General features: G+C 40.5%; 3 protein-coding genes across 7 annotated transcripts in view; 2 read left to right on the forward strand and 1 right to left on the reverse strand.

Annotated features, from left to right (window-relative positions):
* The first annotated feature begins 461 nt into the window (after positions 1-461).
* Positions 462-11,363, forward strand: TECTB (tectorin beta). The gene is made up of 11 exons (XM_074830081.1): positions 462-749; positions 1,646-1,734; positions 3,552-3,742; positions 4,165-4,307; positions 4,387-4,459; positions 7,050-7,153; positions 7,233-7,316; positions 7,515-7,677; positions 9,645-9,714; positions 10,653-10,685; positions 11,163-11,363. Exons 2-11 carry the CDS (start codon positions 1,659-1,661, stop codon positions 11,213-11,215), a joined length of 990 nt encoding a protein of 329 aa, XP_074686182.1. The 5' UTR covers positions 462-749; positions 1,646-1,658; the 3' UTR covers positions 11,216-11,363.
* A 30,270-nt stretch (positions 11,364-41,633) lies between these two features.
* ACSL5 (acyl-CoA synthetase long chain family member 5) lies at positions 41,634-62,820 on the forward strand. Its single transcript, XM_074831271.1, has 21 exons — positions 41,634-41,737; positions 50,830-51,015; positions 51,565-51,673; positions 52,278-52,342; positions 52,419-52,520; positions 52,824-52,923; positions 54,111-54,289; positions 54,975-55,007; positions 55,211-55,262; positions 55,820-55,893; positions 56,346-56,423; positions 56,630-56,764; positions 57,247-57,381; positions 57,456-57,551; positions 58,092-58,164; positions 59,058-59,146; positions 59,227-59,343; positions 59,793-59,936; positions 60,889-60,990; positions 61,338-61,409; positions 61,850-62,820. Exons 2-21 carry the CDS (start codon positions 50,860-50,862, stop codon positions 61,988-61,990), a joined length of 2,052 nt encoding a protein of 683 aa, XP_074687372.1. The 5' UTR covers positions 41,634-41,737; positions 50,830-50,859; the 3' UTR covers positions 61,991-62,820.
* Positions 54,912-71,907, reverse strand: part of ZDHHC6 (zDHHC palmitoyltransferase 6) — a 23,901-nt gene continuing 6,905 nt past the window's right edge. For 2 of the 5 annotated variants that reach the window (XM_074831277.1, XM_074831272.1), the window contains exons 6-10: positions 71,056-71,223; positions 70,696-70,737; positions 70,194-70,339; positions 70,062-70,105; positions 67,675-68,256 (exon numbers count right to left, since the gene is read on the reverse strand). In XM_074831277.1, coding sequence (XP_074687378.1) covers positions 68,153-68,256; positions 70,062-70,105; positions 70,194-70,339; positions 70,696-70,737; positions 71,056-71,223 — 504 coding nt within the window. In that variant the 3' untranslated portion in view covers positions 67,675-68,152. The other 3 variants (XM_074831276.1, XM_074831274.1, XM_074831275.1) reach the window with 3 other exon arrangements.

The following is a 71,907-nucleotide window of genomic DNA, read 5'->3' on the forward strand; positions in this document are numbered from 1 at the left end:
GTCATATGAAGAGCCAATTTGTTTCACTATTATGTGTAATGGTCAGTTTTACATGTTCTATAGTGTTAATATTTAATGTATACTACAGTCTTCTATGCACATAGCATTAGGTACTATGTAGTATAATACTTAGGTTTATGGAAGATCCTACCTAAACTCAGATTATATGCCTGTGAACTTTTAGAAAAAATAAGTGAAAAAAACAACCCCAAAGGTTGTATATGATCTGTTGAAATTACTTTTGTCCACTTGCATGGCACAAAAGATTGACATTGTCAGTAAGTCATTCAAGACAGGCAGCTAATTCCTATAAATATTTTTTCACTGAATTCTAGAAGGAAGTTGTGGCTTCACCTCTGCAGTAATTCTACATTTCCCTAATTAACTTGTAAACCAAAAATTTTGTGCCAGTTATATACCTTCAGCAGGTTTCTGTTTAATTATTTCCACGATCTGTAAAAAGCCACCATAGAAAGACTTTTAAAAAATCGAATAGCAGCAATACAGTCCCATCTAGGGCAAGGGAACTGCTTTTCTATAACTTTTTTTTTTCCTCCCACACTGGACAATACTGGCGGGTCGAGATTTAACCAGAGATGGGCTCCTTTTACAAGATTGCTTATATAAAGCGAAGATAACGCCAGCTGGGTTCATTTGAAAGAGGACATCTTGGGAAGAGCCGACAGCGCAGCTATTGGAATAAGGCTGGAATGAAAATCTGAAACACTTAGCCCCTTCCTGTCTTGTAGGTATAATACTTAATTTCTTATAGAATGCATAGGATTGTAATTAGAAGGAAATGTCACTGAAATGTACTGTATGAGCCTGTTTTAGATATATCTTTTTAAATAGAGGCTGAATGAAAATGTTGAAACTGATTGTTTTTGTTGGAAATACTTAAACAAGAAGATTTTTTTTCTTAACCTAAATGATATTTGTTACTTCTGACAGTGTGCTCAGTGATGTGTATCTGAGGGCAGACACTGAAGAGTGTCTACAAAGGGAAAATATGAGAACTCCAGTCCAAATCCCACAGGCTGCACATGCTTCTCCCTGTGGGAAACAGTTTGCAAGTTTGAGGCCTGAAGTGGGAATGTAAATTACTGCTGTGTATGTTTTCCTACAAACTCAACATTTAGCAGTAAAGGAGAAAATGCATAATTTACAAAAAATGCGCTACATGAAGTTAAGATTATATACATCAGGATAGCCATCACCACAGAGAATAGTTTCAGCATTAAATTTATAAGCACAATATATATATGTTATTGCATCATATTTCATCTAGTAATTTTTATTCCCTCTTTTTTCATATCCCATTGTTTCAGTTTCATTTGGTTATACTAACATTTTTGGTTTAGACTCTTTACAAGAACAAAGAAAATCTAGAATAATTAAAAGCCACCACTAAACCGAAATAGTAAAATTGTCACAATAGGCATCCAACAATAACAATGGTCTTGGAAATATTTATCCTGTAGATGCAATTAAGTTGGGTGACAGAGTATCAGTAATGTTATTTTTTTCTCTCTGCAAGAAGAACATGTTTAGCAGTAGCTACAGTTTCATTTCTGCAGTCAATGCATTCATTGCTTTTATTTCCAATTTTGAAGACAATTTCAGCTTTTATTCCCTGTGTCCTCAGATCGTTGCAAGAAATGGTGACTCTTACTATTTATCTGCTGGTCATCTTGGCTCGAGCTCTTGCAGGGCCTTGCATTCCAAATAAAGCAGGTAAAATAACTTAAGTCTCCTATGATCTTCTCTTGTAATTAAGATGCCAAACAGTTTTATTCTATCTAAAAGTGGAAAGGGTTTTTTTCCACAAAGTTAAACTGTGGATTCTAGAGAGCTAATCTTTACATTTCTTTTACTGATCTGCTTCCAGCTAGCACAGTAAAGCACATAGTACTGAAGTCCTAGCCCCACAGAGAATTAGGCATATGCTTAACTCTGTGCAATAATCACAGTGCAATAAAGTTAAGCACAAGAAGAATTCAGGGATAAAATGGCAAAGAAAACAATGACAATTAGAAATTATCTGCAATAGCACAGGCTAGATGCAGCAGATCTTTGCTGCCCAAGCTGGGCTTTAGTCCCGCTGACTGCAATCAGATAACTAGTGGTAAATGAATGTGTTGGACTGAACTCCTGAACCACACTGCTACATTAAACAAGAAAAAACAAAAATCATTGAATGTAAGTCTCTAATTGCACACTGATTTCTGCCTAGAAACTCAAATGATTTGGTGCCAGACAGACCTGTAATACAGAATTCACTACAACTCAGAAATGTGCTTTAGAAATGTGTGGGAATACACTGCAATATAGTGTCTACTTTGTATGTGCGTGACTGGTGTCAGACTACTGTCAGTAATTTCATGGTATAGCTTAAGTATTTGACCCTCTAGCCATTTATTTCAGTACCGTCATTTGCACAAGCAGTTTCTCTGAACTGCAGGAATTTTCATAGCTGCAAAGTCACCAGAGCTACAAATCTGACCATAAACACAAGCAGAATCAGCTTTCATGTGCTGAAGGTTTGTTGACCAGAAAGGAGCAAGTTGTTAAGGTCCCTAGTTGACTTTCCCCAAGTATTCCCTAACAGACATGAAAAGGCTGCAAAATGAGGCTTTTATCATAAAAATGTGAGTGTCGAGGGCTTTAAAAGAAATAATTGAGTAATTACAGGCAGGGTGACTTTTTTCTGACTGTAGTAATTGGAAGTCTTTCTCAATTTTCAGGTCACTAATGGTTAGTCAATATTTGCCCTTTAAATTCCCATCAGACATTCAAATTTGCACTGCCTGATTCTCATTGAAAAATGTCCAATTCTGCTATCATGAAGCAATCAATCTGTAAGTTATGTTGTTTAATATTCATGGTTGTATTAGCAATCATCATGTTTGGAAACATATTGCACTGCTATTAACCATTGCTGTTAACAGGGCTAGGATTTCAGTTCATTTACTATTGCTGTTAACAGGGTTAGGCTTTTCACTTCATTTTTAGATTTTATCTTTTCACTCGAGAATTGTAAAAATTCAGTTTGCACCGGTGCTGCAATGCCAGTGCAAGGAGAGAAAGGGCAAAATATCTATCGTTGCCTAGATCTAACATCGCTTTAAAAAGGTGCAGATCTGCCGAAGCCTAACAAACAACTACACCAATATTATTTTTACAGAGTCAGTGGCATTACAGAAGCCACCTCTGCAGTGTAAGCTAATTTGACAGATTTCAGTGCAGACACTTTTCACCTCAGGCTTCTCAGCAGTGTCTCTGCTCCTCAGTCAGCTATTCCAGAAAGATAAGAAATTTACACAAAGTTCTGCATTGATTAGAAGGCAAAGGCCAAACTCTTCCAAAGAGGACAGAATTTAACAACCCAAAGGTCAGTTTTGTGTAGCAAAAGCTGCTCACGTTAGGGGACCTTGCAGCACACACCCCTGCCCACAGAAGTTTAATCCCAATGGAAAGTAGGTGTGCAGACCCACCTCTTTGAAAGGAAAACACCACTGAATATCACTCTAGGTGTATTATTTTCCTTGCAGATGTAATTCTGGTATACTGCTATCCTAGAACCATCATTACCAGAATTCCGGAGTGTCCTTATGGATGGGAGGTTAATCAGCTGGCACTTGGAGGCATTTGCTACAACGGGATCCATGATTCGGGATATTACCAATTCACAATCCCAGATCTGTCACCTAAAAATAAATCATACTGTGGGACGCAGTCAGAGGTAAGACTATCACGGTCAACATTTCTGAGCTGGACTCAGAAATCAGCCGGAGTCACCTGAGTCCCGTTTGCTTCAGGTTGGAGTACGCTTTAAGTACTGATGGAAGTAGGAGGCAAACTCCAGATTCAGGGAGAAGGAAGAATCAAATAGTTGTGCTTTTCATCTACAGGCAAAATACTCACAGGCTTAGTGATATTAGCCTCTGTGTTTGTTGCCCATTTGCATCTGTATTACACAGAACATATATATATATAAAATAAGGCATATGTATAGGCAGCACAGCATGTAAAGAGCTACAAAACCATGTTTCCTTGGGGATGGTGTTTTGGCACCAGATAGTCTTCATGTTTTAAAGTATGAAGTTGTTCCTGACGCCTCAAAGACTTAGAATGGCTTACATTTCTCTGTCTCACCATCCACAGTTCAAGAACCCCATTTATCACTTCTACAACTCCATCGTCTCCAATGACTCCTCAATAATTGTGAAGAGCCAGCCTGTGAATTATTCATTCAGCTGCACATACAATGCCAACTACTTGGTGAACCAGGCTGCCTTTGACCAAAGGTATGTCCTCTTCTGGGAGCGCGCCTCACCCTGTCTTTAGCACCAGGCCTCACTCACAGAAACTCTGTTATGTCCCCAGGGTGGCCACCGTTCATGTGAAGAATGGGAGCTCCGGCTCATTTGAAAGTCAGTTGTCCCTCAACTTCTACTCTGTAAGTGTTCTTCACCACTCAGCTTTTTGCCTTCATCTTCCACAGGCTTCAGCCTAAAGAGCTGGAAAAAAAGGGCTGCTGCTCCTGACCTTTATGTGTCATGGAGCACATTACTAACCTGGAACAGATAATTACAGTGAGGTTTGCAGGGGTCCTTGTTTCTGCTGATTAATAGGGATATACTTAAACTGAACAGAGCAGACACATGCCATGTTCTTTTAATCCCTCCAAATCAGGAAGATCTTTCTGCTGAGAGGTACATTTCTAACATGCTGACAGGTTTTATAAGAAAAAGCAAAACTTGTTCATAGTCCCACTCAAAGAGCAGCCTGCATCTGCAGGCACTGCTGCTATCACATCGTCTCTATAGATAAAGCAAAGCTCCACACATTTCTCCTGCAGTTTGCTTCCTGGTCCTTTCACCTGACAGATATTTTGTGTTCCCCAGAGATCTTCAAGTCACGCTGGAATTTTGTTTCCAACAAAATATTGTCCTTGGATATCAGGCTGATCTTTTGAAACATCCCTCCTCCCCACAGCTCTGCTGTGCTGCTGGAGCAGCCAGCTCCCGATCCTGGAGACTTTTTTCCCACCAAAGCGCACTCAAACGCACCAAAACAACCTCTCTATTTCAGTACAGCTAGAAGCAGCACAACTAATAATGTACTGTGTTAAATTTACAGGCCAAGTAGAGGGAATATTTACCATAAGGTGGACTGATGGAAATCTCTCCCCCCACACCCTGCATTTTGGGCACTAATTGATCACTAAATACTTTGTCAGGCTTTGCATGCCACATGAAAGCCCACGTGGACTTTTTTTTCTGATATATGGCACACTGGTAGTATATACTGGCAAGGTCCCAGGAGGTACCACACTGCTCCTGTCAACTCCTGACAGAATGGCTGCAAAACCAAATGATGGACAGTGAGCAATGGATCTCTGGTACTTTAATTTTTTGTCAAATGACTGTTTTGTTCTAATGGTCATGGGGCTCCCAGGAGTCAGAGGGAGTGGCTGAACTGTACTAATACATTTTCCCACTGAGCACAAGTGCAGAACAAGCTCAGAAAGCTAATAGACCACTCCTTTGTTATTTTCTTCACATTTTCACTGGGGAGGAAAGGTTAATTCCAGTGAAATGTTCTTCTTTTTTTTTTTTTTCTGGCAAAATGGAAATAAAAGATTTATTTTGCCTTGCTGTTCATCTTTGCTACTGCCTGACAGAGCCTTCTGGATCCAGTGGGCTATACTTCCATGTGCTTCAGGTGCCCGTTTCCTCCACCAGAAGCAGCATCCAAGCTGCAGTGTAACCCAGTGGAAACATTTCAGTCTCACCTGCCCTTTAGTCTGTGACACACCATTAACAGCAAAGGTCTGTGATGCAGCACGAGGGGCTGGAGCCTGAATGAAAATCAGACCTTCAAGACTGAAACCTGTTGTGAAGAAAAGCAAGCTAGTACCCTAAAAGGGTGTAGAGCAGTAGAGCTTGGAAAAAGAAGCACTATACCAGGTTTAACTCATTTCAGCACAAGGACTGATAAGAGCTTTGTGACAGTACTTCTGCAAGTTCTCTCCTTTGGGAGAAATCTTTGGTTAAATGAGAATTTCTCAGGGCACTTCACAGCCATGGATCACTAATCTAAACACAGCCTTGAGCCTTAAATTCAGTGCATCCAATCTATCTGATGTTGCAGTGGGAATACTGTAGTGCCTCACAGCCACCTCGCTGTGTAGAGAAGGAAAGGTACATAAGAAGATCAGTACCAGGGAACTGAGCAAGCAGAGCAGAGAAAGAGTCCAACAGCTCCAGAACTACATATTCCTGAATCCTGCTGTGTAGGTTTAACTAAGTAAACCAATGCCATGACTAAACATGTTATTCTTTAGTTCTGGTGCTAACTTTGTTATGATCTTGTGCAATAAAAAGCAACAGGATTTAAGGTAGGTACTTCAGCATATTTGTAACCAAACTTTTTCATCTGAGCACCACACACTGCACTACTTTGAGCAGGCTGGCTTTTTAGTGGGTGAATGACTATAGCTGGCAGAGCTCTTTCTGCACAGTCATGCCCCCTCAGCTCTCCCGTGTCAGCCACCACAAATATAAATCACGGAGTGCTGAACCTTTCCATATGGGCATGCGATTTCTGCTTGTCTTCATTCCTTTTTCCCAACATATGGCCATCTCCCAACCCCATTCCCAATCCCTATGGTCATCTCCAATCTCTCACACCCACCAGCTTCCCCGCCTACCTCTCGGGTATCAGAAGCAGCAGCAAGCTCACTTCTCGCCCATGCCGTGATATAACATACTACAACCAAAATAGCATCAAATTATTATTATTAATAATAATAATGATAATAAATATAAACTTATTATCATTATAAGACAAGCATTAACAAAAAGATTTTTAAACACCACCTTGGGCTTGCAGTAGTCCTACTACTAGGTGTAGAGTTGGAACTTGCAGGCAATAAGAATCCAGACTTCTGGATTCCATCTCCCCAGATCTGTCTGAAGTGGCCACATGCCTTTGCTTTGCATGTTACTAGTAACGTATGATGCCTTTCTCTCTGTCTCTCAAAGAATGCCAAGTTTTCCAGTATAAAAGAAGCCCCGTTCATCGTTGAAACATCGGAAATTGGTTCTGACATATTTGCTGGAGTGGAAGCTAAGGGCTTAAGTGACAGGTAGGCAAGGGAAGGAGTAAGAATTAATAAATTTGCAATCGGGACATTCCTTGCTAATCTGGGGTTTGTGTATCCTCAGGTTTAAAGTTGTTCTCAACAACTGCTGGGCAACTCCCTCCTCGGAGTATTTCTACCAGATCCACTGGCCTCTGATCACCAAGGGGTAGGTGCTGGTGAGACCTGGGGGAGCGCCTCTGCCCAGCGCAGCCCCAAGGATGACCAAAAGCCATGGGCTGGGGGATAAGGGGGCAAAAGAGCAGCTGGCCCACAGCAGGGCAAATGCATTCATCAGACTGCGACCTCAGGAGATGTTTCACTGAAGTCATGGAGCTCTGACACTGCTTCTCCATATACAACACAGGTGTGCCACGGATAGCTCCATCCTCGTGCACGAGAACGGGAAAACGAACCGGGCGACGTTCCAGTTCAACGCCTTTCGCTTCCGTAACATCCCCAAGCTGTCCAAGGTCTGGCTGCACTGTGAGACACATGTCTGTGACAGCGAGAAGTTCTCCTGCCCGGTGGTAAGGCCCCCCTCCCAGAGAAACACACAGTGCTAAATTTAGACAGAGGATGTCGAGACCATCCAGAGGGCATGTCAGGTGCAGAGTCAGCACCAGGGCTTTCAGTAGATGGAGCCACTTCAATGCGTGAACCGCAGTGGCCAGCTGTGCACCCCGACCCCTGTCATGCCACAGGCACTGTATGCAACATTGGGCAACTTGTTTAAACGTATTGAGAAATAAGGTAGCCATTGAAAAACTCAGTTCTTGTCGATATCCCAGACTACAGTCCTGTCTGACAAACAACTCCAGTTAAACACAAGCCTGAAAAAGGGAGAAAGTAGAGCTTTTTTCCATTTTACCAAATATCTTGGTGCTGAGGGCATCCTGGGGGCAGCAGGAGAGTCTGGCTCAAAGCTCACTCCTAGTCAAACAAAACCTCCCAGTCCCCCTTCCCAGGGAAGGTCCCTTCTGCTACCCTGCAGTGCTGCAGTAAGTTACTGCTCTTGCAGCCATCCTTTTCTTCATGAAATACACAAATTGTCACTGGAGCAGGAACTGTAACCTTAGGTGGGAATGAGGTGAGGGAGCTATACAGGCATGTTATTTAGCATGGGGAGGTGTGCACTGCCTGCACCAACTGATGCAAGGGTGAGGGTTACTAAACTGTCTTTCTTTAAAGACTTCTCTCTCCCTCCTTCACTAAGTCACAGCCTTGCTATTCTTTCTGTCATGCAATGAATGTGTTATTGCTATAAAATGAAGTCAAATTTTATTTAACATGAAATGAAAGCCTAAAATACTCCTTGGCTGACATATTGTTGTTTCAGCAACAAATATTTCTTGCTGGAGAAGATAAAGCATTCCTCCTGGTAAAACCAACTATTCTTTCTAAACCCTTTCTCTGTCCAGGAGCCAAATTAAGATAGCAGTTTATTACCCAGCTCCAGCACTAAGCAGGGGGAACTGATTTGTGCAGAATTTGCAGGCTTGACAAAAATGCATTGTTAGAAATTCTAAGTTTCAAAGGCAAAAGAAAAAACTCTGGGCTTAGATTTTGTTGTTTGTTTTTAAAGATTTCTTCAACTTTTATCCAGCTACAGACCAGGTTTAAGAGAAAACACAAAACCAGTACTCCATATCTGCCTTTCTGACAGTACTGCCAAACATCTACATCACCCTTTCAGGAATAGGGTGAAATTCCCTCCTCACCCTCGACTGCAAGATAATTGCTTGATCAGGCTAACATCCCTTGAGTCTACTTCCAACCCAAAAATGCAGCTGGTGGTCTGCTGCAATTAAGGCTGAACCAAGCTGGGGGTCTATGCTTACAAGCAACTCATGATCAGAATTACCACATGCTGAGTTTGTAAAAATAATGCCCACAGCCGGGGATCTGCAAATGTCAGGGGATGGACAAGGACTTTAATCTGTAGAGCACTGCCTCTGATACAGACCTTGTCAGCTGACAGGCATCATTAGTGCTGGACATGACATGATATATATGGAAGGGATTTGGTGCTTCCTGATTCTACCCAACAGGCAACAATTACAATTAGCAATAAACAACAGAAGCCTTCACAGGGGTCACGGGTTAAATAGTTGGAGTTCAGCTCCCACCCTCCTTCTTGACAGGAGTTTTGTTTAAGGCAGGGTGGAAAGGGCAGCCCAGGAGGACCCGTGGTTAGCAAGCAGACACCTATCTGTGCTCCTGTCATCTCATAACTGAAAAGAGCACTCACACTGACAGTTACTGTAAGGGCTGTGGCACACCAAAATCCTCAGAAAATGGACTGTAAATACTCTCCTTAAATCTCTCCTGCACGAAAAAAACCCCAGTGATTACAGGGAAAAAATGTGCCTGGAAAATATGCAGCAATATTGACACAGATTTTACTTCCTTGGTTGGAAACATGAGAATTGGGTCTGGATTTTTTTATTATTTTTAATTTTTTTGGTATACACGGCTTTCTCTCTGATCTCTTGAGATATGTGACAAACGAAAACAGCGCATGGAACAAACCGGAGGTGTTTTAGTTGCGGAGATTGCTGTACGCAGTAAGTGACTGGGTTTCTGGGGTGTTTCTCCCTTTGGGAAGCAATGAAGCTGGGAGCTACCCGTGGCTCACAGCATAGGAGCAAGCAGAGGGAGCCGGAGCCCTCTGCCAGAGCCCTTTCCCCCATAGCAGTGGAGTCGGGAACAGAAGTTGGTCCCCTCTGGGCTCTGGTAGAAGAGCTCAGCAAAACTATCCTCATTTACAAAGTGAGTAAAGGCACACATTTGGCATTAATCATAAATGGCCAAACCACTTACACACCAAGTTATCAATGTAAACTCTGCTCACCTACATTTGACCTCAGCAACAGCCCAGACGAGCTCTGATAGATTCCACACGAGTGGGAGAGAGGTCAGGCTTAGGAGAAGCAGGAAAGCTTTTCATTACACTGTGGGTTGGTACTTCAGCATAGCCACAACTCTCGTAGATTAATCCTTCATGCCTATCTCTTCTGATACACAAATTGAACTACCATCAGGTTTCCCCACTATGAAACAACACCTGTTTCCTCTAACTGCTGCTTCCTGGAGACACCAGGAATTTCGCCCTGAACTGGTTTAATTCTGCAGATCCAGCACATCTTTTGAAACAGGTCCTTGGAATAAAGTATGCCTGAATCATGCTTTCAGTGGAGCCCTTTATTCTAGTTTATCAACTGCATCCACACCAACCTGAAAGCCAATTTAAAATTAAAAATACATGTAGAGCAGCATTATTACAATTCAGGATGTTGCAACAGTAAAACTCCATCAATTTTAGAACATGAAAGAACTGAGGATCCTTTTACAACTTGAGATAGTAAAGCCAAGAGGAAGAAATATCCAGAATTTCAAAATGTGGCAAATGTTATCTGTTTTGCTTTTATGAAGTACACTGGTGCACTTTGCCTTATTTTAAACATGCCATCCCAACGTTATCTTTTTCTCTTATTTTATACAGGCAAAGGTTTATCCAGATTTTACACGCTCTCAGGTAAATAGCAAAGTATAACAATGAAAATATCAATCCCAAATCTGGATTTTGAGTGACTCTGTCAACATAAACCCCATAGCTCAAAGAGCTATGTCAAAAATTTGACAGAAAGGGAAATATTTCAAAATCAAATTTTATTTCTCAGTGTTATATATTTTGTTTTCCTCCTTTCGGCACATCCCTCACTCTGGACAATAAAATCATAACAATAACTCCCACTACTGAACATCACTTTCTCTTATTTTCACACCCTCTTCCCAAAAAGGAACAAGCATGTCTCACTGGGCTAACAGAGATGTCTGAAAGCATTTCATTGGGAGAGGGTTTGCAAAAGGCCTTTCAAAGCCTTTTGATTAAAATGTGATATGGTGACAGAGCCACATTAGGGGCATGGAATTGTATTGCTGGTGATGGGAAGAGAACGTGAAAGGCAGCTGACAAGGAAGTACTCACATTTAGTCTGTGTTTCTCTTGCAGATATCATCTTCCATCTACTCTTTGCGATTGGATTTTGTGCTGTTTTATTATAAAACACAGTCCAGCTGTGTTTCTAACTTTCCCCAATCCTGTTTGGACCTGGACTTGTTTACTAAAGATGTTTATTTTACAGAGGAAAAATGAAAGTCACAAAAAAATCCTTGTGCACCATTTTGCCAGATAAATAAAACATTCCATGAGCTTTGTGCCTCGAATACTGGAGAATCCCAAAGCAGATTTGCCTCTTCCCAGTCTCTGCAGACATTTTAAACTGGTGAAATCCCAAGGGTTATGTATTCTACCAATGTCTCCTTTTAAAGAGCTGTGATGCCAACAGTACTTGTTTCTATAAGGAACACAGGGATATGCAAACTCAGCATTTTTCAATGCCAAATTTACCTTCAGAGTGCCCCTTTCCTGTCAGTCTCAGCATGGTATCAAACTCCCCTCCGGACCTGGTCTTGCAAGGTCCTAGCTTGATCTGTGAAGCCATTGAACAAGATGAAAACTAACTAACATGTCAAAGATGGGAGAAAAGGATGCTTTTTATGTAGCAATAGTTAGAAGGTCCTCAGAATTAATCACGTGACATTTCTTTCCTGCTTCTCAGCATTGCCAGTATTGACTGGTTGGGTTAAGTAGAGTACTACACATGCTGAAGAAGGTACAATACTGCTAGGAGTAGGATGTCTTGCTGACTGGACAGGCTCAGTGCTGGATAGCTGCATGGTGTGGATGCAAACTAAGAACATCTGAGGTTGGAAAACAAGTTAATGAGCTTTACACTTCCTTGAAGACATAGCTGATGTCAGATACAACAGGGTTCAGGTGTTAGCTCTGTACCTGAGTAACAACAGCTCTTAAACAACAAGAAGAGATCACTAGAAAGGGAAACCATGATTTCTAAAGAGCAGGAAATATCAGAACATGAAACAATTTCCCAGCAAGAGTGATGGTAGGTTCCTTACTTCCAGTAATTACTAAAACAATATTGAACAAAACTCCTGAAAGTGTAAGAAACATTCCTAGGCCTTTTCCATGAAAATTCCAACATCCTAAATATGAAAGAGATAAGAATAACTACAGCTGTTATACTTCCTATTAATGAATACAGTGGGTGTACCTGTGTCTGTACGTACTGCAGCATAAGCACATTATAGAGTTTTTGCTATTGTTTGTAGAGAGGAAATCTCCTAAATACTTCTATTAAATTAAGGATTTAAAGCTCCCTCCCTCTTCTTTTTGAAACCTCATTGTTATGATGATAATACATAGCTAGACCATGCATACATTACAGCTGCACACAGTCCATACCATGGACTATATTTTCTCCTCTAGGTGTAATCTCAGTCCACATGTATTTATAAGTAACTGAGAAAAATAAAGCTGTTTAGAAGGTGAAATTATAGCAGACGGGATCCGCCCTGACAGCCTGCAGAGAAACGGCCCGTTGTGATAGCTGATGGCATGCATTAAGCCCCTACGTACAACAGAGGGCACTCTCTTGACAGAATTGTCCGATTTAGGCAGACCAGAGTTAGATTTCTCACTTCGAAATATTTCTTAGCGGTACAAGTTTCTAAAGCAGATCATTGCTACTGAATGTTTTGTGCACCACAGGACATTTTGATCAGAGATAATGACCCTGCAGGTTTTTCTCCCCCGTTTGCTGCTTTGTCTCCCTTTCCCCTTCCCTCCTCCCACTAACACCCCAAGTTTCAACACCTGCCAAGAGGTTTTACCTCTTCAAATTCTTGTCCTTGCCACATGAGACTAACACACTGGCTTCCTCTCCAAAGCCTGTTTCTTTTGCCTTGCCTTTGCAACAGTCACTGATCTCCTATCATGGCTATTTTGTGCAGAAAGCCTTGAACTGAGTTTCCTTCATAGGCTGATTCATTTTCTTCCTGATTATGCAGTAAGTGTTGCTTTGGAACTAACCTTGCAGGATTGCAGCAACTGTGAAGTGTGCCTGTAAATTCCCAAGCCACCTCCCTGCCCACCGTGGGATGGAGCCTCTGGGCATACATATCTCCCTATACATTACTGTACTGAGTGGGGCTCATGCAGCCCGCAAGCTGTGCTGGTAGGGTGGGCAAAGCCCTATTACCAATCAGTATCTTCTTACAGTCCAGAAATGGTTTATTGATAAAAACAAACAAATAAAACACAACTGAAAAACAGCTCCCAGAGGTGGCTGTGAAAAGGTCTATCTGCCAGAGAAGGCAGCAATATATGAACAGGTTTCAGCTCCAGAAGCACTAATTCTTGAGAAAGCACAAGCTGTCCATCCTAAACAGCTGGCATAAAAAATGTAGACTATAATTCATTCTTTCTAACCTGCATATGGCTCATCACTATTTATGCTACTAAATATTATTTATGTTGCCAGTATCAGAAAATGCAATGACTGCAATAGGTTTTAGCACAAGCTAAAACTTGAAAGACTTCACCATTTCAGAGGCACTATAAAGATGGATCTTTTTCAGCTGGTGGGGCATGAAGATGCTTGCCTTGATCTCTGCATCTGAAAGTCCAACTCAGGGCTGGTCATGGAAACATAGGGAAAGGAAGGTTAGCTACAGGGAATGCAGATAATCTGTTTAGAACTCAACATTTGTTTTCCCAAAGATTACAGTTTGGTTTTGTCCCAATTCTTCCTCTCATTTGGATGAACTCTAATGAGGCATGAGTTTTTACATGCCTTCCTTCTCACAGTTTGCCACTGCAACGCTGAAGCACAAGGCCACTGAGGTCATGGCAAGAAGTAGGAGAGAAATGAACACACAGGTGTCAAGATGATAACACAGGCTGCATCACAATATCACTATACAGTGACACACATTTACACAATATTTTGTTCATTAAATATAGGTCACTTCTCACTTGCAAATGGTAAACACCATTAACCTGGGTGGCCTTTGACAGTCACTGCAGATACAAATAACAATTAAGAACGTCCAACAGAAATTGCCAATGAAAGAGTGAGTCAGTTCTAACACAAATCCTCGGAAGTACAAACCAGCAAGCATGCCACCTATGCAAGCTGGTACTTTGCATCCTTGATGCTCTATATTTAGTGTCCCCAAACAAGCAGTGCCATGGCACTGTGATTCCTTCCATTCCTGCCACGCCAGATGTGATAGTGAAAAAGAAAGAGCAGGCTCTGTCAAGTCAGAATTAATTATAGTTAAGGCACTATGCTGGGATCCCACAATTCAAATCCAAACTTGAGAATGAATCCTCAGTAGCTGGTTATCAATCAGAGGACATGCAACTGATTCTGCTGCAGATGCCAGACTAGGTCTGACCTGATATGCCCACCTAGTGCATCCCCTCCTAGCTCAGCCCTCAAAGGAGTGAAGCCACACCAGGGCTGCAAGCCTTTCTCAAGGGGGATCTCAACGCAGTAGCACACTGAGGTAAACATTGCATGCACTGCCAGAATTGGCAATATATTACACAATATAAACACAGGCAGTGTCTCAGATCCAGACAGCATGTATAGAAACTCCCCATCTTAACCCTAATTTAAACACCAACTTCATCTCTTTATTCTGTAAATCCATGACATTTTGTTTAAATGTCCCAGTCAGGGACAAGGAAAAACCCTACTTATCTCAGAATAGTATCATAAGAGCTATGACTCAATACATACAAAACACATCATAGAAGTACATAGCCTGTATTAGGAGTGAAACTCCTCACTCTGTTCTGAAGATCAAATCTTTTCAAGTTATCTCCATCTAAAGGGCAGCTGTCACTCACAGGTGCAGAGTTAAAAATAGCTATTGATTGATTGGACCCCACGGCCCTTTCATGTAGAGTATCATTGTGACCCTGCAAAGGTCAAGTCCAGTGGCTTCAGAGAAATAAATAATAATTTTTGCAGCCAGGCACTGAACAGGGAGACTAGAGTCCTGAGCTCTGCCAGAAGCTGCATTGCACCTTGAAGCATAGAGATCAGCCTGCTTTCCAACACATTTTTCTTTACTTTGTTGTTACAAGGAAAACCTAGTACCCACCTAATGTCTTAGCCTGCTCTTTAAAAACAACTATGTTAGACATTTTCCATTTCTAAAATCTAAGAGAAATATTCTTAAATTCCCCTATACAAAGCCCACCTGCAATGCAAACACCTGCCCTGTGGTGCGACCAGTCTCCAACCTTCCCAGATTGCTGCCCACGTTGAGCAGACTGTGCTTCCTCTCCTGCTAAATTTTCTCTGCATGTGGTTTAATCCACATTAACACCCTGCTCTGACAGACTGGTTCTCTCTGGGCTTTTACACACTGTGACACAAAGCATCACTGGAAGGGATCCCACACTGTTGCAAGACAGTCTGCTCTTCTGCTTATACTCACCTGCTCTAATTGGAAAATAACATCACTGTTTTTCTTCTGGGAGCAAATACAGCAATGTACATCAGCACGCCTAAGACACAGACATTCGGGATGTATATCATATTGACCTTATTTTAAAAGACAATTAAGTCACAATAGGTAGCACAGACTTGTCAGCAACATGGCCCTGAAATATGTTTTGAGAAGGTCTTGCAGGTTTAAATTGTATTCTGCTTTTCCATAAGCACACTCAGCAGAGTCCAAATGATGCAATACTGCATGATGGGAAATGGGGCATGTAGATCCTTTTCCTTGGTAAGTGCTAAAGCAGAGGTCTAATGCTAAAGCAGAAGTCTAATGCTAAAGCAGAGGTCTTATCACTGTGAAATGTTTGCACAGCACTATAAATTTACATGGTGATTAATAAGCCCTGATAAGAGCATTCTGAGCACTTCTCATTGTCTTTGTGCCCAACACTTCAGTGCTAGCACCTTTTAATGAATACCTCAAAGTACTCTAAAAACACTAACTGATTAATCTGGAAGATTTAATCTTCCCTTTACAAACCGAGAAAAACTGAGGCAGAAAGAATGACATAAGCAGTGGAGCATGTCTGATTGGTACTCGTTCCATAGAGGGGAATGTTACTGGAACGAGTCATCAAGGCAAATAAGTAGTCTGATCTGATACTTCTGAGGATGAACTGTGAATTGAGAAAACCTGCAAATTTTGCATTTATTTTATCTGTATTGGAAAGAGAAATCCCATATATAAAGAAAATCAAGACAACAAATTTAAGGGTTCTGGTACCAAATTTATGATGTACCTGGTGACCCACAGTAACAAATCACAAGCACCCATAGCAAACATAAGATAAAACTCAAAGGTTAATCACCTGGAAGGAAGTTTACACCAACAGGTTTTACTTCACACTTGTGAAAGGTGTGCCACCGTGCCTCAGTGGGTGGCAATCCTTACTCTCTGATGCACCCAGACCTCCACCCCCAGCTTGCAGCCAGCCAGACTCGGGCTGTTTACCTGTGTTTAGGCAATAATGAAATTTCAGCTTCTCTCTGGGTATATGGCCTATCTTGAAAGTAATTGCAGCACTCAGGAATTTCACAGACATAATAGCTGTTTCTTCAGCATGGTTGATCCCATTGCAAATGTGTAGGCTGCTAGCCACCATATAAGCATCACCAGTGGTTTCTACTTTTAGCAACAAAAAGAGCACAACTATTTTTATTACATATCCTTGGTGTGGAGTGCAGGGTGTAAATAAATCTGAACCTTTAATCCTGAAATGACTATTTTTCAAAATGTAAACAAAAGTGGGAAGAAAAAACCCAAAAATGTTTTGAAAGTTACTGTACCAATGGTCCTTCACTGGACTAAACTGAAATTTTAATTATTTTTTCCTAGGAGAGATCTTCAACCACTTCACAACTTACTTTGGCAGATGGGGAAACAAGTCTCCTCCTCATACCCATTAATAGATTATGAAAACACGTTTGCGACTAACCTGCCTACTGAGTTATTCTAGCAGAGGTCCTTCTCCAAAGCCAGCAGAAGAGTCATAATGAAAGCTTTGCTGTAGCATGACTATTTGCTCAATAGTCAGAAAGTGCCAAACACCATGTGTTTTAAGGATGTTATAGAAGAGGTTGTGCAGGTCACTCAGGAGACTGACCACTTGAAGGGGGATGCTGAGAGAACACAAGCTGCAGCTCCACCAAGCAATGAGCTGTTCTCTTCAGTGAAGCTGGAAAGGAGGAGGAAAAGGGATAATTTCTTTTGTGACCACTGTTTCTTGTTCTCCCTTTCTTTCATTTGCCCTGATTTGTTTTGGAAAGAGTCAGAAATTACTGAAAGCATTTTCCAAAACTTCAGTAGGAATCAAGGAAAGTGATGTATGGAGATCACTAGCCATCATGCTGATCAATATTGCCTTCCTATCTCTTCCCCTGCTTCTGATATTCCTTTGCATCCTCCATTGGCTTTTGCTTCTTAATTTCAAGCATGTTAGAGCAACGCTTAGGTTAGCAACACATCTGTACAGACTGTCAGTCAAAAAACCCAGCAACATTGATGAGAGGAGCTCATCTATCTTCCTTTTCTCTGCCACCAACTGCACCAGACCCTCCAAATCAAATGATCAACATATTTTTCCAGTTTGCTCACCATGTTGTCCAAGATCCCAATGTGCCTACTGGGGCATATACAATGAGGTCACATTTGTTTATCATCTGGTGCCAAGTAACACAGCATATAGTGTATAGTTTCAGATTTCAGTAGTTTCCTCCTGGTGGCTGGATTTCATGGTGAGGAAGGGAACGACTTGTCTGTTCCATATTCCAGGCCTTTTCACAAGGTGCTTGGGTCCTCCTACCACATGTATCTGCAGAATCTACATACACTGCTAATTATGCAGTCATTTCTCACACTAGTTTAAAGGGGTATCTTGCTGAGGGAAGAAATAATTTTGAAATAAAATGATTTTCCCATCTGGCGTAACTTAACACTGGCCTCACTGGAGCAGAATAAAGGTTCATCTAAATCAAAAGCCTCCCTCTAACAGTGACCACTACTGCTTACAGAAAGTACAAAAGCATCAGAACATGTACACAGGGAATCTCAGGGTCCCCTATAGCAACTATTGTAACCTACAGCTGTCTTGCAAGACAGAAAGCTGTAGGCTTGTATCCTGGCCAAATTCTATCACAGATTATTATATAATAATATACTGAGATATTGAAAGCAATAAAATGCAATTACCTGAGACAAGGGGTTGCAGAGAGGGAAGATCAGGGGTATCTACTTTCTAATAAGCACAACTGCAAAGGGTGAGGTGCTTTTATATATTTTATCTTTTTAGCTTATTTTGAGGCTTTTTATGTGTAGCAAGATTAATGTGACCTATTTTGCTTCAAGACAAGACCAGATGAACATTTGAAATGAGTAGGGAGAATACTGACCACGGATATAGGAAACTAAACAGTAGGCACTCCATCACCTGTGATGCCTGAAGTAACCACAGTCTGCATTTAAAAAAAGGTGACTGGCTTACTGTTTGCTTAATTAACATGACATCTGGTTTCAACTGGATATTAATTGTCTTCATTTCCTGCTCTAAACCACCGAACGCTGTCGTTGTGGGCTGTTCAGCAGCTACTATTTCCCTTCTCTACCACAGCCACATTTGATGGTGAACAAACAACTCTTGCACATTTCACATAGTCTACAAAACACTCTTGATACCTGTCAGGTGAAAGGTACAACCTATTTGTGGTAATAAGCCTTTCACAAGTGAGCAAAACTCAACCCTTCATGGCCTGCTTCTCTTGACTACTTTTTCACAGAGAAGAAAACTAGTCTCCACTCTGTATTTTCATCCTAACAAGCTCTTAACATGGTGATGATCCTTGCATTGCACTTTTCCACACACACTGGGATGGCTGTAGGGATGAGTCCTTGATTCTGTTGATAATCTCTGCACATGGCAAGCATGATTCATCATGATCCCAGGTCCCCATATGGCTATTCTCATTTTAGTATTACCCATATTTGATTGAAAATGTGTATAACAAGAAAAGGGATGTGTCCTTCATATAAAGGGTTCCAGTTCCCCCAGGCTGAAGACTGCATGCCACCAGGGAACCAGTAGGAATTAGTGCCAGAGCTTACACAAATAAGAATATCAAATAAGGAGAAATTGTATCATGTGAGTGTTTTAGATACACTGGAGAGAAAGAGTGGCCATGGTTGCCGAAGCAGATATAAAACTGCCAAGGAATTTTGCTGAGCTGCTTGAAATTTTGAGCATGGTAGAAGTGAGTGGGAATTGGAAGGGTGCATGTGGTTAGTTTTTTTGGTAATAGAGTTTACAATCAGTGATAGGATCTCCATCCACCATTAGAAATCCAATAAAGGAATTATTAGTAATCTTAGGTAAATTCTATAATCTTGTAGAATATTTATCAAAAGGTCAAAATCCATACGAGCCTTCAAAGATGAAAGGTGACATCTTTAGTAAGCAAGCAGATACATTACTCTGTCTATACTCAGGCACTCTATGTTTCAATGCAAATATAGTAAATATACCTCCTTCAGGATGTAAATATACAGTTCCAAAAAGGATTGTATGAAAAGATTGTTATATTGCTTGTTTTAAACTATCTGGCAACAGTGGCTTCAGAAGTCCTTGCTAGCTCTCTTCTCCACCCACCCAGCAAATCTTCTCCTGGAGGGGATGCTGTTCCCCACCAGCCTACACAGACAGTATTGTGGTTTTGCTGTAGTCACAGAGCATTGCCCCATCTACCTTCAGACATCTGCCTGCAACTCAGGCCACAGGCTGATCTCAGTGCGGATGCTTAAATCCAGCCAAGTGGTACCTAAGAACAGACGTAGACCCAGCTCACAGACCCAGACCTGATCTGGCTGTACAAAAAGAATAAAAAGAGTAAAGTAGGAAACTCAAATGCTAGGAAGGATATAGCAGTGCAAACAGACTGCTATAGAACTTTGCCTTAGGAATAACTAAATTTCACATTGTTTAGCCTAAGATAGACCAAAAAAAGACAGAAGGAAAAATGGAACAATTGTGAGGAGAGGCTCTAGAAAAAGAGAACTTTAGACCAGAACTGACCACAAAACAAGAGCAAACTGGTTCAGTTAACCACAGGGGAACAAGCAGGTTAGACATTATGTCTGTTCAACGACAGGATGACAATTCTCTTGCTACAGTTCTGCCATTGCAGCTATTTATGGTCAGATATTAAAAGCAACACTATGCCCCAGGGCACTGTAACTCTGACGCTGAGCATATATCCATGTCCAGGTTTCCATCCCAAGAGTGAAATAAGATCCTCATTCCTTTGTAATTTTCACCGGAAGGTTGGGGATAATTTGCCAAGAGGCTGCCCCATTAATGGCATTTCTTAACATCTTACAGTTTATAAAAATATTGGGATTAAGATTTTCTTTTATCAGTTATTTCTAGGTACCAGGAAGTGGAGCAAAGCATTATTGCATGACACAATTAGTGCAGCAGCGCACAGTCTGCTTGCTTCACTGTCATGTAATCTTTGGCAGCACTTCAGCACCTCTGCACCATTCTGGCAGCAGAGAGCAACCATGAAACTGGTTTGATCGGTGCTCAGGGAGTCTGCGAGGTGTGGTGGTACCTGGGCTTGGCTGGTGCTGCTGTCCTTGCCCTGGCTTTCCCAGAGAGGGTTTCAGTAGAGGGTCTTAAAACCTCTGAAAATCAGTCTGAAGGATTGCCTGGTGATGATTGTGGAGATGGATGAGAGGACATCTTTGACAAGATTGGTGTAATCTCTTGACTAATTTTAAACTTGCTGACAAATCTACAAATCTCCTAACTAATCAAGCAGGGTTCAACTCTATTTTGGTGACCAACTCTGGAAGACACTAACTTTAACTTAAGGCTTAATCCTTCTAAGCCTTAGTTCCTACCTCACACACACCACACCTCCCTTCTCCCCCCACCCCCTGCCTCTTTTTAAGGTGACTGTGCACACCACAGACTTCTGTTAATTAATATTTCTAAAAAGTCATTGTCATCTTTGAAAAGAGCAATGATTTCCTCACTTCCAAAGTACCTGACAGTTCAGTTCTTGTGACTCTTAAACATACTCACTTGTAACTGAAGTTTGGCAATATCCATTATGAAGTCCACAAAGTAGCCTGTCTTTAGGAGGAAAGCCATCTAAACCAGCGGATGGAAGCAATTTATTTTGTTGAACTGCAGGCAGATGCAGACAGCTATTTAAAAATCCATTTCTACTATCTTTTGTCTTTCATTTTTACTTTATTTTACAAACTGGGGGGGGACACACATACCAACTGCTCTGTTATCTAGAGCTCAACACCACAAGATGTTAAAAATGGAATGTTTTCTTCCCCACAGAAATTTCAGGAAGTGGGAGACAAGCTACAAATAAAAGAAAATATTTTGGAGGGGAAAAAAATATATCAAAACCTGTTAAAATATAGTTCCTTTATGGAAAATCATCTCTATTTGAGTGAAGAATACTGATAGTGGAAATTTTCCAGCCACCTATAAAGTATGTGTTTCTAAAACATGCTCCTCTCTCCCAGTTCATCAATGTACACCAAGGCAGCAGTCCCTAGGAAGAGAAGGCCTTTAACACATTAAAGTTGTGGATGAGGGGAATGTGGTCAGTGTCAGCTTCTCTCTGCCTTTGCTGCATTTTGAGCTGGACGCTCCCCCTTTAGTTTCTCCCATTTTCCTTCTAGAAATTAATCGAAATCTGCAGAGCAAGAGGATTCCGAACTGCACATTTTACCCTCATATTGTTCAGGTGCAGTAAGAGTCACCTGCTAATTACAGACACCTAAAGGATTGATATTTTACTGCAAGTTTTTTTTTTAAAAATATATGATGGTAACAGCCCTGCTCACGTTGAAACCAGCAGGATCCAAGGCTGCCAAGGGAAGAACTGCTGCTGAATGAGTTGACAGTCCATTTACACCAAAGCCCTTCCACAGGCTATTGCATAGACAACAGAGCTACTTTCATGACTTAGTATCTCAAACACGGTACCTTCCAGGCTGATGAAGAAGTGGCCATACTTCTTTCTCCATCAACTGCCACTCTCTTGTGAGAAAGACCTTGTGGTATCTACTGGGGGTGATATGGCTGAGGCATCTGTGCTCCCAGAACACTCTTCAGCTCCCAGGAAAGCCCAGAGAAGGCATTAAAGCAGCTTTCAGGACAAGACTTGTTTTCCTGACCCTTATACTGGCTTTTTTGCTGGTCCTTAGGAACCAAAGGAGATTTTAGTGGGACTTGGGACAGATGGTGGAGTAACTACATCATTTTTCAAAGGTGCATTGTGCTTGTGCATGTTCAAAAGAAGCAGAAAGCATATTCCAAGGGAGGTGAGCACTAAAAGCAGCCTGCCTAGGATGTATAGCTCCTGTTCTTGTGCCACATCTCTCCCCTCTGCTCAGCAGCCTTTCTAAATGTGTTTTCTTTTCCAGAGCAACAGGGCTAATGAGCTTGGTCAAGGCATGACAACCACGTTCCTATTCCCAGTTTTGGACTAAATCAGGGCACTCTTCACCAAGTACTGTAGACCTGCTGAAAGTCTTCCAGCAAGGTTTGTAATTCAATGGAAAAGACCCAGAACAGACAGATCTCTGTCAAATTTCCTCTGCTTATTAGTGGAGGGAAGAACAACAGACATCTAAAAATCATCTTCCTAGAATGCTAGGCAGGGAACAGCCTTCATATTGACTGATGAACTGTCTGAACCACACAGGACTGGCACCAAGCCAGTAATCAGTAATACTGCTGCAGCTGGTCAGGTTATAAAATCACTGCACCTTACTCAACTTCCACTGCCTGCCTACCCTCAAGCCGTACCTCTCACTAACCCAGCAATCTCACAATGACCTAGAGTTAAAAGGCAAAACAAAAGGTTATTCTGAGAAGTGTTTAACATAACCAGGTCATTTTGTCAGAACTGCCTGGATTTGCTTTGAAGGTACTGATCTCAACCTCATTTACTGATAATTAAAACAGTGTATTTAGCTACCATCTCAAAATACAGTTATAGCTGGTATATGCTCACAAGTCCTGCAACCACCCCTCCAGGTACAGCCTACGATGGGAAGCAGACTGTCGGTTAACTCCAGTTGTATGCAACCGGGAAAATCACCTCATTGAATGCCTAACATACAAATGGATTTTACTGCAGTTTCAGATTTGCAGTAAGTGCTCTTTGATCTCGGATATCCTTCCCATCATTTAACTTTTTTTTTATTTTACAGACATACCCCTATGATTTAACATTTCCTTTACACGCATGGCATAGAGTAGGACTGCATCATGCAGGTAGCCCAAGTAAGAACATACCTTAACCAACAAGCCTAAACCAAAGTGCAACAAAAATGCAGCAGTCTCGAGATGCTGCCTGGGTTTGGTATTTGCCAAATAATTTTCAGTTAAAAGTACATTTCATTTTCAATAGATACATTCCATCTTTGTCCCAAATGCAGCTGTGACTCCAGACCATAATAATCAATTGACAGTCCATATCTAGAACTAGCTAGTATCATTCTTTGAGTAGGAAGGAACAAAAACATGCCTAGAAATGTCCTATGTCACCCTTACATGGAATTTGGGATTCCTTAGTCCCTGGTGACTGAACATACACAGGTACCTCACATGCACTTTAGCTGGAGCCAAACTTATGGAAATCTGGGGAAAATCACAAACTGAGCAAAAGAGGAGATTTAATTAGAATATCATATTAGGCAAGTGCTGTAAGCAGGGAGCACAGTGTCAAACCTTTTTCTCTGAAGAAAGGGAGCTGTGAAAGGGCTGTCCCTGCAAGTTTCTCCTAGCCCTCTTCCAAAAATTCGAAATACTTAGTAGATTCCCCATGAGAGCCGAGGGTGACCAGGAACACATGCTTGTAGGCCTGGAGAACACTGTTGTTCTCAGTGCACCTTCCAGGAAGATGTCCTGAAAACCAGAAATGGTGCCCCTCCTCTGGCATACAATTAGTAACTCCAACTTTTAATCAAATCTATTCCATGGAAAAGGCTAGAAATTAAGGTCAGCTCACTGCTGGGTTGTGAGAACTTTAATACATTAGTTTATTTGTTGATTTTCTCCTGCTGACCAACAAGTACATAACACAAAAGTTGTTAGCCTTACTGCATTGCTCCTGACCTTAAACTGTTAGACAACAAAGACAAGTTTCCCATTTAGCAGATATGTTTAACTTCTAGCATAATTGACTGACATTTGAAGACCTGCAGATTAAAAAAATGATTGCAAGGGTGAGGGGGAAGTGAAGAAGTGCGCACAGTCATTTCCCTTCCAATTTGTCACAGAACAAACAGAGCTACTCATCAGTACTAATATTACACAAATTGAATTTGTCACCACATAGCAAACACTTATATACAGAATTTAACCACAGATGTGTCCCTGGAAAACCCACTGGGCTGTAAATGAGTAGATAAACATGTATTGCTTGCTGAATATCAGTTGGCTGATGATCGGTTAAAGATCTTGTGGTGATGGAAAATTAAGTGCTTTGTGGCAGCTGGAAACTATCACCAATATTTACCCATTAATAGTCCTGAAAGTAAACTGCCTAGAGGTAATTCAAGGACAGACTGCGTTTTATGCAAGAGGATTGCCAGCTGCAGGCTTCTATTTGCTGTGCAGAAAAATCATGTCTTCTGGAATATCAATCGAAATCTATCAAGTGCTAGAAAATTCCTGTGAAAAGCATTTCCTTGAGTGATGGTCGGTAGCAACCTAAACCAGCACAGAAACATCTGCAAACAAGATATCAGTGACAAGTAAAGACACCAAGAAACAGCCTCACTCATCCTCTCATCTTCTCTCTCCTCTCCTTTTGTGGAGGAAAACTCCTTTTCAGAAACAAATATTTTACTATAAAGCTGTAAAATATTTATTAAACACCTTTTATTTTCCTGGCAATGTTGTGTTGAAAGCCCAGGACTCCATCAACATTTTTGAATTCAGCAGCTTCCAGTTATGCAAGAGAGCATTTTCCCATTTTTTTAAAAATGGAAGAGGGTATTTCTCCCTCTTTCAAAGTTGTGGGACTTTTCGAGAAAACAAAACGTCAATTCCCCATTTTTTTTTTAAATTTCTGAAAAAGTTAGAATTTTCCATTGGGGAAATGAAACAATAAGAACAAAGTGCACCTACCCCAACTGCTCAGGGAAAATATCTCAGTTTTCATGCCCAGCATTAGTGAGGATATCTATCAAAGTCCAGCACCTGAGAGTCCAAGAGTAACTGCTGCCTCCAGAGCTTTACCAAGGAAGAGACACAGGTACAGGCTTAATTTCTATTATTCCAGTGTCTGGAGAACACGGGTGCGTGGGGGGACCACCTCATTACAGTGCGCATTAACTAATGCTGCTAAGCAGGGATGGTTTGAGCCCTACACAAATAGGTGAGTCACAGAAAAGCCCAGGAAGGCCAGTGCAGACTCTGTTCCTGCTCCACTCTGGCAATCAGCAACCTGGCAGGTAGGCACACCTCACCCAACACTCTTCACAAGCCCAACCCTAGCATCAGCCACCCTTCTAACCACAAACACCCCTTCCCCACATTGTGAAAATTAATAAAATGCAGTTTCTGTCTTCTCCTCTTCCACTGATTCATTCTGACCTGGCTCTAAACAGCCTGACAGGTGGAGAAGGACAGTTTTCTGTCCTCTTTCTGATCTTCTGCTTTTACATACATTTGCTGACGTGTCACTTTTTGCACACTTCAGGAAGGACAGAAAGTTACTGTTCTGATTTGCACTGTCGTGTTGAAGTACTAAATGTGCAGCCATGTAATGTCATGTGTGGGAGTGATTTAGATCAGAGTTTATTATATTCCTAGTTTCATATGTGAACACGTTTCTCTTCCCCTCCCCCAGGTAAGAGCAAAATGCTTAATCTACAGTAAGCAGAGCAAAGTCCTCCTCCTGCACAGTTAGGAAGCACCAAGAAAAGGGGAAAGCAGCACATGCTATCAGCATGGTCTTGGGGCCAAGTACAGTGCCAGCAAGAAGTCTGTCAAAAGATCATTTAATTGTGTATAATTTACTTTTTTTTTTTTTTTAAACTCAATTACTCAAGGGCCTGTGCTTGGGCTGTCTATTGCTGCAATATAGAATTACATGTCTTTCTAAGGTAGCATGACAGAAGATATATAGCTGTATTTTAAAGAAGATATAGCTGTATTTCAAAGATGACATAATAATGAGTTTGGAAACTAAATAAGAGACAGATCTTCCGTGATCACAGCTTCCTAAAATCATGCACTTGCAAGATGCACACAGCAGATTCCTACAGACCTTACATATAGACTGCTATGAAATGGTCCTGAATACAGACATCCTAATTAGCAATAGTCCAACAACTGGATCAGATATCCATTTAGATTCAGAATTTTGTTTTGTGTGGATAAATCGCATTTTTAAGCTACTGGTTATTCTGGATGGAGATGCCATTTGTGTTACAGTGTTCGGCACACAGTAATCCTTGCTGAGTGTTCTGACTTGCGCTGTACTACTGAAGTGTGTAATGTAATGGAGTTCATAAAACAAATTGCAAAGAGGATGGTTGCCGTATTAGTTAAAATGGCACTTTTCAATATTCACTAACAGCACAGTACCTGATCTGCCTTCTAGCACAGAGAAGAACATTTCCTGTTTATAAAGCTTCACATGCTCTCTGCAAGAGCTAGTAAGAAATATAAATCATCCTTTAAACAGCTAACAGTAAGGACAGAGCCCACACAGTTTTGGAAACGCTATAGTCTTTGGCAACCACATATATCCCCAAAAACTGACAGCCTTTAATGAAGTGTTTATTACACACTTGAATATTAACCATAACAAACTTGGCTGTGTTTCTTTACTGCTAAAAACCAAGTATCCACTAAGGAAATAATCACCACTTGCAACACTATCCCATTTCTATATCCCATACTGTAAATGACAAGTACTGTGCATTACACTCCTTTCTTATCTGGTAAGAAAGGTAAGAAAGGAAAGAGTATAATGCACAGCAGTTTCTTACCTTCCCATGTAAGAAAGGCTAAGTGTGAAGTTCTGATAAAGCTAAGTTGATTCATACTTGGTTTTGTTCCCTTAATGCATACCTGCTGACACTTTGCAAGAATACCACTGGCATATTTGACAAAGGAAAACTGTATTTAAACTGAAACTTACTTCTAGCAGCAGATGATATGTACTTGACATTTTCCTGGTGAAGGGTTGCATCTTTTGTGCTGTATCTGAACTTAGCAGCAATGGTGACATTGACTGATGGGCTTTTCCACAGAGGTCCATAAATCATCTGCTTAATCCCACACAGCAACCTCAGGTGAGCTTCCAAGTAATGCAGCAGAGGTCCAGCCAGAGGATGTTTATGAAGTACTTCTACTGTAGAGGGGGCACAATTTTGACAGAAGTTGTCAAAGGCGGCCATTGTCCAGATTTGCTGTGTGGTCATACACAAACATAGGGATATTTCAGTCAGAAGGCCAAAAAAAGTACCCTAGAGGTGGTGACAAGGTGACCTTTAATTTTTGTAAGAAAATAGAAGGCAAAAGTTATTCTGTAGTGCAGCTCTGTAGTGCAACTATAGTCTTCACTAAACACAGTTGACATTGGCTTCTGCTTTACATTTCATAGATCAGTTTAGCTTTACTGGTCCCCCACAGATTTCAGTTGTTTTCAGACTTTACAGTACCATAATCTAAGACAAATCTTAGGCTATTATCTAATACAGTTGCCATACAGCTGAAAAATTACCAAACCTGGCATAAATCACAAAAGCAGTGATTTTGTGTTTTACAGGACAAATTCATAACCTGAGTAAATCCATTGGTCCTGGCATTTTCCCAGCTTTTCAGTTAAGTTCTTCAAGAATTTGGAACAAACCAAAGTGTAAAGATTAGAGCCCAGATTTTGGAGACTTCCATATGTGTGGTATTACTAGATCTGGAATATTCTTCAAAACCTCAACTCCTAATACTTTCTCATTGAGAAAACCTTGTAAGGCTGATTTTTAACAGCTTTATGTCATTGATGATACAATAACCAAAGTTAACCAACTGAGTAAGGTCTGTTGAGTACATTGGGAAGTACCCAGCCAAAGAATGCAGTTTAGAAGCATGTATATTTTAAATTTTTACAGTTATGGCATAAAAGAACAAAATTAGAGAGAAGGATTTCCTGATTTATCTCCATTTTTATCTGCATGGTTCAAAGCCTACTTTTCCCAGGAATGCGTGTTGATCATTTCTCTGACTGCTGACACGTGATGGCCAAACCCCCTTTCTCTCTATTCCCCACCCTCAAAGCTGCCTTCTAATTTCAATGTAAAGTCCTGATATACCAGCTCCAAAAAGTACAAGCAATTTTCAGATTACTATTGGCCTGCTGAAATGTCTGTTCCATAGGAGCTCCTATTAGGCTCACAAATAGTGCTGGCGAATCATTGCTATAGTATAGCTGAGTACCCATGTAACTAGTACACAGGATGGACGCTAATCTCAGGGAAGACCAGGGGAAGAAAACATTTCACTACTATCAGTCTGAGCATTTCATAACAAAACCCAGAAATCCAATCATCTTTATATTAGGAAGATAATCCCTGCTCTCCACAACTCCATCTACAATAAAGCCAGATAACTCCTTGCACAGACAGCAATTTTGTCAGTAAAAAGCTGTCTCATAGACTGTCCACCTCTCCACTGCTCATGAAAGAAAGTCTGCCAGCCAGCCATACATAGAGATCAACAAATAAAGCTTGCTTTTAAATCCCATGACTCAATTATGTGGTGGCATTCTTGTACCTTCAGCAATGAATTTGAGCCAATGTCTTCAGCTGTTAGGCCGTTAGGCAAGTGAAATTGCTCACATCACCTTACTCCCTCTGGCAGGGCTGAGGTTTACTGCTGTTATCCTTGGGTAGGATACAGCAAAGGAAATTCCATCCAGAGCAGCAAATAATAAGAACAAGGTTTGGGGGCTTCTCAGACCTACAGGCACATACCTTCTCTTCTCTGTTTCACACAGGCAAAGCCTAAACACCCTGCAAGTTTATTCTGTGGTTTACACACTCTACTTTTTCACTTACTGAGCAGTGTTATGTCCTGTGAAACATCCTGCCTTTTTCATATTAACATCTTCTTCAGCATTTTTTCCTACCCTTTAGATAGTAGGAAATACAACTACTTTCTCATTTTGAAATCAAGAACAAATGGATGTTTTCCTTACCATGATGGTTTCAGGAGGATCTTCACACAGCACCTGTTAAGCTCTAGAAAAAGCTATAGTTAACGGGTTTTCTTCCAGATCTTTAACCCACATACACTTGTCTAACTTCCTCCATCAAAACATTGCTGTTCTTTATATTATTGGAATACTTAGATCAAAGACTGAATGCCAATGCTTTTGGCCTGACCTTCACACTGAAAGGGACTGTATTGAAACTGAAGAGCTTGCAGGATAGTTAAAGGATGAAACAGATGACAGTGATTAAAAGCAGAGGACAGAGGTAAAAATATGGGCTCATGTGTTATACAAGTAACTCATGCAATCAGCAACAGATCAATTTTTTTCCTATGATGTGTCTCTGTACCAAGATTTATATCCAGTAATTCAAAGGGGATGAACAAGTTTTTCCCTTAAGTACTCTCTGATTAAAAAAAATTTAAAAATCTTTTGGCTTGGGAAAAGAAGGTCAGTAAGAAATGAAAAAAAAGCAATCGAGCACACAAAAATATTGCAAGATGAAAGCCTAACCACTGTTCCACAGAAGAATGTCATGCTGTTTGCACCAACCCTGTGACAGTACAGAGAACTGCATATTACTCCCTGCAACCTGAGCAGGAGCCCAGTGAGGTAGACAGACACGAGCAGCAATAGCTGCATTAGCTGCTCTTGGACATTCTCTATCTGCACTCAGGAGAAAGGCTTATTAAAACACTACTACAAGATCCCTTGGACCATAGAGCCACAGCCCACACTTTCTTAAAGAATAACAGTACCTGCAGCAACAGGCAACTGCTCAAGCTTCAGGCCATGCAAACTGGGGAAGAATGGAGAGGGAATTCCCCCAGCCTCCAGTAGAAATCCACATAACTGGCAGTCACTTAAATGCATTGTCTTAAGGTGACTGGAACCAACAATCACAAGTGCTTTCTGGATAAAAAGGTTATTTACTTCTTCAATTTTAAACTCTATTTTAACTCTGGGCACTGAACCTCCATTAGAAAAGTTTCAATGTCTGGAAAGCATATGGAAGCTCTCTCCTGTAAAAATGGCTTCATTGCAAAAATCTTTTTCCAAATCATTGCAGTTAAATGCAGTTTAAGCCATTCCAGACTGAAATTCTTCTTCACCATATAGATCTATAGCAAATCTACACCATTCACTATAGATCTTTGAAGCTGTAATTAAGGTAACAGACTAGAAAACCAGTTGGTAGGCACTGTCCCATGAAAACAGTGTTTTCAGGTTTGTAGGCTTGTGAGTAGGCTGGGTAAATCACTAAGGTGAATGCACTGCATGAAAACAAGTCATTATTACGTGAGGGTGTAGCTGTCACAGTATAAAAGATGGTTGAGTAAGCAGATTGAATAGCAAAGAGCAAGAAGCTAACAACAGTGCTAAGGAGACTACAGAAACAACAACTGATACTCTACTGAAAGAGGTGAGTGACCAAAGATAAAAAAATTAAGTTTAAAAAAAAATGTTGCTTGCTTTGTCCACTTCTTGGGCAAAGGTGCTTAGCTGATGTTAACAATTCCCTGTTGCCACAGCGTTAAGACTTCAATGATATTGTTGATCTCTTCTGCTCTCTCCTGTGACACAATGCATGTTATGGTCTTTCGTAGTAAGCTCATTAAAAGATGCTGGGAGAGTTTTATGGCTTTATGTATGAGGAGTATCTTCTCTAGAATATCTAGTTCCACAAACCAGTCTTGACTCACAGCTACTATATGATCACTTGCTTTGTGCATTTGCACTTTGGGGCTGGAGATGGGAAAAAGAAATGGGATGGAGTAGGGAAAAGAAGAAATTCTAAGTTCCTAACTCTTATGACAACTATTTTATACATGGAAACCTGTGAGATAATGAATCAATATATACTGGTATGTATTTTTGAAGAGCCTGTGGACTTACTGCAAGACTAGAAGAAAGCAAATAGCACTGCAACCCACAAGAAAAAAAAGGAGGATCCCAGCAACAGCATGGATGCTGATTTTTTTGAAATACTGAAGTAGTACTAAGGAATATAAACTACACCAGTGACTACATAGAACTAAGTGAAGCCGTCAACTGTACTGCCTGGATACACCTCCCCAGACAAACATCATAGTTTTGGTGGGTTTTTTTCCCCTTTTTTGTTTGTGTTTTTGGGGTTTTTTTTAAACATACATGCAAACTTTGGAGATAAAGAGAATGCAAATGAGCTGACATCTAACTGGGTGTTACAGAAGTGTTTCCTAATGTGTCTTCTTGCAAAAAATCTGAAAAAAAAAAATTAAAAGCACCAGTCTGTATCACTTTTGAATGAAATAGAAGGAAAGTAAAGACTCATTGTTTCCCACACTTGACAGAATCTCCAGAGCCCTGGGTTCTCATCCAGCTTTGTTGGGAGGCTGAAGTCAAACACCTTCTACATTAGTTCTTATTCTACCTTTTGAGTATGGGACCCTGTCCTTACATTTGTTCAACAAGCTGGGATCTGGATATATTACTCTAATTTGAAATAATTAATGATATTGCTTACACCAAAGGCATTACAACAATATGTGGGTGTTTAAAATGAAGTATGGTATGTGACTGTATATCAGGAGGAAGTCTTGCAATGACCTGCACTCCATACCATAGGTTGAAACATGAGTAAGCTTGGGACCTCAGCACCCAGTAAAGGACAACAAAGGGTATTACCACAGAACAAGTCTCTTTTGTGGAGTATGCACAGCATATGGAGCATATACTGCTTACTATGTTCAAGCAGTTTTTAGTTTTTATGAAGTGACTGAACAGATTAACACTGTTCACATTTTCCTCTGTTATTCAGAATTATCTGCCAAATACTCATATAATTAATGACCCATTTCCCACTGATGATACTGATTTGGCATTTATAGAATTTATAGCATTTATTGCATGCTCCTGCAATCAGGGGGACAGATTGCATTATATGATACAGACATGATACAGACACTCTGCTTGGATGCCATATCTGTCTCAAGGAAGGTTTTAAGTTGGATGTTACCAGCTATAAAGAGAGATGTCGTGTTGCGGGAATATTTTCTAGCATTTGCCTTCCTGTTGCATACTTCTACCAGGAAGCACCTTCTGTGGATTGCTCAGAGTGAGTCAAAATGCTGTGATTGCAGTCATAGCAAATTCTTTTAAAGCTACAGATGGAATGTCAGAGAAACTCAAGGCTCAGTCTTGGGGCAAACCATACTATGGCAGGTGTTGCATTTGAAAGGTTAAGAAAGGAGCAGGCTGTCTGCCAAAGAAAAGGCAACACTCAGAGGAGTTCCAAGTAGCCTCAAAGACAGTATCGTCCCATGGTACAGAGATTAATCTTGGCAGTGCACACTGTGGTGTGGATGAAATAGCCACCTCAGGCTTAAAAGGTACTTGAGGCAGCATGAAATAGTGCCTGAAGTGCCATCCCAGGATGTACAAGACTGGGGCTAAAGACACAGTCTGATTCTGACTAGTTAAAGTATTTCTCAGGTTTGTATCAACAGCAGCAAATCATATTGCAAAACACCCAAGCCTGGCTGGAAAGTTCCAAGACATTGTGCTTCAGCATTTCAGAAAATATAATGCAATTCTGTTCATCTAAAACTGTCCTCTTGCTTTTTAAGGTTTGAAGGATCCTCAAAGCAAAATAGAGCTCAGTCAGCTTTCTGGAACTGCTAGAGACAAAAGAAAACCCCTTCCCAACCAGCTCTAACACTGGTATCTTATAGAAAGTGCTTTGTAGGAAACACCCTGAACAGAAATCAGCTCCTTGTAAGAGAAAAGGATAGAGCTGACTGCAAAAAGCGCTTGGCAGCAACCACTGAAGGCTCAAGATGTCAGTACAGCTGATGAGCACTACTTGCCTGGATTTGCTGTTAAGTGCTTTCCCTTCTGTCATTTGTTATAATTAAGAGCCAAACAAGCCCCCTTCCCTCCCACTTCCTAACAGAAAATACCAACTTCATAGCACAAGCAATATGTTTCAAGATTTGGCACAGGCACAAAGCAATCCCCATCAAAGGCAGGTCTCACCACAAGCAGATGAGAAGTCACAGGAGCACTGTGTTACCACTGTGTTAACTAACACAAAAACCTTGCACAGAAGCATCAATCTTCAACCTCCTTCCCACTCAAAATTTCCCAGCTTGTTGTCACAAAGTCTCATGTCATTTTAGCAACTACTGGCAGGAGCACTGGGGTGTCACTAGAATTTCAGTATTTTTTACTGAGGGAGAAAGGATTTGAGTATTGTGCTCTGAGATGCATGCACTGCAATAACCTGGGAGCTCAGAGGCAGAAGAAACCTATCAGAGAGGATAGAGATCCCTGATAAAATCCTCCTGGCTCCTCAGAGCAATAGTCTTCCCCCAATGCATTCCTCCAGAAAAGCCTTAAAAAGGAAGACAGTATTTTTGTATCTACTGGAAAGCAGCAGTCAAACTGGGTCTTACCAAGGATGACAGATGCAAGTCTGAGCCAAATATGCAGCAAAACCTTTTCCCATGCCAGCACTTCCCACTGAAAATGGGAAGACATTGGTCCAAGCGCTATTCTCAAATAAAAGAACCCCAGATTCACAGGACTGGGGGGGGAAAGCAAACCACAGAAACACATACTCCACCTCAGCTGCTTTTGAACAATCTGGTCCAAAAAGGCTGAAACATTGTCCTGCTGAACCTGACAGGTGAAGACATTAAAAGGCATTGCAAGCCCAATCAGCATAAACAAAGCCAGAATAAAGTCACCTAAGGATGACTGGTCTGAAATGACTGTGGACACCAACCTGGAGAGCTGAGCCCAACTTCTGGCTGCCATGTGGGTAGGAAGCGTTCCAAGGTGCTTGAAATGCCACAACAAGCTCAAAGGTGTCCGGGCCATTAACCAAGGCCTTGGCAAGGTTCACCAGAGCAAGGCTCTTGCAGCACTGTAACAGACAGGAGTCCTTCCCCAGTACTGAAGGGCACACTGAGACCACACTGTCACCAAATGGCAGTACACCAGAACCTCAGACACTACACCTTCCCCTTATTCCTCTTTTTATTCTGCTGGCTCCAGCTGTTCTGCCTGTCACCAGATTTTAATTAAATAATCCTAATTAATCAGAGCATTTTGGTTTAATTGTTTCAATGGCATCCTGAGTTTGGACTCAATATAGATTGCAACTCAGGGCAGGGCAGATTTTACAGCTTGTCATGTATTGTTTATCACACTTCAGTTGGAAAGAAAACAAATGGGTATATGGGATGCAGTATAAGAGTAATTGAGAGATGAGACAAGTACCACTAGCAGTGAAGTATGAGATTGCCTCAGTCTTACTGTTGTTCATCTCTTTCCATCTAAGCCAGAAGTTGCATCATGTATAGGCAGGGTAGAAATTCTCTCCCTGGACTGAAAAGTCTGGCAGGTGATGGGGGAGAATGAAGGTAATACTCGTTTTGGTTTATTTGCTTGCATTTTTTGTTTGTTTGCTTTTCAAATACTTCCCTTGGTTCTCCAGTGAGAACTGAATGAACACATGCAGCCTTGTGAAGCAATGGGCATGCCCCTCTACTCAGCTCACCATCAGACATTTTATGCAAGATGGGTGGTTTAACTTGCTTTGAAACCAAATGCAACCAGAACAGCTGAAGAAGTTCCAAATCCTTCAGCAACCTAGGTAAACAACTTCAGATACCAGCAAAAGATCTGGGAGAAGTAGATGGTACTTGGTGCCCTCCATATTGCTCAGGGTACCATCAGTGTCCTGCAGAAAGGGTCTACCAATGGCTGCTCCAAACATCTACTGGCATTTTTTTCTGCCCAAATAATTTTCTTTGACCTCCAAACTTTTACAAAATCAAGACCTCATAGGTAGTCCAATACCACTGGTGACAAAACAGAATACGCTGTTTACAGCCAGTATGGATATGTTTTCTGTTCTGTTGCATTCTGTTTATTCTGTAATTTTTTTCTTTTTACCAAAGTTTTCAGCACTGCATATTCTTCATTGGACATGAGGAATGAATCCAGCATAGTTTACTGGTGCAGTAACCGAGTCTCATTTTATCTTGTTCATATGAAATATCCCACATGCTCGGAAACAGAAGATGTAATCCAGATAATCTATATCTGATCTTGCCCTGAATAGGCAGCTGACAAAAAATGGTCATCTGCCCCAGCTATGGCCTGAAATCTTCTAAGAAAAATTTGCAATACGAGCAGCAGTTCCTCTCCAAATCATGTGGGGCTGTGACACAGGTCTTGAGGCAACTCAGCAGTATATCAATCTCAGTGGGTTGCTGCATAGGATCTAGTAGTGTTATCAAAGGTAACTAGGTGATTGCAATTCAAACCGCAATGTCATAAAAGGTGTAGAATAAAACAGAATAAAAGGTGATGCATTTTGTTGTGAATTCATTCGCCATTAGAATCCTTGCAAGGTGAGCTGCAAGTTCAGGTCCTCTAATCCACTCCCCTACCCAAGCCACAATCAACTATGCCCTACATTGGCATGAACTTCTGCTGCCATCCTAACCCAAGAAAAATCACTGTTCTTGTAATATATTTATTGCAGAATCCCCTCCGTCCATAGCAACTTTAATCTGGGAAACATGCTAGCTTAAAACACAGGAGAAGCCCCACTGAACACAATGGAAATTCAACTAAAATGCCTGTGCTTAAGTGCTCACCATGACAAGTTGAGTGATTTTTCAGGACTTCCCACAGGCTAAAGTACCTTTTGAGAATTATATTTGCTGTAGCTAAACCAAAAAGCATCAATCATATTTATCCCTTCTGCAAGTGTATTGCAGTGACTGCAGTATAAATGCCACAGATGTGCATTAGAGCGTGTTACACACCCCGTACATCATACAAAGATTAATCAGGTAGACAAAGTCATTTACTCACCTCATTCCAAACCCTTACTAAACATGACCCAGGGGTTATAACTTAGCCCCAGGAAGTACTGACTGCCTGAATTTGAATATCACTACCTTTTTTCTTGATGTATTTCCCTGAACTGCAATATATACCTATGTATTTTTAATCAAGCAAATGGCTTTTTTCCAAGTTTGGTAGCTTCAGTTGGCACAAAACTGAATTTGATAATTCTTTATCTACACAACCCTGAAAAGCCACATGTGCTATTGAAACAACCTCTATCACAGTCCCTAAATTTCTGAACCTACTTTTAGGCACCAAAACACAAGTGCCTTCATCAGTAATAAGTAACTTCAACGAGAGATGCTTAATTAAAATCTAAATCCACATTTTAAAGCAATGTCTCTTTTTTGTGATCTTGCACTACAGTGATCTCAAAAGCCTTTTAAAATTTTGCTCCAGTGGTCTGTTTCAACACATTTCTAAACAAATAAGTAAAACTTCTTTGGAAATTAAAGACCATGCCAGTACTCGTCAGACAGTGTAATTCTTTGGTCTTTTAAATCTATGCATCTAATGAAGTCCATAGAATGAAATCACAAAAGAATTGGACACCTTATCTCACCACAAGCCACATCTTGAACTTCTTATACTCAGCCTGGTCTTTAATTGGGACAAAACTGACTCAGTCCAGGCTTGAGCTGAAGCACAGGTAGAAAGAAAAGATTTCAGAACATTATAGGCATTTTGCATTGTTCCAATAACAGTGCACAAGCAGAAGATCTGCTGTATTTTAAAGGCTGGTTGTTACAGCCAAGCTCTGTATTGGTTTATAATGGCACTTCATCAACATCAGTGGCATTATCTCTAATCTGAAAGGAAAAAAAGAGCCCCTCTATTATAGAGTTTCTAAATTAGAGATGGACCCCAAAGCAGATCAGAGCTCCTCAGAATATCAGAATAAGAGCTGAACCCCAAGGCTTATATTTTCTGTTAAGCACAGGTGAACAGATGAGGTCCAAGACATAACACATGAAAGACTGAAAGACTATAACAAGCATCTTACCAAACCAATGTATTTACTACTCCACCATCAAAAGCATGGTATCTTAAAAAAACAAAACAAACCAAACAAAACCCCACCATTGCTGGCTGTCTTGCTCAGCTAAGTTACTCAGGATCAACATTTACAAATCAATTCTTCATTAATACCTATACTATAAATGGAATTTGGTTGTTTCAACAAAAGTTTAACCACCTAAAGAAATTACAACACTGAGATAACACAGTAGAAGCAATCCAAGTAGTCTTTAAACTTTCCTCATCTAAATATTACACGTCAGATATTGCTAACTTTGAACATTAGCTTTCTTCTCTTTTATTAGTCCGTAGATCCAAAGTCTAAAGTCACTAAGAAAGATTTGTTCTATTTTTTTACTTCCAGTTTGAATGGTCAATAGTCAAAGTCTCTGTTCATAAACTGTCATGTCTGCTTCTCTTGCCACATTTTATCTTGGCAGTAGGGGAGGTTAAGTACAGCAAAATGTTCAGGTAGATGTGTAGGCAAAATAGCAGAGCAAACAATGAAAACTACTAAACAAATGAATCAGAAGCTTCAGTTCTTGGATCATGTTTCAGGATTGGATTTGAAAGTCTGGAGTTGATGCAGAAGCCAAGCTCTGCATGGACACAACAAAATTATGTTGAGCTTCAAAATATGAGCAGACCCTCAACTTTGGTAGGCAGTTCTTATTTTCATCAGGAGTTAAATGCCATGAAATCTTCATGAGTTGCTGAAAGCTGGATCTAAGCTCATTTGCATCCATTGTGTCTGTCCACATCATGTTTGAGCAGCCTCCATCATTAACCTTTAGAGGAGAAAAAGACCCAATAATTTAATCTGTCCACACACTTTCATCAGAGCTTCACTGTCACAGCCATGCGGAATGTGTGCTGGACAGCCTCCAGAGTTAACATGCAATATATGGCATTCAGGGCTCTTGAGACAGGAATGGCTTTACTTTGTTGGCGATTATGTAGAGACAGCTTCATTAATTTTTCATCCATGATTCTATCAGATGGAACAGAAGTGATCAATGCCAAATATTTTTTGTGTCAGCGCTCAGGAGAACTAGTGTTTTGGGGACAAATTCTGATCCCAAACAGACCAATGTAAATCTGCAGTATCACAGAGCTTTCAGTCAAAATTAGTAGAATTATCTGTCAGTTGTTATGCTCAGAGTCAGCAAGTCAAGATATAAATCAGATGCTTTTAGTTTCTGCAAAGTGACTGCTGCCAGTTCATACTTGCGTGTATTTAACATCTACAGTTATCTTAAAAGTCTGTTTCATCTGGTTTTAAAACCATAGACACTTACTGGGACATACCACCCAAGCTCTGCATGAAGAGAGGAGAATGCAAGATTGTCAGTGGTAACATGGAAGGAGCAAATTCAGTCAGATCCTTCAATTTTATGCAGCAGCTGTACCAGCCAACAAAAGAAGTGTGCAGCTGCTCTTGGGCACCACAGAGCAACTGCAAATATTTAAACATGTGCAGTCTCATTAATTGATCTAAACAGTTTAACTACACATCCATCCCTTTTATATAAATGCTTTAACACAGTAAGAACGACTTACAATACCCTGGCACCAAACTTTACTACTGTTAGGGCAATTATTCAGGCTGAAGGGTTAGAGTTTGTTTCATGTTTGTCACTGAACGGCCTATTGCATTTGAGTAGATTTCACAAGACCAATAAAAAAAGGCTGCTTCTATGCTACCTAGAAGTGATTAAACTCCAGCTTTGTGTGGTAATGACCTTTAGCTCCACTATTCACAGCTCAGACTGGTTGCACAACCTCAGCAAGAACCACTTTTAATCAGCATTCAGGGATACCCTACAGTTGTATGTTCACTGGCAGGTGTCTAAAATATGCCTGTGAATTCTGCTGTCAGTAATGGACCTGGAAGAATGCTGGAAGAAACACTCCTTTCAATTTTCTTTGCTCTCTTTTGGTGCATATTCTTCATCATTCAAGTGTCAAGTGAATTGCACAAAGGGCAAATGATTAAATTGCTTGTGTGACTAGTGATACTTTTAGATAAGCAGAGAAAATGGATCTAAACAGAGAAGGCAAAATATTGAACATCTGTCATCTACAAAAACTAGCAGAAGAAAATTTGGGTTATCACATGCTTAAAAACCATATGCATGCAGACACTTCTGTCAGAAATTAATACTTTGAACAAATATTTTGAGCCATAACCTGCTCAGAGACTTAAAAAATTACTAACTTGATACAATTCACAGAGCCCCTGCTAGCCTACAGAGAATTCTTCATGTCATTTGTCATCTGTCTTCCTCATAATTTATCTTGGGGGGGAAAATTACCAATATTTTCATTAACTGAAAGTGGGTTTTTTCCAATCTTAAGGAAAAAAACTATGTGAGTAGATCTGCCTTGAGCTCCTCTTTTTCAGAACTGGGACATAGGTGATGTTTCCACAGTTGACCTAGTCTATTTTATGTCATTGGTCATGTGCTTTGGTCACTGTGATCACAAACTACGGCATCATTCATTCAGAAACAACAAGGAACACAGATAATGTACACAGACAAGTCTGCACTACAGAATCTAAGCCCATGTGTCTTCTAGGGCTTGTGGACATGTTTTCTCACACCTGCTTTCAAAACAAGCTGAGAAAAGGTTATCCACCATTAGCAATTCAGCAAGGCTTTTGATCAAGAGCCCAGCCTACCTGACTCATAGATGACATGCTCACTGCTCAGAGTTGCTTAGGTCTCCCAGAATGATTTTTAATGGTGAACTAATCAATGGTCTTCATTCATGGAGAAGCAACTATATAGGTGAAAGGCGACAGAACTCCACAACTTTGATTAATTTGCTGTTCAGAAGAGGTAAAAAGCCAGGCCCTTTATGTACCAGGGAGAAACTGCAGAGAAGGAAAAGCAGTTACATCTTTACACATACAGCTAGCTCGTGCAATTGGTATTATTCCCTTCTCAATTGACTCTGCTATGCTTCTCCCCCACATCTGTATATAAGATGCATCTAGCTGCCAAAACCACAGATGGTGTCAGTCACTCTGGCTCTTTTGAGGCAGTGAGGCAATATCCACTTACACTGAACAGGGACCTGCCCAACTACTAATTATTAGTATCTATTGCATACCTCATAACAGCATTAAATTGGCGGCTTTGTTTCCCACATGCAAGATGCACCACAGACTGGAGTCAAGAACCTTGCTCACCAGTATCATCTCTTTACACCAAATTTGGAACCATTCCACTCATTTTCTTTCATTCTCAAACTGACATTTTCTAAAAACATAGAGGAGATGGCAATCAGAAGGTCTAGGATGATAATTAGTGTTGGCACAAGTACTTCTACTTCTATTCATGTCCACTGATACAGGCAGGTTCCCCTACCACAATCAAGAATACTTAAGATCGTAAGTGAAAAGTGTTAATATTGGTTTACTCTCCAAATATCATTCAGGAGTCAAATTCCAGCACCAGTCAAATCAGGCCTGGATCAACAAAAGCTTTATGATCTTGACCAGTCCTGACAGTATTGAGTGAGTGCTGAAAGGACTCTGGTATTCAGCCTTATCTCTTGGATCATGAGGAGCAAACTTCTTCCAAAGATCACATTCACAGCCTTCGGAAGTGAGGCCAAGAAGCTTCACCTGCCAGCCCAGCCTGCATACCTCACCTCACAGCTGAGTCCTTCTCAAGCAGTGTTAAGCACAGAAGTTCTGTTACTCCCGTTTCATAGATGGAGGAAGGAAAAAAAAAATTCAATCACTTAAATCAACCAAGAAATCTCTGATGAAGCAGGCTTAGTCTACTTGCCAGTCCAGCATGCACAATACCCTTTGCACACCTTCAAAAGAGAAGGTGTATCATAGTTAAGATAACCAGCCCCCCCATACATCCCAACTGCACTGAGAGCCCCTACCATAATGGACTGTACTCCTTCACAGATCACTTGAGCTGCACCCATCCTCAGAGGTCAGACCGTGACTAAGGAAAGGCCCTTACACAAAGCAGTAGGGAAAAATATCAGAATATGCTTGCTCAAAGTGCAATCGAGGAGGCACCTTTTCTTAGTGGAACAAGACTTATTCAGTGCCCCATGCATGCTCAGAGTAAATGAGAGTCCTATTAAAAACCCAAGTGTGCAACTTTTGCAGGGCTGGGGCTAGCTTTCACAATGTGCTGCTCTCTTCTAAAGCTGTTGCGCAAGAGTTGTATGTTTAACATTTCTAACCAGCCAAAATTGCTCTTTATATTTGATCAGGAATAATTCTTTTTACCTTTGAACCTGTTGCAATGCAGGTTCAAAGGTTACCTGGGTGCAGTGTTGCCTGTTTATTAAAGCCACACACTGATGATTCGGGGCTTAGTCCTGCCACCGGAGCTGGGAAAGCACCAACCCTTGAACACCCACTTGGAGTTGTAAAGCAGCGGAGGAAGCAAGCTGTACCGGCCCCTCCACCCTCCTCCACCGCTGAAGGAAGGTAAGCAAATCTCTCCTGATCAGAGCCCATGTTTCCCAAGTACTAGGCTTCCTGCCCCTGCAGAGAAACTGCAAGTGGGATAATAGACTTAATTTGCTGCAATGCCTGGATCCAATGCGCTCCTCTCATCACACTGTGTGCTGTTAAAGGCGACAGCTGCGAACTGGCTGCATGGGCTCAGGGGTGGCATACAGAGAAATCACAGTCTGAGCAAGAGCAATCACCTGAACACTCCCTGTTGCTATAGTTTGACTGGAACTGGAAACCTGACTACCATCCAGGCTGAAGCCATTTTCTTATCAGTTTGTTAGTTACGTCTATTTAAAGATACAGTGCACAGAGTACCAGTACCAGGCTCTCATTCAGACTCATGTTTAAAACAGAGTTCCAGAAATAGATGAATCATTGGTTCCACAGCATTGCAGGCAGGTTTTGAAATCTTGTCAGTCTTCTTACATGCTAGATCATTTATACACACAAGCTTATTGGCAACAGGACCTTAATTCCTAACTAGAAACACAGAAGCTGGCTATAATGCCTTTTTCAATGTTCGAAAAGCACAGATCTTAGACTATGACACACCAGGCTGCTGCCATCGCCTTGGTACAACTGCTTGGTATAGCTATAGAGATGGAGCCTTCTCCAAGCTCTTGCTTGTGTACAGAGCTGCAGCTGTAATAAAGGAGAGGATAGTGGGTTAACCAGAAATCAAGCTGCAAGTAAGAAAACTGGCAAAAAGCATGCTGCTCTTCCAAGTCCTAAACCCATTGCCCTGTCCATGCTACCTTCTCTGCGGCACCCACTTATGCTCCAAGAAGATTATTTATGTCCCTGTACAGTTTCTCTGCTTTACAAAAGCCAGAAGGCTGCCCTTGAAAAGTGTAGCAGAGCAATAAAGAATGACTATTTTCATAGCATTAAGAAAACAAACTGGAATTCAAATATCCTTCAGATAAAGCCCACACTTCCCACAGACTCACAAAATTTAGATCCAACTCGAAGTGACAACAGAGAAAACTGCCACTGAGCTAATGCTTCCCCTTCACTTATTTACATCCTTTGCTATTTTCTATAGGTAGATGGACTATTTTGGCATCTTTGGCTAGCAAAAGCTCATGTTGTGCCATGACCTTAAGGTTTATTATAAAAGCTCATCTTATCCATCCTCTGTGCAAACCTTTTGTGACAGCAACAACAGAAAGGAAAGAACTTGAACTCTCTATATACATACTCTACCTACTGCTCCTCTTAATTTGCTAGTGGGCACGAAAGATGCAGGTGTACATTTTTATATACATGTACAAAAAGAAGCAAAGGTTGAGTTATGACTCTGCTTTATTTTTTGGCAGAGAATTACTAGCAACAAATGGATCTGCGCCTCATAAAAATCTGGAGTTTATTCAGATCATTTGATGCAGTACCAAAAATTAAAAGCCTCAAATTTGCATGTCACTTATGAAAACTGGGGAAAGAGTGTCTGCTGTGTTCTAATTTATGAGCATTAAACAGAACAAATCATTAAGAAACAGATATCCTCCCCATGGCTTCTCTATGTGCATCCCTTAATCCAATTTATGTTGGAGCTGTGAGACCCCCTCAGTCCAAGCAATGCAGAGTAAGTTTACCAGCGCAGGGACCTCCGCATCATATGTTGGGCTTCTGGCAGGCCAGGTAGGACGGCACTGCAGGCATGTTCTTTCAACCCACAACCAAAGTCAATGCATAGAATATACACAGCATTGCTAACCAACAGCTGATCAGAGACAGGGCAGATTCACTGCTTTGTCTCTTTCTCCTGGAAACATAACAGCCTGAGGCCAGATATCTGAAGGGGGAAAACCGTCAGAGAGGCACTCAAAGAAGGTGATCATGGAGCTGTCTGGGCAGGAAGCCGGGCCTTCTTTCCCTTCTCTGTAAGAGGCATTGCCTTTCTCTAAGCATAAGTGCACCCTGACGGGCACTATTAAAGTTGAAGCTCACAGCTTCACTTAAATGTCACAGGAACAGGTCTGGGTAGGCAAAGCCAAAGGCAGAGAAGTTTCATGCAGAACAAGCGATTTCTTTTACATCTTCATATAAAGCGTACAGCAAAATCAGTGAATTAAGCCACAGCTTTCCTAAAAGTATATCTGCATTGCTAAATAATGCCACAATTACAGTGTAAGTTAGCTTTACCTGAATAGCGTAAAGTTTACAGCAGCAATAAAAACATATTTGCAATTAGCAGAGGCTATGTGTTTTAGCAAGCCAAGGTCCAGGACAGATTGTCTTCTGGGTGCAAGTACATGCTATGTTATTCCATCCTAGCTAGCTATAGTTAATCTACCTAAACAGATTATTCTGAAATCATGCAGCATAGAAAAACTTTCAGATGGGCAAACTGTTAAGGGGGAAAACAATTCCAAGGTCTGAGGTCAGCACTAAAGAAAAAAGATAGGTGAAGCTACTGTCTTCCCACCCCTCCAAACCTGCTGCAAAATTCCAGTTATATTAGACAAGCATCAGAGAGAAAAAGGGAAACTGCAGTAGCTATAACCTTTTAAACAAAGAAATGCTACTGTAAAACCATAACAAAATTCCTTGTCATAGCAGGAAACAAAGCTGAAGTTTGAAACATGATTCACCGTTACCTTGTGCAAATAATTGCACATATGTACGTCTACGCCACAGCAGAAAAAACGAGGTAGCTTTTGAGGAAAAAAAACCCAAATGAACAAAAAACCCACCAAAACCCAATAAACCAAAACCAGCAGCAGAAATGGGGATCCAGCCCACCAGCAAGTATGTTACAGCATTATATAAGAAATACTGTACTCAAAGCATTTTGTCGGTATTACAGGCTACACAGCTCTGCTCAGCTTAATGGACACGAAGCTCTAGAGAGAAAATTGCTATTGTTGAGAGTGCAGCTTTATACACAGAGAAAATAATAGCAAATAGATTATAAACAATAAATGATAAATACAGTCTCAAAAAGTTTTGGTCTGCTTTTCACCTAGCTCTTCAGAAACACATAAACTTCAAGCTCTTTTCATCAACAAACAAAAAAACTGAACAACTTCCTCCCTATTTTTTTTTTTTCAAACCACTTCAGTTCCCCCATGCAAGTTCCTCCCATTTACAAGCTCCCTTCCCAGCATGCTTTTCTGCTCGCTGATTTATTTAAACTGGGGAGAGGGAACTAGCTGTAGTTTTTAACATGAGTGTTACCTAATTGGTGCTAGTTTACTACTGTGCTGGCAAGGCTCCCCTTTACTTAAGGAAAAGAGGTTGGCTTCCCACCCCATCTTCACAATGGTATGTGGTTTTGATCACTGTTTTTCATTCCTGTATTTGCTTCTATAACGAAGTTCTACTACTTGTTTTATTGCTAAGGGGCTTGCTTGTTGTTGCTCATGTGGGCTTTACTATAACCTATGTGCAAGTGCAGTGATTAGCTGGAAGGCTCAAGATAATGAGTTTTTCATGAGCCCGCTAGGAAATCTCTGGTAACGTGCTATCAGTTAGATGTTAATCTTAGGCTGAGTTGAATTCAGATATATATTTGCTCTTTGCTCCTTGTAATGTAAGTGTAATAATAAGTAGCGATAAAAGACATTAGCATCTAGAAATTTTTAGTGCTACCTTTTCTCTATGCGGCTATGTAAAGTACTACATTATGATATTCTAGCTTTCTTAGAGTTCTATGTGAATTTTCAAGTTGATCTTTAGTTCTAGCTCTGTAAACCATGCTTGTGTGTCTATAGATAATTTCCTATTAATATAATGTTGGTGAATGCAAGCTTTGCAAGAATGTGATCCTGTATTATCTAACAGGATAAACAGTAACAGAATGCATTATACTGACTATTTTTAAATTTTTTCAAAACTTCACAGGGCTATTGAACATGTTCTATCTTTCTGAGAATGTAGTTTTCAAAGAGAAAACCTGATTAAAAAATATATGAAAGCTTGGCTTCTCAATTTATCTGACAAAACAACATTTAGTACTAAGCGGTGTCGTGGTGTCACTGACCGCCTGAGAGAGGGACAGTAGTATCAGACCTAGTAAAATTCTTTATAAAAAATGGCTTTCTATTTAAGTGTACTGAAAGCCTGAGTTCAATAGGTTTCATGAGTAAGGCCCAGAAATAGCCTGTAACATGCAGTCTGAAACCACAGAGAACTAAACTTCCTGAAAGTAAGTTACTAAGGCGCGTCTTTCCCACCGCCTAGCAGAGTGCTGCTCAGCCAAGATCAAAGGTACTTGAACTGTTTGGCTCTGACTTTCATAAGAGGTACTCTGAAAGCAAAGTCAAACTAAAGTGTATCTTAGGCATAATGCAAGTTACTGTGGATTTTGCTTTGTGGTTTTTACATGGCTCTGTTCATCAGTCACTGACTGTAGCTTCTCTCTGGATGCTAAAAGTTAGATGTTCCTAAACCCTGCAGAACACAAGACTTCTTGCTGCAGCTGGAGGAAGATGGGATATAATGCTTTCAAGGAGTAAGAACTGGCACAGTGGCTCACATCTGCAGGACACCAGGCAAGAATTGCACTGTGTAAACAAATGTAAAGAGTGAGCTACTGGTGGTTAGCTAACTAATTAGTGAGCCCAGTGTAGTTAGTTGTACTTTTCCTGCTTGGAAAAAGTCAATGTTACCTTGCTAACGCTGATCAACAAGTTCTCATGATCACCTCAAAAGCGTATGCAAGCTGTTTGCAAGGCGAACTTGAGAGAATGAATATAACTCTAGAAAACATTCTCCCATGCAGTGCATGACCACTGCTTCTGAAATTGTGTGAGTATCAGAGGTTGCTTTGCCATCTGTAAAGAACTACTGTGATAAAGATGACACTGATTTTTTTTCTTCATACTTATGTGCTTGGAGCAACAAAGCTCAGTTACTTTCCAGTGGAGAGAATCTCCTGATGTGGAGAGAGTAGAGAATAACTGTTTCATTCCTTCTAACAAGTGGAGGAATTGCTGTAGAGGTTGGGGGGGATGATGGGGTTTACAGTAGAAATGAGAACATGTACTCCTGAACTCAAGGCTGTAAATGGTATCACTGTAATCTCTTCTGATAAAAACTAAGCCTTTGCACTCCAGAGCCTTGTGCATCTTATCCCTGACCATTGATCAGGACAGACAACCTAAGTACACTTTAACTGTCTAGCATCTTATTGCGTAAGAGGCCTAACAGTTGGTTTGAGACATCCTGTGCATTTTGTATCTTTCTGGTCACTGGGAGCTGAGCCCTTCAAAACTCAGGGGTTTTAAGCACTCCACCCCCACTTCCCGCATGCTTAAGAAAGCGACTAGCACTCAGGCTTGCCCTGCAGTGGAAGCTGGTGTCTGTCAAAAAATGCCCTGGCTTTGTCGCATGCTGCACCGAGTTGAGTTTTCACTCATTTGATATAGACCAGGTATTATGTATAGGGCATTTGGATTTGTGAGTTAAGCTCTGGTTGTAGTTGCTTCATAGGACAGATCTAGGGTAGAGCTGTTCTCTTCCCATGGACAGAAAACTCTGTCAAGTACAGACTCCTATTCTCTCTGCTGGCTCTGCTGCTTTGAGGGCAGAAGGACTAAGTGGCTTTTGGAGGATACCAGAAGTGATTAACTAGCAGTGACTTGCATTTGACAGGTAGTTACAGTAGAAGCTCTAGGCATAGGAAACAACTGTCCTAGTGCTGGGAATTGAGACAAATTTGCTCACAGTCTCTTGCCACAACCTGAATAACACACCCTATATTGGAGTGGCTAAAGGCCATCTGAGGAAACGTGGTAGGAAAGTAAAAGCAAAACACTGTCACTATTCTGTTCATAAAGTAGGAGAATTGAAAATAGACATCCAGATACGAAAAGCATTTTTTTTGTGTATTGCAAACAAGATCTAGGTATCTGCTTTTTTTGACACAACACTAACTTCTGTAACTTTGAAGGATGTTAGGTTTTGGCTCTCACATGTACAGTCTCATTCAGTGTGTAAGCGGGCTAATGAAGACAGTTACTAAAAAAAAAACCAAACAAACCTAGAAGCAAATGAGCATACAATACTTCCCAGGCTTTAGAGATAAATCCATTTGGCTTATAACTGGAACTCATCCTTGACTAGCTATAGGGATGCTGGTTAGGTTACACCGGGATTACACTACTGTCTGGTTTATCTTTCTCTCTACGTGAGAGACTTGTGGAATTGATTCAGAATCTGAAGGCAAAAGCTTTGCTGCATTTAATTATCTTCACGCTTTTCTCAACTGGATCAGGTGTTCTCTCTGGACTTTGGAGAGTTCTCTGCTCAAGCATCATCATCCTTCAGGGCCTGATGTTCAGTCTTCCTAGATGTCTTGGCACAAACTGCCTTGCATGTGAGTCAGTGAGATGAGGATACTCTGATGGAAAGATTTTTGGTGACTTACCTAGTGCTGCATGGAACATTTGGGGTTAGTGGGCTCTCTGATCCTTATCACAAAAAGGTCAGACAGGTGTCCTCTGTTAATTTTCTGTCAAATAAGTCCATGTAACAGACAGTAGCTATTTGTGACAACTGCACTGATCTGTCTGATTAGGCAGTGTTAATGCTAAGCAGTGTTAATACATTATAGTAGAGGACTTGGTGCTATAGACATGATCCCCAGCCCTGTTTATTACCTCTAGCATGATACTCTAAAGACAACCAATCTTTCCTGGTTTCTACGAAATTGTTTTAAAATTACTATTAAAATGACCACATGAGAGCACATTTCAGCCATTAAAACTGGTACAGCTGGACAGGCATGTGGTGTCTTCAATTGCCTGCATATAGCTCTATTCTCTTACAGCTGATTGAAAAATTTCATGTCCAGGGAAGAGTCATCTGAAATGCACTGAGTGCAAACTCCTTTTGACCCATCTGGGGATGGAAAAAGACCGAAAAATAGCCCAAGCTGATTGCTACTAATCAAAATTCAGGGGAATTGAACATGAGTACTGTGGTATCCCTCTAAAAAGATGTGAGAATAGATGTGCCAAAGTCTAGTTTTGCTGATTTCATACAAATGGTACAAGTGTCATTTGCTCTGTCACTCAGAACTAGTAGTGGGCTCTGCGTTAAAGGAATAAAGTTTGTATACCCAACTCCTCTTCAGTTGGAGAGTAGAGCTGCCTCTACCAAGCTGCCTCAGTGTTCATGCTATAAAAAAGTAACTTGTTCATGTTAACAAAAGAGGAGGTGGCTGACTCATACCATAAACGAGATACTGTTTAATCACCTACAGAAAGCAGTTTTCTAACTGCTCCAGTAATGGCATACAAGGCCATATAAATCATGAAGAGCAGCTAATTGTCAAATTCAATTTATTAATACTCTTCAGTCTTCAAACAGAGCAGTACTAGAACCTAAACTGTTAGGTGGCTTTGCCCTGAATGTCAACTTGATCAGCACACCTGGATTTAAGGAATTTATTTCTCCAGGTTCAGTTGATAAAGGCCCAAAGGAAAGGTCTGGAAATGAGTGATATTCTGTGCTGCAGAAAGAACATGTTTGTGCTTCCTAGGTTTGATATGCCCAGTGACTGGCACTGCCAATGAGTGCAGAATGCCTAGGGCAGTTCCTGCCTTTCTTGATGTAGTCCAAATTTTTTGGACTTTCAATACATGAGACCAAGGTCAGGAGTTTGAAGGGCATGTTCTAACTAAGGCTTAGAGTGGAAAAGAGGTGTAGGGAGTTGGTACCTTTCAGATCCATAGGTGACACGATTTGGACAGCTTGGACTTGATGACAAGCCTCTGAAGTACCCTTTCTTATCCAGATGCTGAGCAGGCAAAGCATGCCTTCTCTCACCAGCGAACACATTAGGATTGCTGATTAACAGAGCCACCGGAAACTGAAAACTACAAAACCATAAGCCAAATATGGGTGATCCAACACTGGTCAGTCTGGGCTCAGAGATCCAAATTCTGATTTAGGGGCCTGGCTGAATTTACTAACTGTTTGGAAAATACCTTCAACTTTCTTGGAGTTATAGTTCAAGGGAAACTGGAGCCCATTGCTCCAGAATGCCTGGTATTCTTGTACAGCTGTTTAGTTAGTTGCTAGCTGACATACCATCTACTGACCTGGTTCCCTTGATTTATATGAAGGAATTTGAAAGGGTGTGGTTATTCATCTTGCAAAGTGTGATGTGTCATGTCCTGCATAGCTGTTTAGACACTAGCAAAGGTAAGTTGGTGAGATCTGAGTTGATTCAGACAAAAAGCAGTCACCTGTGCTAGATTTGTCTTGGCCATTCAATCTTAAACATACCAGAACATTTTAGAGATTAAAGTACTTGTTTCTAAGAGAGGGCGCTGAGGTAGATGTCTCTTTGTCTCTTAAAAGAAATCCTGCATTCTCAGTTTTTGCTTCCTTGCCCTTGAAGGAAGAGACTGGAGAATGCAAGCAGCAGAACTGCTTCTATATTTCCCAGCTAGACTTCCACTGCACACACTGACTTTCAGGTCACCACTTCCTAGTGGAAAGTAATTTCACAGTTTTGACTTGTGCCGTATCGCATGCTGAACACACCTTCACTATTTGAAATACTTGTCCAGCATAAACCCTGCTTTCCAGTAAGAGCAGCTGATCAGGAAGATACTGCTTGTCCTGCAGACTTATGTAGGTGTAACAAACATGTAATTTAGCAATACCCCTACTATTTTAACAATACCCCCTCCTATTGGACAGCTATAATATCGAGTTTTCTTGCTTCCACTACTCACATCACTGAACTGTAGGCATTTTTTGGTTATACTTAATTTGGGAAATTATATACTGGTTTTCCCCAGGCAGGTTTTTACTCTCAAAGAGAAACAATTAACATCTATCTGTTCCTTGTCTGACTTCATCAGGCTTCAGCTTTTTGTGGAGGTGGATGCAGCATGGATTAAGCTTTATGGGGACAGGTGACTTGAGATCTCTTAAGAGGCTTAAAGCATTGCATAAGCATGCTTCATTATTATACCAGGACTCTTTAGGGGAAAACTGCTGAAATAATTTGTAGTATTGCTTAACAAACTACTTCAGTAACCATGGCTCATAGGTAGTGAGTGCGTCTAACTCATGTCTACTAAACCTCCTGTTTGTTTCAGGTTCAACTCTGGCTCCATTGATCCAGCACAATGATCTGGATACTTCAAGTCTTGTTCTCACCGCTCCCAACACCAGCATTGATTAGTCTTATTGTATTTGGAGCTGGCATCTTCCTGTGGGTGATAAGCAGGCCAAAACCTGTTTTGCCTCCTGTTGACTTGAACAAGCAGTCAGTAGGAATTGAGGTAATACTTACTCTGCTTATAGGTATGGACTATTTTTGATCTTAATCTGAACACTGATCCATTCTGACTCTTTGAGTATCAGTGAAAACTCTCCTGTCCTACACAGCCTTCTCTCCCAAGTGTACAACTCGAAAGTATGGTAGGGAGAAGGGAAGTCTTAAGATACTAAGAGTAAGAAACAGCAGCTCTTGCCAACAGGGTTAGGTGGGCTTTTTACCAGATGGCCTTGGCTGTCACTGACTTTTTTCTGTATTTGAAATGCTTTGCATCAGCTTTGAGGCTGGTGTTAAGACTTCATGTACACAGGCAAGTGGTAGCACTCAATCTTAGTCAAGGCCACTTTAATAACCTGTAATTGAATATTAATCTAGGCCATCTAGAATATTCCTCTGCATATGACTGAGTAGATCAAGATCAGGAAGGAAAATGTGACTTCCCTAACAATCAATGCTATTGAAATGCTTTAAAGGGGATTGCTGGGAGAACGGCTGAGGAACAAATGATACTGCATCTGTTCTGCAATGTTTCATAACTGTGCTCTGTTCCTAGGGAGGAGCCAGAAGAGGTGCACTCCTGACGGATAATAACCTGCTTTCTTACTACTTTGAAGATGGTAAAACCCTGTATGAAGTTTTCCAGAGAGGACTGCATGCTTCTGGTAAGCTTTGCATCTGCTAGTTAGTACTTGCCTATCACAAGTAAATAAAATTATTCCAAGTTCTTTTGCCTTGCTTCTTGTCTGTAGTAATAATTCAGGCTAGCAAAAGCTTTCCTAGCCTTCTGTGGGATGGAATGACAAGTGACCATATTTCCTCTGCCCTACCCCAGCCCGATTTAGAAGTAGTCTTAGTTGGCAGACTAGGCAAGAACAAACATCAGAAGCTTAAGATGGTAGAGTTCAGTGAAGAGGGAGTTGGAAAGAAACAACTCTGCTTTGTCTTGTAAAATGTAAAATTACTGCCTGCTTACAACAGGTATAAATATGAAAATATATGATAGTTTTCAAGCTATTTCAATCTCATGTGGGTTGTGAAATGGGAAAATATAACCAGATCTTGGAAGTATTGCTTGTAAGGATAAAGGCAACAGTCTTACAATCTTGGTTTGGGCAGAGTGCTTAACTATGGGCACTACACTTCCATGCTCCATGCAATTAGCTGGATGTCTGACTGAAAATATTTCCCACTTAAAGTGTTGCATTGAAGTGTTAGTGCAACTTCAGTACTGAGCTTTACAATGGCTTGTCTGAACTCTTCCATTAGGAAATGGCAGCTGCTTAGGCTACAGAAAACCCAACCAACCTTATCAGTGGCTGACATATAAACAGGTGAGTATTGTACATGACATAATTTAATTTGGGATACTGTCTTGTAACACTAAAGTGGGGGAAAACTATCTTACAGGTTTTGGACAGAGCTCAATACCTGGGATCAGGGCTTCTGCAAAAAGGATGCAAACCATCACCAAACCAGTTTATTGGCATTTTTGCTCAGAATAGGCCAGAGGTAAGCAACAAATTGATTATTACTTCCCAGAATATTCTGACAGCTTGGGGAGAGAGGAGGGTCTGTATTTAAATAGCTTGAGGCCACAGGAGGAACAATCACAACTGGCTGAGTACATACCATGCCAGGCATGTAATACAATGACCTTGAACCCTCACTACTCTAAGAATCTCATGGACACACTTCCTTACCCAACCCTCACTACTAATGTGAGAATGGACTAGTCAAGCTGTATGATCTTTGAACGTAATCCCGTCTTGTGAGCTGATAGTTTTCCTTAACTGTACTATTTTCTCTCTTCAGTGGATCATTTCAGAGTATGCCTGCTACACTTACTCAATGGTTGCTGTTCCACTCTACGACACTCTGGGGCCAGAGGCCATTGTATATATTGTTAACAAAGGTAAATACTGACTTCTACTATTTCATAATGACTTCTCTAAAAGACGTTGTTTTGAGAAGGCTGAAGTTCAAGAGAATTTGATGCAAAAATCAGAGTAGCTTTAACGTTTCTGCTTTTATACTTTTATAGATAATTTATTTCTGTAAATGTAGCTACTTTGCAGGGGACATGGTTCAATGCCTAGAAGCCAGTGGAATTCCTATGTCTCCTAGTGTCTTGAATGCAAGTTCACTGAAAACCTGCTAGATCCTGTGGACCATCCTGCAATCAGAGTACTCAACTATTTGCTATTTGAGGTTTAGCAATCTTGAACTCCCACACTGCCAAACAATCAAACAATGTAGACAGGCTTGCATGCAAATTAAGACTAGATGTGTGTTTCTGATTTAAAGTTGTAGGATGTAAAGAGTGGAGGAAGAGGGCTAAAGATATGCCTAAATCTGTTTAATCTATCTGGTTAGGGCCTGTTGTTCTACAGAAGCCACAACTAGCATCCCATCGTGGAAGAAACTGGTGAGGAAGCTTGAATAAATCTTAACACTTTCTTCCCCCAGTCTCAGAGGATATATGGGGAGAAAAAAATATTCACTGCTGTCACAGCAATCTAGGATCCAACCCATAAGCAGGATTTGCCAAGCAAAATCACTTCAACAGTTATGCTGGTGAACCTTGTAAACAGGTCTTGCCTTGGGACTACACAGCTGTTGCTCACTAGGCTAATGGGAAACTGGCATATTCAGGTGAATCCAATTCCTCTGCTGACTCAATTTGTAATTGCATAAAACTCTCGCACATGCAGGGAAGCTAAGGCATTAACTCAAGAACTTTAGCTACTTCCATCAAACAGGTCTAAATTTCTTTAGATTTAAGATGGCTAAACCTAAACAGTGAGAACAATTCTGAGCTTTTATGGCAATAACAAAAGTTTGAATGCCTATTTTGACTGTGACTGAAGATATCTGTCTTTAGTTCCTCAGCATTTGCCCTCACTTTGTTTGCCCAATCAGTTGGCCATGATAGGAGGAACCTTTTTAGCACTGTAAGCCAGCCTCTGAATCCATATGAACAAATGCAAATGGATTTAGAACAAACCAATGCTATGTTCTAAATGTATGTGCTACTGAGCAGTTACTCACTTGCCTCATGTCTTCTAAACAGACTTCTGAAATGTAATTCCTTTTCTATAGCTGACATAAGCATAGTGATCTGTGATAAGCCTGAGAAGGCACAGACCTTGCTTGAGAACTGTGAGCAAGAGAAGACCCCATGTCTGAAGACTATCATTCTCATGGATCTCTTTGATAAAGAGCTCAAGGACAGAGGAGCTAAAGTGGGAGTTGAAATTCTAGCACTGCAGGAGGTTGAGGTAGGTGACTGAAGGCTTCTTGCAGAGGAATACCTTGCCAGCCAGACAATTGGACCTTCTCAGGCAACAATGACACTTTAATGTAAGCATTATCCAGTTGTCACACCTGTACCTGAGATCTTGATGAGCAGTCATTTTGAAACTTGATATATTTAGCCAAATGGACTTGCAGAGTTCAAACCATTGACTTAAGTTGTGTCCATGTCTAGTGGACAGTCAGTATGCATTAAACTGAAGACTTCCTTAGCTTAGTTAATGGTGCAGTTGTAACAGGATTTATCAGGCTTCTAAGCTGGCAGTTGAGTCTAAGTGAAACTGTAAGTGCAAATTACTGTCTGCTTTGACATCCCAATATTAGGCTTAATCTTCCAGATATGATGCACACATGTGAAGTATAAGAGATGTGTCCTACATCAAATAAAATGAAATATCTCCACTCAGGACTTCCAAATTCCTTAAGTAGTTCTGATCACTTTCTAAACACTCAAATTTTTCACAACCCCAAGAGTCAGCTTTTCCAAGTTGCATGTACTAAATTCAGGAAGACCAACATCTCCTTCCGAATGAGACAGAGTATCAAGAGATAAAGGAAAAACAACTGTTGTGTTTGAAATGCAGTTACCTGTTCATGTACTGTTGTTGCATGTCTTTCTGCTTCAGTTGTTGTGTTTTCTCTCTCACACAGGAGCTGGGAAGAAACAACATCAGAGAACCAGTTGTAAGTATCTCTGTGGAACAGTTATAAACTTGCAAAACTAGTCTCTTGCCATGCTGCTAGTAGAAGAGGCAGAGTTTTTTTGTATCTTGTCATGGTGTTTCCAAACAGAATTCCTGGTTCATCCCACTTTAGGAAGTGTATGTAGATACTGATAAGCAACATAATCCTTACTCTGGTGACTTTATGTGGCTTTTTCCCTCTAGCCTCCTAAGCCTGAAGATCTTTGCATCGTGTGTTTTACTAGTGGAACAACAGGTAAGAGAATATATAGTGATGCTTCCCCACTAAAACAATCTCCCTGTGCTGAAAAAAATAGCTTTCCAACACAAAAAAGGGAAATGCTAACAACATAGAAGTAAAACAGTAAATTAGAACAGTGTCAAGCCACTACTGCATTTTACTTGGGACATTGTCACTACAAGTCAAGTACACTAAGATAAAGCTGCTTAGAGCTGGGGGGAAGAATAGCCAAATTCATATTGTCTTACCCTATGAAAAATACAGAGTCTTAATGTTAAAGAGATTGGTTGTTTAACTGTGTCTGTATTCTGATCCACAGGGGCTAGAGAAACATCTTGTTTCAGCATTCTCTATGCTACTCCTAATTACTCTGCTGTTTCAGTAGACATTTCCTTTATATAATATCCATAGCTGAAAGTGCTCAAGATGAAGCATATTTGTGATCTCTTAAGACAAGGCATGTTATGACTGAGCCTAATAACAAGATAGTTCAAACTGAGCCAAACAAGACATGGGAAACTGACAGCAGAAGCAGTCAGAGCCACAGCTGACTTTGCTTGATCTCTCCAAAGGTAACCCTAAAGGAGCCATGCTGACACATCAAAATGTTGTTGCAAATGCTGCTGCCTTCCTTAGAAGTACAGAGGTAAGCTACTGCTAATGGTGATCTCTAGGCTATGTCACTCAAGTCATGAAACTAGCTTTAACGTGGGCATTTTCTATAAACCATTCACTACCAGCAAACTCACGCTTTCTTAAGTGCCCATATTTCAATGGGACAATAGTATTGCAAGAAACTTGGTTTAACTTTGAACAAGAACTTCTACACAGAAGTTATTCTAGAATGACTCAGTCCTAAATGCCAAGAGTACTAAACTGCCCTATTTCAAGTCTTGCCAAAACATTAAACTAATCTTGATCTAGTATGGCTGAGTTACAGCTGCAAATTTTGAAGAGGTGATGGATGAGCCTGAGTTGCTTCAGTCATTTGAAGTGTCTATTTTGAAGTACTCAAATTGATCCAAACTTTATTCACTTTCTACTTAAGAGTAACTCAGGCAGGCATAGGGAGTGCTAATCTATTTCTTTCCCCTCTAGAACACAGTTGAGTGTACAAGTTCAGATATCACCATGTCCTATCTTCCCTTGGCTCACATGTTTGAGAGAGTTGTACAGGTATGTACGGATATATGCATCTGAGCTTCTATAAATCAAATTATACTAAAAGGTATAATAGCCTTCTGTATTTCCTCAAAACCTATTCACATGAGAACTTTCCTACCACTGGGCACTGGAAATCATGCTGCTCTCCATAGACAAATAATTATGGCTAATGAAGCTAGGAATTATCCTTGACTAAGCTTAGTTTGCTCAATTTTTAGACTGTGGTCTACAGCTGTGGAGCAAAAGTAGGCTTCTTTCAAGGAGACATCAAGTTGCTAACAGATGACATGAAAACCTTGAAACCAACGCTATTTCCAGTTGTACCAAGACTGCTCAATAGAATCTATGACAAGGTATGTGAGCAATTTTAGCTAAATTATCTTTGTATTCATATATCTAAGCAAGGATACAAGTTTAAATTAATATTGAATGCATCATAACATCCCCACTAGTTAATTACTCTATAGCAGGAAGAATTCTGTAAAATCCTTTCTGAGGAGGTGGAAAGAGTCCTGGGACCTGGAGTATAAGGATGGTGTACACTGTCATGACTGCGTTAAATCTGTTGCTGTTCAGAGGCAAAGAGTTTGTTTACTTTTGGAATGCAAATGAAGCAAGTGCAAAGCTAGAAAGATCCCTGTCCACCAAAGCTATGGCTGAAGTATGTCAGCAATAACACAAATTAGTATTGCCCCTTGGTTCATCTCCTAGACTATGGCAGTAGTGAAGACAGGCCCTAGAACATGGAAGTAAGATGTGGTGCCTCCTAACAAAGCAGGAACTGGAGGTACAGATGTGAGTTAAACCCAAGAATCACTGATATTTTTCCTTGCAGATACAAAGTGGTGCAAAGAGCCCAGTGAAACGTTGCCTGTTAAACTTTGCTGTGATTATGAAGATGGCTGAAATAAAACAGGGCATAATTCGAAATGACAGCATTTGGGATCAGCTAATCTTCAAAAAAGTTCAGGTAAGTTATTCCAAGTGTAAGTAAGCTGAGCAATGTAGTAGTTGAGGATCTGATGGCTTTTATTTCACTTGTAGGAAACCATGGGTGGAAGAGTGCGTATAATGGTAACAGGCGCAGCCCCTATATCTCCCTCTGTCCTGACATTTCTTAGAGCAGCATTAGGCTGTCAGGTAAGCTGAGGTTTTTCTTAAAGTAAGACCTGTTTGATTATGCCCAAATAAATGACCAGTGATACAGCTGTGATCCAGCCCAGCTTGTTCCTGGGGAGATTGCAGTCAGTCTTCAATATTTACAGGCTGCTTGATCTGAGTTAACTGTAACAGGAATAAAATTCCGCAGGGCTGGCTTCAAACACTACCAAAAAAGCTATCCTGTAGGCTCTGGGAAGAGGAATAAAGCAGCAGAAATAGGAACATGCAGCACTCAGTCAGGCAGCTGCCCCTGAGCTTTGTGGCTTATCCTGACAGTCAGTGAGCTCCCAATGCAGTACACTTGAGAACAGATTTCAGAGAACAAGGTGACCAAACCAAAGTTTGGATAGGTGAACTTGAAGAACATCTCATTACACCAATAAGACCAAGAAGTCTTGAAGGCTAAGATTGTCTTGGCTTCCTTCCTAAGAAGACAACTTGAGCATGGGCATAGTTGAAACTGAGCTCTTTCACACCAGGGACTTGATGTTCAAAGAATATTCATCCTTTCTGACACAGATATTTGAAGCTTATGGCCAGACTGAATGCTCAGCTGGATGTACTTTCTCAATGCCTGGAGACTGGACAACAGGTATGGTAGCTGAGACTTGGAAACTCTCCCACATCTGTCAGTGCCACAGAAAGTGGCACTCATGCTTAGGTGCTCTACAGCCTTCAGTTCAATGAAAGTTAAATCCTGAGTACTTAACCTCAAAGTGAGTCTTGGTAGCAAGTCACCTGTATGCTTAATAGGTACCAAAATTCTTGACACAAGTAGGTGAGGATCTCTTGTGTAAAGTGACATAGGTCAGCTTAGACCCTGTTCCACTGTACAGGAAAGGAGTGTCTGTACAGAGCTGAGCAAACTGGACAAGGACTTCCCAAATGGCTTTAAGAAACTAGCTCCCAAATAACTTGTTTTACTCAGAGTTATGACTAAAATATCAGACATGATCATGACTGCTTTCCTGAAGGACTACCTGACCTTGAAGATTTAGCTTTCATCTTAGCAAGGATGTTTTAAATATTGGGTATTCTAAATTGAAGCTCAGGTCACCATCTTTGAGAACATAATAACTGCAGAGCATGATGAGGATGAAACGCAAACGAATACCAGGGTCTATGAGGCAGTTCTGTGGAGGCAAGTGTGGTACGTGGTTGGTGTGGTTGATTACACCAATAAATGGTTCTAAGCATTGAGACTTAGCTGCTACTTATCCTGCATTAACTGTCTGAAAATGGCTTTACAATAACTTTCTTGAACATTTGGTGTCAGACTCCTTTAAGTAGTGCTGGTTCTTGTTAAAGCAGTGAACAAAGAGCCATTAAGTATCTACTATTGCTGAAGTATTTCATATGTAGGGGGCATCTGAGTTCTTCCATCTCATTTCAAGACCTAGTCTTTCTAGCTTTAGATCAAATAGGGCCAACTGCTAGCAGAATCCCCAAAACATAACTGTCCTTGGGTTTTTTTTTTCCTCTTAGGCCATGTTGGAGCCCCTCTGGCTTGTAATATCATAAAACTAGATGATGTGGAAGAAATGAACTACTTCTCTTCTAACAATGAAGGCGAGGTAGGTGCCATCTCCTGTGTGTGTCAGGAAATACTGAAACATAAGACTTGGTGACTAACAATGTTCTGTGGTTGCTATAGGTCTGCATTAAAGGACCAAATGTGTTCAAGGGTTATCTGAAAGACCCTGAGAAGACAGCAGAAGCAATTGATAAAGATGGCTGGCTCCACACTGGAGACATAGGGAAATGGTTGTCAGTGAGTAATTGCTCAATACAAACTATCCCTTGGATGTGAATTCCTGGCTAGTTTACAGTAATCTGAAAAGCTGAAGAAGAGAATTCTAAGATAAAAGCCTTAAACAGTATTTTGCTATCATTCACCAAGTAACTCCAGGCAAAGCTCCAAAGACCAATTAGGTTACAAGATCTCAAATAACACCTGCTAGGCCAGTAGTTAAGACTATGTCACTTCCACAGTGAAAAACAACAAGGTGTCTTGCTTTCTGTAACAGGAGAATAAAGGAGCTGTCTAATCATGTCCTGAGCTAACGGGAGAAATTAGACAAAGTGCCCCTTCTCTCTGTAGAGAGCAAAAAGGCAGTTCCAAACTAGCCTTTCCTACAGTATAATCAAACCTATTATATTCTACTTCTTATAAAGCAAGACAGAGACTTGAAACTAATGGCCTCCACCTTTAACTTCTAGAATGGAACACTGAAGATCATTGATAGGAAGAAGAATATATTTAAACTTGCACAAGGAGAATACATTGCTCCAGAGAAGATAGAAAATGTCTATATCAGAAGTGCTCCTGTAGCCCAGGTCTTTGTACATGGGGAAAGCCTGAGGGTAAGTGATGCTAGGAGTGAGCATCCTGAAAGTTTCCTCCCACAATGAGTTCTGGAAGATCAGGGCCCAAACATATGCATATACAAGAGCCCTTGAACAAGATCTGTTCCCAAGAGTGCCATGTTTATAGGAATATCCTTTCAGACTCATAGCCTTCCCAATTGACACAAAAGAAATGGAGGTCTTGGCATCAAGTTGCAAACTGGGTAAAGGCTAATTAAATACTTGTATGGGATTAGTACATCAGGTCAGCTCTGTACAGTTTAGAATCATAGAATGATTTGGGCTGGAAGGGACCTTTAAAGGTCATCTAGTCCAACCCCCCCTGCAATGAGCAGGGACATCTTCAACTAGATCAGGTTGCTCAGACCCCCATCCCACCTGACCTTGAATGTTTCCAGGGATAGGGCATCTACCACCCCTCTGGGCAACCTGTTCCAGTGTTTCACCACCCTCATTGTAAAAAATGTCGTCCTTATATTTAGTCTAAATCTATCCTCTTTTAGTTTAAAACCATTACCCCTTGTCCTATTGCAATAGGACCTACTAAATATTTGTCCTGATCTTTCTTATAAGCCCCCTTTAAGTATCAAAAGGCTGCAATAAGGTCTCCCTGGAGCCTTCTCTGGAGAGGTGTTTCTCCACCCCTTTGCCACGGAGGTGTCACCTATGCTAGCAGAGGCCAGTCTTCACTCTCTATACCAGCCAAAAGTAATTGCTGGCATATTCAGTACGTGTAACAAACTGCATTAGTACTTCAATTACTGCTGTCAGAACTCAGATAAGTGACTTGAAAATCCTTGTAGCTACCTTCCAAACTCTGGAAATGGATGGGGATGTAGATGTGGCTTGTTGTAGACACACTGTCCACAATCGAGTTCACACAGACAACCAAAGTAATTTCAGATGCCTTATCTTGGGTCTCAACATGACTACTTCGACTTGTTTTCAGTCTTTTCTAATAGGTATAGTGGTTCCTGATCCTGAGACGCTTCCAGAATTTGCAGCAAAACTGGGTGTAAAAGGTTCCTATGAAGATGTCTGCAAAAATCCAGTGAGTGGCTTTATGTTTTTAGTGGGTTATAGACAGAATTTAATTCTGAAGCCCAATCTTTTGTAAATTAAACCAGCTTAATGCTGGGTGAGTCATGCAAGCAGCCTTACAGTAAAATCTGGAACTAAGTATAGGTGTCTCTTGATCTTTCAGGGCTATCACTGCTTCTTTTTGAATGAGAAGATAGACACGACCTTGTAGTGTTCTTAATATGGGAAATCTTGAATGTTGAAATATGTATAAGTATTCTTGCCAACTTTGGTTTTCACTGACTGGGCAATGGGTATGGTCTTGAGTTGCAATTACATAATGGCAGCTTTACTCTGCTCCTGTTCTGTTTCTTCTAGGCAGTGAAGAAAGCTATTTTAGAAGATATGATCAGACTGGGGAGAGAGGCTGGCCTTAAATCCTTTGAACAAGTGAGTACTTCCAAATCCTGCTTGTCACAAGAAGCTGTATTGCTAATGCAATGGCTGGGAAGCCTTCATTCCTGTTATTGACTGTGCCAGGATGGGACTTAAGACAGCTACCCTGGACAACTGATTGATGTAGGCAGTGAAACACTAACTGGCTGGCTGTCTCTTCACAAAGAGACAGGTGGCTGTACAGGGAGGGCAGCAGTAGCACTTGCCATGAGATGGAGTGGAGGTTCACCATAGGCTGCAGCAGCTGTACTGTAGTTCCAGCCTATTCTCTTGCTGTGTCAGCCAAAAGGAGTTTGACTTACATCAAAAACCAGTTTAGCTATCTGAGCTCCTGAGATTGAGTTCTTGCACTGAGCTCAAGGAAGCTGAGAAGAACCATTTGTCCTCTAAGTAGTTATGTAAGCATCAAGTGCTAAATTATTTTCTTTTAATAGGTGAAAGACCTGTACATCCACACAGAGATGTTCTCTGTAGAAAATGGACTCTTGACACCAACACTGAAGGCAAAGCGAGCAGAGCTTGTTAAACTCTTCCAGAAGCAGATTGAGTCCCTCTATTCAAGTATACAGGAATAAGTGGCCAGTTTAATTTAAACTGCATGGAATATCCAGACAAATCTGTGACACTACATGACCTATGGAGAACACAGGCATGAGTGGAGGGGAGCAAGAACTTAAATATATTGTTTCTGGTATCCTGGGAAAAATGACTTTCAGATGAAGATGGCTATAGTATAACTGACAACTGGCAGCGTTCGCATCTTGCAGGACTAAGCATCAGCTGTCTAGGCAAAGCCAGAATTTTCATCTTCCTTGGACTATGACTGAAGTGCAACAACACTCGAGCCTTTAAAAGGCAGCTGTATGCACTTCTCACCGACAAAAGCAGATCTTGTTTTCCTGCTCCAACTATGAACTCCATTGTGACCTTTTGTGGATTGATCTGCAATCAGACTGAACTCTTTCCTGCAGTTACATGTTGTGTTTTTTGTTTGTTTTTTTTTTTTTTTTTTTTGGGGGGGGGATAGATGAAAAACAAAGTGCAGGAAAACAACACTTCAGTTTCCAGTCAGGATGCTATAACCTGTCTCAACTCAAGCTATCACAATATGAATTGGAGTTTAACATCTGTTCAGCAATTACAGAAGTGAAATTCCTGTTCCTAGCCCTGGACCACACAGTATGTTTTTAATGAAAATGAGTAGTCTGGCATCAACTAATTTACAAAGTACATGTTTATACTCTAGTATGGGTGGCCCTGGATCCGGTTTTGCACATGTTCTCAAATGCAATGGCAGTTACAAAGCCTCTACGCTTACTAATTTGAGCGTAATAAGTGGAAAACGTTAGCTGTCATTCCTAAGGATATAGCAAGCAATAAATTGTAACTGCATAATCAAACCAAAGCCTGTGTGAGTGACTTGTCTCTGCTGCCACCAGACTGTCAACTGTAAGGTTTACTGCTACCAGGTTATGTATAGCTGCAGCTCAAACACAACTGCTGCAGAAAGCTAACATTTCCTATGCTGTCACTGCTCAGCCACAGCTCAAACCATGAGGCAATAAGATAGTGCCAAATCAAATGTTGCTCCTCTACTCAGATTTCCTTTTCTTGTAGTAAGGCAATATGTGCCAAAGTCTTCAGCATAAATTCCGTCTTCCAGCTCAGGCTATGACATGAAATAAGGCATCAGATACCATTTTCTAGGGCTAAAGCTACTTCTTTAGAAAATTATTTAGGCAAGATGAGTACTGTCTCTACCTTTAGAAACATGTCTTCAATCAGTGTGTGCTGTCTCTGCTGACAGTTCCTCTCCATCCTTGTGGTAGTCTGCTCTATCAGTTCAAAGGGCAATGCAGTGCTAACAAGGATGTAACATGGCGGAGGAGTACATGCAGCTTTCCTGTGCCAATTCTCCTTGTCTGTGCCAGATTCTTACAGTTAGTGGCTGTTCCCCTCTTGTATTTAATGCTCTTGGTCAGATATCCCAAAGTCAAAGCAACCAGTAGATTTGTTGGTCAGGAAAGACCTACCCCTTGCTAGGAAGCATCTCTAGTTTTCACTAGTTAAAATGACTGACGCAGTTCTGTTTCTAGTCTAGGCCCAAAGACCTCGACATTTTCAGGTAACTGTTCTGTCACTTACTGTGCTTGTCATAACCTGAGGCTATAAAGGCTTCTAAGACTCTAAAAGTGCATGTAACTAAGCTGCTCATCTTTCCCATGCTTTGTTAATGTGACTTAAAAGTTACTGATGGCTAAATCTTTTCCCCCAGGTAAGACTGGGCAAAGAAAAAGTAACCAGAGGGAAGAGGAAATGTATACTGAAACTGGTTTTGGGTTCCGATGAGCAATTCAGTCGGGGACAGTAAATCTAGTGCAACTGAGATGTGTATAAACTTGAAGCTGAATCCTGTGATGCCACCTGCTGCAGTGTCCAGAAAGTACTTTGTTTATTGTATCAACAAGTGAAATTTCCCTACAGAGATCTGCCTGGATGTTGAAGCCCAGTATGGGCTGTGGTGGGCCCTTCAGCTAGCCGTGTTCAGATACCAATCGCAGGGCTTCACTCAGCTTAAAGGGATCTCTTATTTGTGAACTGAGTAGAGGGTGCCTACTTTTCCGTGCCACTTCTGTACAAAGTAGTGACTTTGTACAGGTCACTAATACAGTAGAGCTGCTTTCTCTTTTGAAAGAGGAAACACCTCGATCTCTTGGTTTGCTCTTAATGGCAATTAAGCCTCCTCTCATAGTGGCAAACTACAATGCTTTAGATTTTTCATGTCTGTGGCATCTGTTAGTAGCTGTTATAAAGATGGAACTGAACGGGTAATGGCACTGTCTGACCAATAAACCATACGTAGCAATTCCAAGCATAAATTGGTCTGAAACTGGTCTCTTGGGTGCCGCTTCTGCCCTATGAACTGTTCACACAATAGAGATCTGAAGTGAAAACAGAAGTACTTTAGGTATGCTTGCACTGAAGTGGTGCAAAAATTATTTCAGGCTATTGTTTGAGCACTAGAGAAAGCTATAGTAGGCCTGAAGCACTGTTATACCCAGTGAACAAAGACCTGATGTAGGGATGGCTATAGGTACAATGAAGTTCAATTCTTTGCAAATTTTTTCCCATAATAGAGATTGGCGCCATGGTAACATTAAGTCTTCTCTAATCGCTTAAAAAAGCTCTTGACTAGTAGCTGTCCATTATGAATTGATCCATTTAGTCTGCAGTATAGATGTGCATATATGCTGAATAATGAGATAATATGACTAATAAAGATATGATTCACATAAGGCAGATATTTAATATTAATGGTGATAATATAGCTTCCTTTTACTTAACAAATTGGAAACAACTCATATGTACTGCATCAAGAATTAGGTTGCTGATTTCAGCTCTCCAAATCATGTAAGGATTGTATACCAAAATGCAATTTGTTAAGTGTATTTTCTTTCCATCTCTATGAAACAACCCCTGTGTACTGGTTAGTCTCTTCGGTTCCTGATCCAGAGAGGAAGTGTTCAGAGGGAAATACTGACTCTTAATTCATAATCTGGCTTTAATGAGGTTCTTATTTCAGCAAGACAGGTCTAGAATCATTCTCTAATGCCATAACTAGGCAACTCAATTGTAAAAACTAAATAACCTGCAAATCACTGTCTTCCTAACAGGGAAGTTCTCTTTTCTCCTCCTGGTCACTGTTTTGCACTTGAGTAAATATATGGGAGATGCTTAAACTCTAGCATGAGCTTGTATTTACTCAACTCTTAAGAGATCTGGATTAAAATCAGAAGCCTCTTGGTTAGTACTATTGAGGAGGAGAGAACTCACTCTTCCATCGATTTCTTTTACTATTGGTAATCACCTCAAAGTTACCAGGCATGAGAATACCAAGGCTAGTCTTTTGCACAGCCTGTTGTATATGGTAATCCAGCCCCTTCCTCAGTAAGAATTGAGACACCTGGCATGGTCAGTGGCATCACTCTGCAAAGGAGACTCTCTTCAGATTGAAGGTCACAGCAAGGACAGATGAGTAGAAACCAAAATTTTCATTGATTTGGTGGTTGAACAGGCTGCCTGAGATAATTTAACATGGCCAATATTGTTTGCTTTTATGACAGATTCTGTTTCTGTTTTGGTGCAAAAACTGCCTGAACTAAAGTAAGTGGCTATTTCTTACTAGTCTATTTGATTGTTTTTCTTTTAATAGGAGGGCAGAGTTCCACTTCAGTATGCAGTTACCCTTACCTTCCATCATACTAGAGCCTGAGCTAGGCTAGTGTGGCATCGCGAGTCTAGACTTGCTGATAGATGATAGAAAAGATGCGAAGCTCAAAATTATAAAAACAGCAATTCTTCCCTCAGGGAAAAGCAAGAGAGTGTTCAATACAGCTAACTGCTGTGAGAAAAAGACACTTGCTTTCTGCTTCCCCTAGATCTCACTTCTCTAGGGATGCAAACCTAAAAGAAAATCAACTGAATTCCCTGATGAATTACTGCAGAACACAGAACAGCTATATCAGATCTATACCTGCTCCTTTCCTTAATAAACAAAGGTCTTCCTCCAGCAAAAACCAGGGAGTGGTGAATGAAGGGAAAAAAAAAAAGGTAGAAGGGGATAGTAGAAAAGAAGGAAAAGAAAATCTACTAGTATTAAGAATCAAGAGTTCCTTAGAGGTGGTTTGTCTTTAAACTTCATGCTCCAATATAGCTGTTGTCAACAATGGAAAGACTGCTTGTATTTTCTTAGCTGCAGAATCTCTAAACGCCTTTAGGAAGTATACATTTGGTTCTGGTTGGTTGGTTGTAGGCAAGCACTGCTGACTGAAGGTGTTGTAATGGTAAACAGAAACACCACTTCCCTGTGCTAAAAAAAGGGAAGAAGGGGGACTGAAGTTATAGCTACAAGGAAACAAGATGAAGTAATTAAAAAAAAAGCATATAGAGTCCATTTCAGATTGTAAATGCACTTCTGAAGCAGAGCACCTGCTGTAGTTCAGTGTAGAGTGATCTTGGTGTTCAAAATTCTGCTCAGATGAAAGCTGAAATAGAGTTGGAAGATGCTCTTCAACCACTAATAGATATTCAGTCCCCTATAAACAGACCACAGCTTACATGAATTCTCCTCCTAATAGCTAACAATCAACTGTGGTCATTAGTGCTGCTAATCTGTTCCTATTACACTGCTAATTGCTTCCTGGCAATATATAGCAGTTATTTAATCATTTTAAAGTAAAAAAGAAGAGGTCCTCAGGTGGGAGACAAGCTTATTTTTGTAATCTTTCTTTGGTTCTAGACTCCAGGCACTGAACAGAAACTACTGCAGTAGAGACTAAGAGTACTCTGTGAAGTTTGGAGGTTTTCATATTAACTTCGGCTCATAGCTACATCCTGCTGAGTTATGGTCTTTCAGCTCTTGCTAGAAGGGAAATTAGGAGTACGACACACTCCTATACCTCTAATGCTTCTAAAAAATAAGTGTCTTTATTTCAAGACCAGCAAAGCCCTGCTTACAAACTACTGAAACTGAACACTAACTCCTCATTGCCACAGCTCAGAAACAGCCTAGGATTATGGTCCATCAGCACTAAGGCACAGCAGGCTGCAGGTAACAAAAGAAACGTGGCTTTGTGCTGGAGATAGAGTCTGAGTAGAGCATACAGGAGTAATGCTGGCTTGTCCGTATGTACTTATTTCTATATACACTTAATATTAAGACATGCTCATCTACCTGAGACAACTCATGCAGGTGGAGGTAAACCAGGTGTTAGTTTAAAACAGTAATTTGGAAAAACCCTCAACATGTGAAATGCACCTAAACTAACTGAGAGAACAAAACCACTTGCTACATTTAGGATACATTTAGAAAGCCTTCAGCTAGTATAGGTTACCCCATTTTAAGGTCTTCCTTCTAATAATCCATGCCAGATGCTAAATAAAAATGCTTTAGAAACAGTGTTAATCACTTAGTAGCAACAAGGCTCACAAAATTTTCATTCATGGCACTATAGCTTCCTTTCACTCTAAGATGGATCAAGAACTCCAGTCTCTTGGGTACATGCTCAGATTTCAGAGAAAGTGATACAGCTAGCTATGGTTTTTTCCCCATTAAAATCATATTCTTATAGCAAGAGCTGAAGTCTTTCTAACCTTGAGAATCAACTTATAAACAGTGAAATCTTTACTTCCTAGTCAGTTCACATTCCCATGCCTATAAACAAGTTCTTGTAGGTCTAAGAACAATTAAATCCACAAGTGAATATGAATGTATCATTTATTTGAGGTGAACAATTCACATCATTAAAAGTCACAGGTAACAAATTTTATCTTGAATTTGAATCAGATGTTTATTTTATAGTTGTCAGGGGCAGCTTCAGAGAAAGTAAAATACAAAAGATAAGCAGCACGCATCACAATCAGATGCGGTTGAGGAAAAAAACTTAAGATATGAACCCTCAGATTGCAATTTAAACAGCAAAAAGAAAAAAACCCTCGATTTGGGGTAAAAAAATGCATCTGGAAGGCAATCCACTGAATGGCTTCTTCAATTATTTATTGTTAAAAAAAGTATGCAAACCATGGCACAGGCGTATCCAACCCTTTCAACTGCAAGGAAAAGAAAACCTTGTCCTAACATATTCATTGCATAAGTCTAAAGTAATACACAGAAAATTTCAAGTAAAGGATTGTGGTCTGAAGTAAAAATTCCATTTCTTATTTAAAAAATGAGAATGCTATCTGTTTTTCTTCTCTCCATCCACTGGTTGATCCGTTTCAGAGTCATATTGGCATTTTTCCACACATTTCCTAGGGAACCAGCCTCGTTCTCTTATTCCACCTTAAGACATGAAAAGTTGTATTAACTTGGAACAAAACATGACCCACTACAGAGGAAAAACACAGGACTGGAAGAGACATCAAGAGGTTACCTAGGTTATTTTCTTCTCCAAGGCTGGACATCTAAGTCATTCCTCACATCATTGCCTGGTGATGCATGGATTCTCTCCCACTGCATAAAATGTTTTCAGAGATCTCCAAAGTTTTCCAGTGCTCTACCTTCTTATGAAAAAATCTTTCCTAATACCCTATCTGAATCTTTTCAGCTGTAATTCCAGTTCACAACTCCTCTTTCTACATAGCAGGGACACAGAAAGCAGCTTACAGCCTTCTCTAGAACAGACTCGCATGCAGCTGATGACTATTTACACATACCCTGGCGGCTTTCTCTTATCTCCTTTTCCCCTCCAGGTAAGCCATCCCAATTCTTTCAGCTTTCCCTTGTAAGTCACATTTTCTAGTACTCTGATTTTTCTCATTGTTTTCCTCTCAGCCCTTCACAGCTGATCTTCCTCTTTCTTAAGATGCAGTAACCACTTTTACTTGTGGCAGGATTTCAGCTGAGTCTCTGCCAATGTTGAGTAGGATGGAAGGATTACTTCACGCATCTGGGAAGCTATATGCTTTTTTCTCTTTTGCAAGTGTTGACTCATTTTAAGATTAAGACTGAGTCATTTTCCCTCAGAACTGCTACTTAATGATTAATTTCTCCATCTTGTTATAGTGCAGCTTGTTATTCCTGCTTATTTATAGCATTTTGCTATACATTCCTAAAAAAATCTAATCCTATTTTTGAAGCCTAGTTCTCCAAAATGCCAATGTTATTTTGAGTTCTAATCCAGCCTCTCAGTATACACCAAGTTCCCCACCCAGACCACATTTCACCTGACTTAAAAAAAAACCCCATTTGATATAGCACAAATATCTCCTGCTAATCTTCATAAGAAGCAACGCAGTACAAACTATTACCTTACTGGTTTCAATGACTCATTTCAGTTTGATGTTTGAAAGGCATGAGCTGCAGAAGCACTTTTAGCCCATGAAGGTCTTAGATCTCCCATGAAAAGCACAGACACTTTCAGACTGTTGGCTGACTCTCTTTTGCCAACACAGAACATACATCCAATGAATTAACAATTGTTTGGAAGAGACAACAGAATCCAATGCACCCTCTAGCAGGTAAGATTTTAGCTCAGTCCTAAGCAGGAGGGCTAAAGTAAAAAGTGTAAAAATTTCAATGCAGGTGGCCGTGATGTTGTCTCTCTGCAGACCAGCAGCAGTCTTTTAACATTTTTGATAGCTGTAGTTGTTAGTTTCGTAAATGCATGTCAAAGTCCTTGGAATTGATTCCAATTCAAAGACATAACATCTCCTTGTTTTTAAGATGTACGAAGAGTAATCCCAGAACTTATATATATGGGGTGTTTAGCTAGGAAATCTGAATGCATTTAAGTAAGAGCACTATTTTAAATATAAAACCATCATCATTAACCCCTTTAGAGTCTAAAAACCTAGCTTTTTCTTTGAATATGAAGTGTCCCCCTTCCCACTCAACCTTCAATAAACTACTAGATGAGTGTTCGTTCAAGTCTGACGGATTCACTTAATGTTTATCAAAACTGGCAAGCCTAACATGTAAATAGTAAAGACTGTTGATGTGGTTTTAGAGGGGAGAGAAGCTAATGCCAATAAGGTCAGTAATCATACATTTTGAGAACTGAACATGTAATACTGTTCACATTTCTAGACAGCTATAAAATTGATTTGTGATTTTCAACAGAAAAAGTGAAAATAACTGCTTCATACCATCAGCAGCTGAGTCGAGAATCTTCTCACCATACATCCAGTGTCTGGGGAAGAAAGCGTAATAGATAATTAGATGCCAGAAATCATCTCAATATTTCTTTTAACCAAACATAAAGGTGTGGAGCCACTAACTTTAAGCCTCTTGTGGCTAAAATCAGATCCCCTTTACTCAGTGCAATTCTAGGTTCTTCAGTGCACGGTGTTGTGAAGAATGTTTTAACACCTTTAGTCACAGGGCAGCAGACACCACTGTAATCTTCTACTGCTCGATACCGGACCTAGAAATTTGAGCACAACACAGCAATATATTGTTGTAAGGAGTTACAGCCCTGCTGACAGTTTCGTATCAAAAAATCAATTCAAGCATACTGTTAGATTTGAGCATAGTGACAACAGCTGTCAAAGGGAGTCTAAATTCTAATTTAACTGCTCAACAATGAAGCAGTCATAAAAAAGCAGCAAATGCAAAGAAAGCTAAGTTGAATTAAGCGGAGGTGGCAGCACACTGTGTGGAAACACAAAGCCTTCATTTAATTGCTAAGTTTAAAATCAAGAAAAAGAATCTCAGCAACTACTTACATTTATTTATATTGATATTCAAAGTCATTTCAGATCAAACTTCACAAATACTTACGCTTCTTACTCGCTTGTCTGCTTTCTGTTTCAGTTGCTCTATCTATAAATGATTATAAATAGAAACTTAGGCAGTGTTTAGTTTAAGAGGACTTGTGTATTCAACACAAAATGAAGTCAGGTATTGAAACTACTCAACAAACACAGGAAATATCATTAGCATTTAAAAGCACTACAAAAGCATAACTTTTTAGTCTGTTGAAACTGGGAGAACATTTGACAGAACTCCTGTTTCTTAAGTATATGTATTACTAGTCAGTCCATTTTAGTTATTTAAAGAGCTGGTATATTTACTGCAAAGGAAAGCAGGCAATTGGATAGTGGGGAAGATTAACTTGAGATGTCATTGAAGATCAATTACCGTCAAACTGTATTGATGACAGCCATCTCTTACTGGCCAATCCAGGCCATCTCCCTCTGGAATCCCAGACCATGTAAACACTTGCTTGAAGTTCTTCCATTTACTTCCCATGTCATAGGGAAAAATAAAGGTCTCACCCGTTTGGTAGTACTGGATTCTGTCTTTGGCCTGGAAAATAATTAAGAAATACAGTGCATAAAAAAAGTACTTACAAACTGCAATGGAGCAGCAAATATTAAGAAGGCCAGGTCATAAGCCCTGTATGGGTCCATGAGACCTAAAGGCAAACATTTTGAGGCAAGAGAAGTAAATTCCTGCTATACTAACCCAGGGTATTAAAACTTCTTACAACAATCATGACATTTAGAAGTGTATCTGGTTTGGGTTGCCCCCCCATTTACTCTTTATCAACAGAGTCAACTGGCTACACTGATTAAATCACTACATACTCTGATTTTATTTTATGGCTTTTTTTCAAGGACTGACACCTGATTATTTCTCAGTTAAATACAAAGGCTACCAAAGCTCAGGATTCTCTGGTTAATGATCATGAGCATAATTCAACATTGGTAGTGTCTATTCCACTTCTAAGAACTGCATATACAGGCATGCTCTGAATCTCCCCCATTCTGCAGTCACGAACTTTTCAATCTTTCAGTAACGATGACATCTAGTGGAGCAGCCACAGAACAGTCTGTTCTCTTTGTTGCGATAACGTCATTTTTATTAAACACTTATGCATTACAGTCTGTGTTCATTTTTCAGAAGGGACATACTAGCAGCCTGTGTTTTACAGTAAAAATTTTAACAGATTATTCCAAATTCTACTATATCATTGTAGTGGGGTTTTCT

The sequence above is a fragment of the Strix aluco genome, chromosome 7, assembly GCF_031877795.1.
Source record: "Strix aluco isolate bStrAlu1 chromosome 7, bStrAlu1.hap1, whole genome shotgun sequence".
Lineage (NCBI taxonomy): Eukaryota > Metazoa > Chordata > Aves > Strigiformes > Strigidae > Strix > Strix aluco.

What these genes read in the sequence shown, in the direction of transcription:
- TECTB (XM_074830081.1), top strand. Translation starts at nt 1,659, where the DNA reads ATGGTGACTCTTACTATTTATCTGCTGGTCATCTTGGCTCGAGCTCTT. An exon ending in TGGCCTCTGATCACCAAGGG is followed by an intron (nt 7,317 to 7,514) that starts GTAGGTGCTGGT and finishes TATACAACACAG; the next exon opens with GTGTGCCACGGATAGCTCCA. An exon ending in AGAAGTTCTCCTGCCCGGTG is followed by an intron (nt 7,678 to 9,644) that starts GTAAGGCCCCCC and finishes TGATCTCTTGAG; the next exon opens with ATATGTGACAAACGAAAACA.
- ACSL5 (XM_074831271.1), top strand. Translation starts at nt 50,860, where the DNA reads ATGATCTGGATACTTCAAGTCTTGTTCTCACCGCTCCCAACACCAGCA. An exon ending in AGCAGTCAGTAGGAATTGAG is followed by an intron (nt 51,016 to 51,564) that starts GTAATACTTACT and finishes CTCTGTTCCTAG; the next exon opens with GGAGGAGCCAGAAGAGGTGC. An exon ending in GCCTGGAGACTGGACAACAG is followed by an intron (nt 58,165 to 59,057) that starts GTATGGTAGCTG and finishes TTTTCCTCTTAG; the next exon opens with GCCATGTTGGAGCCCCTCTG.